This window comes from Borostomias antarcticus (assembly GCF_949987555.1).
Source record: "Borostomias antarcticus genome assembly, chromosome: 10".
Lineage (NCBI taxonomy): Eukaryota > Metazoa > Chordata > Actinopteri > Stomiiformes > Stomiidae > Borostomias > Borostomias antarcticus.
Genome location: NC_140243.1, coordinates 24,774,512 through 24,843,837, shown reverse-complemented (window position 1 = coordinate 24,843,837; position 69,326 = coordinate 24,774,512). Strand labels below are relative to the sequence as shown.

The window sequence follows — 69,326 nt, the reverse complement described above, 5'->3', positions numbered from 1 at the left end:
GCAGACGTCCACCCCTCTGGTGACCTCAGGGTCAAATGTGACAGCCTCTTGTGTCATCAGAGATGACTGTCTCCTCACTGAGGGACAAGATGTTCACATACAGTGGCACCTTGACCAACGCCTTCTCCACAGCAGCCTTGCACAGAACGAGAGCGTCAGGATCTCCAAAGTCTTCATCCCCAGCTTCACAGAGCCCATAGCCCACCTCACCTGCTGTGTCCAGGGAGACCGGGCTTGCCAGATTGTAGGAGGAGTGGAGATACGAGCTGGATGTGAGAGTGGTTTCGTTTGTTTGTTGATCTGTTTGTTTGTTTACCCAAGTGGTGCAGCATGGGTAACCTTTAATTTACCAGATTTCCTTTGTCATTCATAGTAAGGGACTAAGACAGTTAACAGATGGATGGGCCAGTAAAAATGAATAACAATTCATGAAATTAATCCACTTTCCTTGCTTCTAGTTGCTACTATTTTTCTACTTTTGGAATAGAACAAATTAATAACTTTATAAGCCAATAACCTGGTTTCCCCAGGTCCAATCTCTAGTATTACACTTTCATCTCTTTCATCACGTTTCTATCGTTCATCATTTCAGCAGATCTGAGAGATCTAAGCGTACAGGGCATGAGAAATGAATACAATGAATATAATATGGTTTACAGAATCCCAAGCCCAAAACATTAGAATCCAAGAGTATTCTGATTTTATCATAGATTGATAGCAGAGTAAGTACAGCTTCTCCGGTTGAACTGTTCTTTTTCTTTATCTTCCTCTGGTTTTCCTCTGTTTTACATATTGTCTTTCCCTGAAAACCTCTATATCCACAGTTCCACCCCCGGTGCCTCAGAATCTCAGCTGTGTGACTAACCTCACCACACCAAGCACGCTGCTGTGCATCTGGGACCCAGGGCCGGACACCCACCTGCCCACACAGTACACTCTCCACACAGAGACTAGGTAGGATACGTTTACGGTGTCACTGCATCTTATTTATACCTATCTGTGATGTATCGATGTACTGTTTAACTTCTGCCGTGCATTTCTTTACCTGTATATCAGATGCTAGTTTTAAGATGTGCTGTGGATTTGCCAGTGATAACTGAATATGCGTGAATGTGATTTCACCAAATATTGATTTGTTATTTCCTCGTTTCTTCAGTGACGTACCGGACAGCAAGACTTACAAGGTGCCAGAAGGGGTCCATCTCTACACGATTCCACGTTCCGACTTTTTCCTGTTATCAGAGATGGAGATCTTTGTAAAAGCAGTGAATGCTTTAGGCCAAGCCTCTTCAGACTCTCTTTCTCTGGAGCCCTTAAGGGCAGGTAAGGACGTCCAACACAAACCTGCCAGAATCTTAATACACCGTTACAGTTTTGCGCTATGCTCAATTAGAAATCATTCTGATTATGACACTTATATTGCAGCAAAATTTGACCCACCAAAGATCGTGAGGGTCCAAGCAGAGCCCAACGGCTGCCTGGAGGTCAGCTGGAGTATGTCTGACCAGCTGGCGTGGGTGTCCAGCTTAGGCCTGGAGGTGCTACTGAAACCTGCAGACAGCAAGCAGGGGAACGAACAGAAAGTGAGGGATGCATTCAGATGTTCATGATGCAAATCCTCTGAACACATAGATTTTTAATACTGTGTGTGTGTGTGTGTGTGTGTGTGTGTGTGTGTGTGTGTGTGTGTGTGTGTGTGTGTGTGTACTCGTACTGTATGTGTATGTGCATGCGTGTGTGTATGTGTACGTGTGCGCGTTTGTGTGTATGTGTACTGTATTTGTGTGTATGTGTGTGTGTGTATGTGTGTACTGTATGTGTGTTTGTGTGTATGTGTACTGTATGTATGTGTGTGTGTGCGCGTGTGTGCGCGCGCGTGTGCGGGGCTGTGTTAGATCCCATTCACCACTGTGAGGCGTAACAGACCGGTGGAGGTGTGTCGCCTGCTCCATGGGGCAGAATACCACATCCAGATCAGAGTCAGGTACCAGCAGCAGAGCCCCTGGTCTGAGTGGAGCAGCAGCTGCCCTGGGGTCACCCAGGAACGGGGTACATTTAACACTCCTCTGCTTACACAATCTATTACCTTTTCCTTTCATTAACTAGGCTTGCTTTTCTCTTTACGTTAATGCTATGTCCTACATTTCCCACCCTTTGCAGCTCCGATGATTGATGTATTGACTTGAACTGGGCTCTCTGACAACTCACTGAATGTACACACCTGCCTAGCTTTAGAGGTGTTTCTACTTCGTGCCACTGAGAGGTGGAGACTTTTGATGAGTCATGAAGTTGTTGACCGTCCTCTCTGCCTGTTCTCAGCTCCCACTGGACGACTAGACTCCTGGATGAAGGTACCTAGGGAGCTGAGGCAGAATCCTCTCCGTGTGCATTTGTTTTGGAAGGTAAGAACGATACACAGACAGAGACACGCGCGCGCGCGCACGCACACACACATACATGCGTTGCATAGCCTACACATACACACGTAGCCAACACACAGACGACACCATATTTCACACATCGTGTTTTCTGCCACAGTTGTGCAGAAAATCTGTCCGTCAAAGGTCTTCCCACTCTCTTCCTCTCGTAGCCATCCGAACAATTCCACGCCAACGGCAAGAACGTGTCCTACATGGTCTCGCTGCACAGACCCCCGGGTGATCGAAGGCAGCTGTGCGCCACGGCCGCCCGTCACTGCCACTTCCGGCTTCCCAGAGGAGCCAGGAGAGTGTTCCTCTGCGCTGCTAACGCTGCCGGAAGATCCAGTCCTACTGAAGTACTTGTGTTTCAGCCCAGAGGTAACCTGTGGCTTGTTTATATTCAGGTGTTTATGCCCGTTTGGATATTAGTGCCATATGTTTCTGTATGGTTGGACGTCTGAGCATTATTAGCGACATGTTTTGTGGGTGTTGTAAGTAGGCCTACGCCTGTGATATCTTGCAAACTTTTGTTGTGTCTCCAGCTCCAACTGCAGTGTCAGATGTCAGGGTCAGTCCTCATGGTGACACATCGCTACACGTAGAGTGGACGGCTGAAGCTTCCTCTGACATCACTGGCTACGTGGTCGAGTGGAGACCGTTATGCGACATGGACAAATCCCTCATTTTCTTTGACCAAGTAGACAGAAATCAATCCCACGTGGAAATATCAGGTATGATGTACAGCACGCCTTGTGAGTTTGGCTTACCTTTTAGATGTACTTGCCTGTGGGTACTATATTATCCATTGGTCTGTTGTGAAGTTTGTATTCATTGTGGGCAGGGTCTAGTCTACTTCTCTCTTTGTGTTCCCATACAGGCCTCTAGTCTACACTGACTTTCTCTAATCTCTTCATTCTTGTCTGCAGAGGGTATTGAGCCATACAAACCTTACGGGATCACCGTGTATCCTAGGTATAAGCATGGGATTGGCCTTCCTCGAACTGTGGAGGAATACTCTAGACAAAAGGGTAAGTCTGTGAAGATTAGACCCTGCACCCTGGTCTTTGCAAGATCAAGTGGAGAGTGGTGGTAGGTGTGTTGGGAACATGCTGTATCAGTTTTTGATACAATGCTTCCCCCTGGTGGACACATGATAAATCACACCCCTGTAGCATTTTGAAAGAAAAAAAAAAATAGTTAAATTATAGGAACCGAGCTATGTGCTGCTAGGATCATAGTACTGTAGGTCTCAAGTCAAGACAGTATAATAATCGAACATCCTGACCCCATAGCCTCATAATAAAATCAACAGTTTCATGTCTACATTTTTTATAATAACCAGTGTACTTGTGTTATAGTTCACTACATACAGTCCTGATTGCCTTATTCATTACGGCAGCCCCATCTACGGCACCGAATCTGCAGGTTCTGAAGAACTGGCATTCACATATTGAGCTGATCTGGGATGAAATCCCCACATGCAAACGGAATGGCATCGTACGGAGCTACAGGGTCTTCTACTGGGACGAGCAGGGGAATGTAAAAGGTTGGAGAACAGTTATTTTAGCTCCATTCACAGCTCAGATTATTACAGACTGCTGGGTTATATCGTATGAAGCTGATACGTCACGTTCTTGTTCAGATGTGAACGCAAATCTGGCCCAGAGAAGAGTGATCCTGAAAGACCTCAACTCCATGTGGTCCTATAAAGCCTTCATCATGGTCAGCACCGATGGTGGGAGCTTGAACGGATCAGAGATTCTCCTCACAACTATGTCCATGGGTTGGTATTTTTTGTCCATAGACCATTATAGACAGCGTGCGAATTGCTGGGGGGGGGGGGGGGGGGGATTTCCCGTTGCAAAAGGAAGAGAGGGAGGGGAGGGGAGGGGCACGGGTGTGTGCGGGGGGCGGGCAAAATTACAACGCATTTTGGGGCATTATTATTACACGCTTTTAATCGAGAATTGATCAATGTCAGTATATTTACACTGTAAAAAAAAAAAAAAGAAGTAACTTTCAAAAGGGCACTTGCCTTGTCCAAGAAGTAGTCAATGATTGGCCGATGCGTTGCTACAAGCTGCTATGGTTGTTACCGTCAAAGCTCTATCTGATTGGCCGGTTTTAATAAATGTATTTTATCTGTGATCTGTCCTACTAGATTATTTTGATGAGTTAGGGCAAATTAATTGATTAAAGTCGCACTGAAACGGACGTTTGAGATCATCTAAACTTCCGTAGTTTGACAAACAAGCTATGAGGGTGGGACATATGTTTAGAGGAATTTGATTGGAACATTGACAAGTGGACGGTTTTAAGAACTTTAGACAGATTTGATAGAAGGATAGCGTTGATTGACGGGTGGATGTCGTGAGATTATTGGCCTAAAATCTAAGGTACCTGTTGTCGTCATTGCACGTGATTTACCGTTTTCCAGGAAGTAAGAAATTATATACTGTACTTTGATATAAGATTACAACAAAAGTAGAATTTTGTAAATTTTTTGGCATACATCGTTGAATAGGTGAACACTATGACCAATTATATGTCATATATATATTTTTTTTTCATTTCAGTGCGACTTTACAGCATGTTTACTTTAACAAACGGAGTAGGAAATTCACAATATTAAGTAGTTTAAACTTGAAGCATGTGATCTTGGAACGTTTTAATAAACATGGCGGTGATAATGAAATCGCTTAACATTGCAATCTAGCAACATACTCTATAGCGTACACCAGGAACTATTAGAAATCACTACCATTACAGATGTGATGGCCATTAAGTCCATAACAGTCTATAGTGTTGATGTCCAGACTATTTCCATCACATCACCATTAGGGACCACTAGACTCCTGTAGGGACCATTAAGACTCCTGTAGAAGACATTTGAATCCTATTAGAAAACCTTTAAAGGTGTCTAGAATCAGTCATAGATCAGCTGTTGAACCATTAGGAACTTTTATTTTATGATACCAAACCATCAGGAAAACACTACATACCATTAGTAGCCATTAGAAACCATCACAAAACCATCAGGAACCAATAGAATATGTGTAATGGTTTCTATAGTTTTTTTCAGCAGGGGTAGGCTACGACCATACTGCGACTTGTGACGACGTCGTGTGTGCAACCTCCTGGCGACATGCACGTCACGACGTCGTCACAAAGTCGCATGGAGTCACAAAGTCGCACCCTTCTGGCGACGTCTTCAAGACGTTGTGTGTTAGCTGGGTATACTGTAGTGCCTACCTTTAACTAGCCTGCGCATATCACTTTTTTATGAGGTCTAAAGGTCTATGATGAGGACGGGATAGCTCTACATTCATAGCAGTGTGATCAATAACCTAACATCGTATGGTTTGTCCTTTCTTTTAGCACTTTGTTGGGTGTATAATATAAGAATACAATAAGAACATACAGTCGTTTCCTTTGTTGTGATGTTTACATTTGTTCAATTTCTGGACATTACATTTTATTTGAAAATGTCCCCCCCTCTGTTTTTTTTACAAATCGCACCCTGTTTATAGGTGTCCTGGTGCCTTCAGGATGCCCTAGTATCAGAAGCGTATATACATGGATAGTTCTTTGAAATTGCCAAATATAATTTTTTTCAGATGCCCTGGATATTGTGTTTAGTGTGATTGCAGCTGGTGTAGCATTGGCATTGCTTGTCATCATTACAGTGATGGCCTGTTTCACAAAGCAAGAACGGTGAGCCTTCAGCCAGTAACAGCAATGCACCGCAACTACTGCAATGCAATGTAGTTTTAATTGTTGTAATTGTAATTTTTGTAAAGCCACACTCAATAATTGTGTCTCTTAAGGTTGAAGATGTGCTTCTGGCCCATGGTCCCTGACCCAGCTAACAGCAGCATCAAGAGTTGGACGACAACAGACACAATCCAGGTGTTTTATCGGGATTCCCATTACTGTTACTCTCTGCATGGTAAAACCAAGATGAAAATCAAGATTGTAACTGTCTTATCCCCCCCCCATGTAGGACATCACCCCAACCCAGGACATTCAGGAGTCCAGCCCAGTCTATCTCTCCCATCTCAGCCTCCTGGGCCTTCCCAAGATGGCGCTGGAGAAAGGGGGTGTTCAGTTCACCGATGGCCCCTGGCTGCATAGTGGAAGCGACGAAGACACCAGTGACCTGGGCGAGTCCATTTGTGGCTCACCCCTCAGCCCCAGCTACTCAGGGTCCCAGCAGGACTCTGTTCCGTATGCCTCTGTGATCTTCGCCGGTCCATACGCCAGCCAGCCAGCGGCCCAGTCCCGGGTCTACCTGCGCTCCGAGTCCACCCAGCCTCTCCTGGAGGAGGAGCCTCCCAGTCCAAAGCAGTATCAAAACATGTCCGTTCACAACCACACGCTGGCTGGGGAACATGGTGCCTTCAGAGAGTTTCAGGACGTTCCTCCTGGACAAGGAGGGTCTGGGTCTCTTTGGGACGACTTTCCTTTGCTTCGAGCATTAGCAATGAATGATATTGAAAGTGAAATTTAGATTCCATAGCTTATGAATGTATGTCATTGGATAGTTAATGTATCCCAATGTGATATACCGCGCACAAGCTATTACGTGGGTGGCGAAAAACAAATCTCCATGTTCATTATGACATCTATAAAGAGAGACTTCGCATTCATAATATGGAGCTGAGAAATGCACGGCAGACCTTCTTTTCTGACATCATCACCAAAAACCATAACAATGCGCGTGCCTTGTTTGCCACTGTCGATAGGCTGACAAACCCCCCTGTGTCAGTAGCCTCTGAACTTCTATCCACCAGGGCCTGCAATGAATTTTCCTCATTCTTCACTGACAAAATTCAGAAAATTAGACAAGCAGTTAGTGCCTCCATTCCAGGTACAGGACATGTGTCGTCACAGTGTCCACTTAAAATCAATACCATGACACAATTTCATCTGATCAACCATAAAACCCTGGGGGACACTATACAATATCTGAAACCTGTTGCCTTGATGTTCTACCTACAGACTTCTTCAAAACTGTATCCAACTGCATGGCCACTGATTTATTGCAAATTGTAAACACATCTCTTCTTTCAGGTGTGTTCCCGCAAACCCTGAAAACTGCAGTCATCAAGCCACTCTTAAAAAAGAATAATCTAGACACCTCACAAATGAACAATTATAGGCCCATACCAAACCTCCCATTTCTAAGCAAAATAATTGAAAAGGTTGTTTTCCAACAACTGAATAACTTCCTGGCACTAAGTAATGGCTTTGACGTCTTCCAGTCAGGATTTCGACCACACCACAGCACTGAGACTGCTCCAATTAAGGTATTTAATGACATCCATTTAAACACAGATAATGGCAAAGTCTCAGTCTTAGTACTACTGGATCTCAGCGCTGCGTTCGACACGGTAGACCACAACATACTACTAGGCCGACTGGAAAATTGGCTGGGAATTTCTGGTACAGTGTTAGATTGGTTTGAATCCTACTTAAAGGACAGGGACTATTTTGTGTCTATAGGCAATTACAAATCTGATCTGACAAAAATGACCTGTGGAGTTCCCCAAGGCGCCATCCTGGGGCCAATTCTGTTCAACATTTACATGCTCCCACTAACTCAAATTATGGAAAACAACAAAATATGTTACCATAGCTATGCAGATTTAAATTTATATCACCATATCACCAGGAGACTATAATCCCATACAAGCGCTGAGTAAGTGCATTCAACAAATCAATGATTGGATGTGCCAGAACTTTCTCCAACTAAACAAAAATAAAACTGAAGTAATTGTCTTTGAAGCAAAAGAAGAACGATTAAAAGTCAGTGCTCAACTTCAATCAGTAATGCTAAAAACCACAAACGAAGCCAGAAATCTTGGTGTAGTCATGAATTTCAACAGCCACATTAAGTCAATTACAAAGTCAGCCTACTATCACCTGAAGAATATATCAAGGATCAAAGGATTTATGTCCCAGAAGGATTTGGAAAAACTTGTCCATGCATTTATCTTCAGTAGACTCAACTACTGTAACGGCATGTATACAGGTCTCTCTAAAAAATCGATCAGACAGCTGCAGCTGATTCAGAACACTGCTGCTCGAGTCCTCACTAAGACTAAGAAAGTGGAGCATATCACACCAGTTCTAAGGTCTTTACACTGGCTTCCTGTCTGTCAAATAATTGACTTTAAAATAAAGCACTGAATGGTCTAGGGCCAAAATATATTTCTTATCTGCTCATATGCTATGAACCATCCAGACCCCTCAGGTCGTCTGGCACAGGCCTGCTTTCTGTCCCCAGATTTAAAACAAAACATGGAGAAGCCGCATTCAGTTTTTATACCCCACATATCTGGAACAAACTTCCAGAAAACTGCAGGTCTGCTGCAACTCTTGGTTCTTTTAAAACAAGCATGAAGACTTTTCTTTTTGCCACTGCTTTCTAAGAGGAGTTATGTTTATCTGTATACTGCACTGTAACTTTTATTCCTGTATTCTATTTGTCCTGCTTTTTGTTTTAAATGTCTATAATGTCTTGCTTTTTGTTTTAATGCTTTTAATTTGTCCTGCTTTTTGTTTTAAATGTCTATAATGTCTTGCTTTTAGTTTTAATGCTTTTAATGTCTCACGTAAAGCACCTTGAATTGCCCTGTGGCTGAAATGTGCTATATAAATAAACTTGCCTTGCCTTGCCTACGTAATAAGTTTGAGGCCAGGTTACAAAACGCTGCTGTCAGGTCAAAATTTGATATCTCCATTTTTGTTGATTTTTTTCCCACAACTGAAAACATGGACTACCCTTTACCTCTGAATGCCTCATAGCCCTGGGACCAATTAAATGTATTCTAACCAGCTCATCATATGTAATTTTATGTTCAAAAACAGAAATTGTAATGTTCTTTTCAACATTCAGAAAACTTTCCATTTTGGAGATACAAGGTTTTGACCCAAAAGCAGCGAAAGGCTTAATGAATTGTTTTGATTATTCGGTTGTTGTAGAATACAGACCTGTATCAATGATTTGTTTATGATTGTCTCTTGTATGCACGCTTTACAAACATAGCAATAAATAAATACAAATACATTCAGTGGGCAAAAAATTGCACATACTGCAGGCATTAATTCCATCCACAAATTATCTGAGCTTGGTGGCTTTGCACATTTGGAAAAACAGCAAAATACAAGCAGATTTCTATGATGCAAGACAATAATCGCATCGATTAAGTCTGGCATCGATTTCATAACGTAGATCGTGCGGTTTTCTACTGGTTCGGTCTAGCTAAAATGGCGTATCTTCAATAGGGGACGAATGCGGATTGCATGTCACACTCACTTACTTATAATTAAAAGAGGTGACATAAGTATTTCGTGAATCAACCATGTTTACAAACATGGCTTTAAGAAGTACTCTCAAATCTGCATCTATCGTTTTGCGAGAAGGCGGTGTTTTATCAAGACTGAAAGGGACTTGCTCGGCTCTCCCATTGAAATACGGGGCATGTCTCTCCTCTTTGAATACAAGGGCAGAGAACAGAGCGGAGCTTCGTAGAGGGAACGTTATTGGTGAGTAAATACGAGCATAGGCCTACACGTATGAATATGTCCTGTGCGTTGTGGTAAACCTGTATAGTTTAGCAAGATATTAGCTACCCATTAGATACTTCTCTCCGATCCTGCTCGATGACGTTTGTCATTCAATGTGTTCAATATCAGCTCTGTCGTCCAACTCAATTCCCCACACATGAAGTTGGCAGCTGTATTGGTATCAGTGTGATACCAAACAAAACAAACAATGTCAATGCTTTTCTGCATTCCTCATTTACTTCTTGTCGGATGCCAGGAGATTACGAACTAACGCACGCTGGCCAGGAGAGGGCGCTGCTAGTCCAATCCCCATCCATCCCTGTTGACATTATACAGTAGCTGGGAGTTGTTGGCTGGAGAGACAGTGTTATGGTGCGTTCGTTTGTGGTCGGAGGTGGCAAGTGGCAAAATACCTACCTCCGACCTGTGTGCATTCGAGCTATATACCATTATATCACAGTTACCTGGTTGTATCTAGTGCATTCGAGCAACTGGGGGCTGAAAAACAGATCCGAAAGAGAGGCAGCATTGAATCAGCTAAAAATGTTCTCCATCAATCAACGACATTATGGGTAAGTCGTAAATGAGGCTCTGTGTCCAAAATTCAGAACTACACCTTTAATAAATGTAGCTGCGGCTATTATCACCACACTGGTTGTCATTATCGCGCTCTCTAATCTGTAATAAAGAGGATACAGTGCAAAACACTGTCATATCTTTTTGTAAGAGCTGATTTCTCTGCTTATCTGCTCTATGCACACTAGAAATTAGCCCTGATCCAGAGCTAGGCTAATGTAACTGAACACAGTGACCTATAGCTTCAAAGCCACAAGAAGTGAATGTAGTGAAGGGACTGATTTGGTACATGGGCGACTCAGTCTGGAGCAACATCAAGCCTGACAGCTGGGTCTTTGGGAAAGAGAGGAGGCGACCAGTACGAATATACCCTTTTCATACTACAGCCTTACTCAAGGACACACAATGAAGGACATGATCGATGGGACATTCTTGCTCACTGGTCAGATGCGCTAACCAGTGGGCTGCCTAGTGTCTACATACCGCCCCCCAGACTGTCTGGACCAAGACTCGGCACAACAGTGTGAAAAGGATAGCCTACAGTCAGGCACTTTGTCCATAGGGAGAGGCAGTGGCCAATAGGGAGAGACTTTGTCCATAGGGAGAGGCAGTGGCCAATAGGGATAGACTTTGTCCATAGGGAGAGGCAGTGGCCAATAGTGAGGGAGGTCATGTGATCTGACAGTATGGATAGTCACTGAGCTTAACAGGTGCTATAGTCTGGTCTCCCAATGTTACAATGTTTCTCAATATTACATTGTGATGTCATGCCATTGTTTCATTGTGATGTCATGCCCTTGTATGAAGAAGACCTAACCTGGGTCCAGACATTTGAATCCACCCACTGCACCGAAGTTGACTGATTTTTGAAGATCTCAACGGAGTGTAACGAGTTGACATTCTGACTGATGCAGGCTAAAGAAGAGCATGATTCCATTAAGCCAAACAGTGTATAATCACCTTAGCTACTGTAGTACTTTAAGGTCTTGGGTGCTAGGACAAGCTGTGTCTGGAGTATGGAGAGATATTGCTCTCCTTCAACCTTCATCTCTCCTCTTCTCCTCCCACCCACAAGGCTGGCAACCAGCTGGATCTCATGTTCACTAGGCACTGCTCCATCCCGACCTCTTTGTCACTCCTCCTCCATCTCTCTGACCACTATTTCATGCCCTTCTCCCTCTCTCTCCCTTCTTCCCCTGTAATTCCTCCCCCTACCCGCATGGTTACTACCTGTAGCCACCCCCCTACTGACCTTTGCTCTTCTGTTACCTCTGCCCTCAATGCCCCTCCCTCTCTCTCCTGCCCCCTGATACTGCTACAGATCTTCTCCTCTCTACTCTCTCCTCTTCTCTGGACAATCTCTGTCCCCTCACCTCCAGGCCAGCACGCCCAACTCCACCTGCCCCATGGCTGTCGGACTCAGTGCGTACTGATAGACGGAGCCTGAGAATAGCTGAGCGTAAATGGAGAAAAGGCAGACTCCCAGAGGACCTTATTAACTTCCTATCTCTTCTTTCCACTTTCTCCTCCTCCCTATCCTCTGCTAAAGTTGCTTTCTTCTGCTCTTTGAAACTCTTCAAAACGTTCTCTTCACTACTCCAACCCCTACCACTCCTTTCTCCCTTCTCCCTGATGATTTTGCCAACTTCTTTGACAAGAAAATTAACGATATCAGATCTTCTTTCTCGACTTTTGCGATCAGGTGCTCCCACCTACAGATATGCCCCGCCCATCTAACCTGAGCTAGCATCTCTCATTTGCTGCTACGACCTGTCACTCTTTCAATTTTGACCCATCGATGCGCCCTCAGGACACCAGCTTGGGCGGCGAAGTGGCACAGACTCTATTATGAAGTGGCACAGACTCTATTATGTAGTATGCAGAGTGCAGCGATTAGCATAATATTTGAGTCAGGAGGGAGACTATTAGGGATGCACCGACTGCACTTTTTTTTGGCCAATTCCAATTTCCGATGACCTGCCGATTCCGATTTTCTTTGTTCTTTCTAAGAAGTATATTTGACAGCATATAAAACATGTAACCTTTCTTTAATAGAAAAATGAAATTCATTTTTTATGTTTTTAATAAAACATTGATTATTAAATACTTCCAAAACTGCAACGCAAGTGAGCTGAGCTGCCTCTGCTGACCCCCTCACTGTGGACTGATGATTGCAGTAGGCAGGGGATTCGTCCCGCTCAATATTACAACATGTGCATTTGTTCCCCCCCATGAAAACATGAAAAAAAACAGATGACTTTAATTTTGAAAAACCACTAAACGCAAGAATGAAAGTGAACGTTTTTCATCAATGGATAATTCGCTGCATGCATTTAATTAAATTGTTCCCTCCAGACATATAACTACTAAAGCTATTCCATTGTTTTTCAACCACCTAATTTTTCCAGTTCAATCTCCCCATCTTTTCACATGCAGCAGTTTATATCATTCATTCATTCCTTCCACATTTTCAGTGTAGGAGTTTGAGTATCTTTCCAATATCTAAGAATCAGCTGGGCACAGGCTATTAAGCCAGTTGTTAAAACTCTAAATGCAGATTTATTCAACAGTGGTACTCTGGTGATCTGGGCAGGTCATATTCTAACCAAGCGCCCATATATCCCAGCATTCCTCCATAAAGGAGCGACCATGGTACACTCCCATAATGCATGCACATATGTACCTTGTTCCGTTTTACATTTCCAACATAAACTATCTCTAATTAAGCCCATTTTGTTGAGTCTTGTTGGGGTGTAATAATACCTATGAAGAATTTTATAGTGAATACATTTGGTTCTGGCCTCCCTAATATATTTCCCATTGTTGGAAAGAATCTTATCCCATGTTCTTTCATCAAATGTACAATACAAGTCCTTTTCCCATATCGTCCTAAGATTTTTACAGCCATCGTTATTTACCCAAGGACATAACTCGTATCACTGTGATGCTTTACGAAACATGGTCGGCATCGGCAGTTGCACTCTTTTAGGTTTTCTTCTTGATTAGGGTGAACTGTCCCTTTAACACAGTGTCTGATCTGTAAATATTTCCAAAAAGGGCCATGTCCTTACAGATTGTATTTGTCCCTCATTCTGTTATAGGAAAGGAAATTGCCCTCGTCGAATAAATCATTCAGTATTCTAATACCCTTCCTTAACCAGTCTCGTTTTTGTATGGAACTGTGTGTTGGGACCCCCTACATTTCCTCCAGGGCCCTAGGGCGTGAAGTACAGCTTCACACTCCATGACACCCTCATCTCTCATTTATCTGTCTCACAAACGTGCATACCACAATTTAGCTACAGTTTCTTCATTGCAAGGCAGGACAAGATATTTCATTTGTGCACAGATGATTTGATATCGATAGACTGTACCTCGTTCATTATGACCCCTCCAAAGAGATCTACACGTCTGACTCTACTCTGTATAATCACAGATTACACAACACAGATTACACAACCGCTAAGGTCTCATACGAAACATATTTGGAATTATTCTGTTTTTCTTCTGTTCAATTCTCTTGAGGCCCTGGAAGCATTACCATTCAGCCTGTGAGAAACTATGCACAGGCAGCAAGGAAAAAGAAGCCAGGTATGCTCTCTGTAAGTTCAACTTTTCTCAAGGAAAAGTTGAATAAAGATTTAGGGGTTTTATCTTTTTTTGACACATTCATGATTCTATATTTACTTGATTTTCTTCAGTATTCCAAAGCCAGCTCATTGATCTTCCTCCAACCATGCTGAAGATGGAGTATGCAGATGTTCCCCTTGCTCAAACGTATGTTCATGTCAACATCGATGAACTAAATGTACAATCTTACTTACTAATCTAGACCTGTATGATTCCTATAGTAATGTTATCTATCTTCATGCTATTCTGTTGTTTGTTTACAGAACTGATGACCTAGTCAAGAGGCTCCTGACATTGGAACTAGCAAGCCACGTATGTCCTTAAGTCTTAATAGTCTCCTCTCCTCAATACATGGTAGTTACTAGTTACCACTATAGGCCGTCTGTTGATATCAGTTACTGTCAGTTACTATAGGCTTGGTCATGAAAAGAATGTAAATGCTGCTTGTACTGCAGATTGTACAATAACCATGTGAAATCCTCTGTCTCCAGAGAGAGAAGCTGTGCCTGAAACAGCAGCAGCTGATTGCAAAAGTCCAAAGGGATGAAACTGACGACAGCTCCCCTGAAGTCAAGAGTAGGTTCCCGTTTTCACAGAGCGCAGGACAGTGCTGTTAATGTGGGAAATCACTCTGCCACCAAGCAAAATCTAACATTGTCCTCCTTGTTTTCTCTTTATCTTATTGTTATTGTTTTGTTCACTGAGCATTTCCTAAACATAGCCCATTTTAACATGGTCTGTTGTTTCAATGTATATATTGGGACATGGTTTTTATGTCATGGGTTTGGGTGGGGTATTTATGAGTATTTAAAAAAATGTCTTATTAATAATAAGGGATTTCACAGTGTGTATGCTTGAACCCAGGTAATGGTGGGGGACACGCCCCTTTGGACAGAGCTGAGATATGTTTGTCCAATTGAGTACCTGCACCAAGCCTACTTATTCCGGTTCAGTCACAATGGTTATTTAATGTCTTGAGAAAGGTCATGTAGACCGAAACGTCGACAATAAAAACTGCAAAGGTGACCAGCGTGTGCAAGAAGCTTTTTATTTTTATGGGAATCACTCTGCCACCACAACTCATCAGATATTTCTTCATCCAACTCAAATGTGTTTTGTTTTTTTTCTTCCAGTCGCCATTTTGACGGCAAGGATCCGGAACTATCAAGAGCACTTGCACAAACACCCAAAGGTGTGTAATGTATGTGATCAGGTTTAATGAGAGAAGTGGCTTGTGAAAGCACCAGAGTCGCGGTGACGTGAACACATTTTTCCACACTTCATTGCTTCGCCACCCCTCCCCCTCTCTTTGGTGTTAGGTTTGTCAACAGGATATCCTGGGTACATCCCAGCATGAAATTAGACAGCGACGTGGTTACAGCTGCATGCTGAACCTTTATAACTTAACATACCTATTCCACACACAATTTTGATGAATTATTTAGTGTGCATAATATATGTCTTATTTTAAGTAGTAGGAGGCTAGTAGTAGGTACATAATTGCTCCCCAGAGGGATATTGTACTGTTAGATTATCAAAGGACAACAAAGTAACACAATCCATACTAGACAACAGGCCGAATTTAAGGTCATTTCTTGGCCAAAAGCATATTACTGTAACTCACTTCCAATCAGAGTTAATTAGGGTATCTTCAAATGATCCACACTACTACTAGTGCTATTCCAGTGATAGAAGCAGCCCCTCTTAACGTTCCTTTACAGATTTTGTTTGACTGGCAGTTTGATAAAAACTTTAAGCCTTTTTGTTCTCTGACACCTTTAGTTCTTCCATGCGTCTCCTATTATCAGGACAAAGCCAACAAGAGACGGATGTTGATGGCCATTGACCGCAGGAAGAAGATGTTGAAGAACCTGAGGATGACTCGCTACGACGCCTTCGAACATGTCTGCAAGGAGTTGGGCATCACCTACACCTTCCCCCTGCAGTACTACCGCCGCATCACACGACGCTGGCTGACCAAGAAGGCGCTCTGCATTAAGGTAGCCAGCCAAACTACCGCTTGTTTTACATGCCAGCTGTTTCTTTTGGAATAGAGTAAATACCCTTTGTGTGGTGTAGCTATTACACTTTAATATACTTTTTTTATTTTATTTTAATTGTTTTATTAGACTTTGCCACTGTTGGTAGCTACACTGTATGTGTTGTATGTGTATAGTATAGCAATATTTCGCCAAGACTAATGCAGAATGTCATTGCAGGTGTGGCTGTTGATGATGTTGACCTCTGAGGTTGATGGTCTGTGGGGAATAGGCTCACCCATATGTTTTCCTTCTCTCAGGTCTTTAAAGAGGTGCAGAAACTCAAAGCAGAGCAAAGGAAGAAAGTGATGCAAGCCTCCAACCCGCAGGCAGACCCGACCCAGACAGCAGCTACTGGCTCCTAGTAGAGAGGACAGTATTGGGGCATATTGCTGTATGTAGCATATATCCTGTTTATACCATGGTATGAAGTGTGGATGATTGTATATGTAAATTGTTGTTCTCGTCAAGAGTCATCAAACTGTAGTTGGTCTAACAAAATATATCTGATACAGTAATGCAGGAAACTGTTTAGAGGAGAAGGGCTGTTAATTTCTACTCATAATAAATCTATCATAAGACTTCAGTTACTGAATTCTTTTTATGCATTGCTCTTTACTTAATTTTCACAATTTCATTAGAAGACAGGTGAAGTGAAATTCTCATGACCCCATTTTGTCTAGTAGTTGTGATATGATAGTAAAAGAACATGAAGTCCTGTGGTTGTGGTCAAACCGTAGCACGTGATTGGTTCCCTGAATCGACTACGTGGGTTAATGATTCTCACAAGAATTAAAAGAACAAGATTTTGGATGATAGTTTATCCCATATGGTATGATCTCTGCTGTCTCAGTTGAGCCTTGTAATTCTGAAGAATGATGTTGGATTAGTTGACAGTACTGTCTACATAGAGCCGTGTGACTGTCCCCACTATGGGAACTTGGTCTCTGCATCCGTGTTCTTCTGCAGAGAAGATGATCGTCAAAGGAAGTAGAGCAGTGAGTAAGTAAGCAGCGCTTTGTACAGCAAGTGTGTCACAACTTCCTGTTCAGATCGAAACAGATCTGGAGTGGGTCAGAGCAAACGACGGTGTTGGTGAGTGACATGCTTTATCCTCTACACTCACATTAAAAATACACATTTATTAGACAGACACAGTACATTATATGGAACTCATTTGTTCAGGTTCACTTCAGAACCGAAAATTAAAATTAATCTATGGCTAAAATATGATTTCATTTATTTGTGTGTCAGTGTCTTCATTTTGCATTGATTTTATTTTCCTAACTGTCAGCTGTGGTCGGTTTTTAGGAGTTTGAAACGATTTTACATGGCAAACCCAGCGGTAACCCACCAGCCAGGGGCTGGGTCATATGGAACCAATGTTCAGACAGGGGACTGGAGTACTGGTCTGTGTTCCTGCTGCAGTGACCTCCTAGTGTGTGAGTACTGAGACAAACTCCTACCAGACCACCCAGCACCCCATACAGTACTCTAACTCTGAGGGGGAGACAGATTTTGGGATGCAGATGGGCCAATATGAAATCGTAATTACCTTACCACTCTTCGTTTAATTATTCTTTTTTTTATGTATTTTACAATGGGGTTCATATTTGTCACACAGGTGGCCTTGGCTGCATCTGTCCAATAGCATTAAGTTGCTATGCAGCTAACAAGTATGGGGAACATCCATGTCTGGGATTATTACCAGGAGGTATGACGGCTATGAGGACTCACATGAGACTGACCTATGGTATTCAGGTGCGTACATCACAGACAGGAAAATGTATTAGAAATGTTCTATGGCTTTAGTGTGTGTTTGTTATCTCTGTTTATCTTTTATCTTTGTTTTATAGAGCAGAAAGATCCTATCTATCCTTAAATTGAATGTGGTGTTTACTATAGCATACTAGAGTGGATATGAAGACACACCAGCAATATGGTTACACGATTCCCATTTCAGATAACTATCTGTGCTGTCAAAAAAGACAGGAAGGACATTGTAGAGTACTGTTGAAATGGCTTGGGTGGATAGTAACTTTGCTCATCAGTAACATTTAATCATATTTCTTACAGGGGACAGTATGCAATGATGCCTTGATGACCACCTGCTGCGGATTTTGTGAGATGTGTAGGATGGCACGAGAAATTCGCATTAGAAATGGGGATGTTTGAATTGACCATCTAAATTGTACAAATAGTACATTACAACAATACATAACCACACACTATTTCTATGCATGTTTTTTTTATTTGCTGGAAGTACTGCTGACTTTTTTGTGCCTTATTAATAATTAATAAAATGTTATTATGTATGAAAATGTTGCACAGAACATTATACAATTACTAAATTCAACAAAATAAAGCTTTTCCAGAATTGTGCTCTCATTAAGTATATTTTATCTGAAATAAGTTTATGCTGTGATTAGTTATTAGCAAAACATGTATTATTATTATTATTATTAACAGATTCACAGATTAAAACAATATCGGTTTTCAGATATACTTTCTCTCTTTTTTTGTATTTTTTGTTGTTTTTTACAAATCAGTTCACCAAGTAATAAACATACAACATCCATGTTTCCAAGCAAAGGATTTATTTTTTTAGTTATTAAATTTCTGTATCAGCATACAAAAAGTAGGTATATAGTATATCATACAGTACAACAACAGAAAAAAATGTAAACACACAAATAAAAAAAATATATATTAATAACATGTCAAAGGCTTAGAGAGTATATTACAAGACATCAAATGAATACATTAAATGTGTTTCCAAGCAAAGGATAGGAATCAATTAAATTCAATATCCTTTATTGGCATGAATGTCAGGTGAACAATATTGCCAAAGTGTCAAGGATAATACAATTCAATATTGACACAAACAATTTAACAGACCTATAGGTCATACAATAGGTCAATAAAGACACAATTAACAAAAATAATATAAAATCTGCAGTAAGGCCTATAAGGGCAGGGAAATTAAAACAATAAAAAGGTAGGGGGAAAGGGAAAATGATAGGTCAGTTCTCCTGTCCTGTTTTCACAGATCCTTATGTAAACAGCAGCTAGTATGGCACACTCACTTATTTCCCCAAGAATATAGTGAGTTTATAGCGAGTTTTTTGTCAGGACAAAGCTTTTCAAAGTTACATTGATTTGTGTTTTCAAATTTGGGGAAGTATTTTTCCCTCACATTTTTATATTTGGTGCAATTCAAAAGGAAGTATGTCTCTGTCTCTCTGCCTCTGCCTGTGAGCAAAGTGAACACAGCCGCTCCTCTCTGGGTCCCCAGGTCTGTGTGTCGGCCATGTTTCTACAGCCAGGTCTTTGTCCACTGAGCCTGTATCTGGTCAAGGTTTTCCTCAGTTGAGGATCAGTCACACTGGTCAGGTAGTCTGCCATTGTGTCTGTTCAGGGCCGAATATGTTTCTAGTTTACTTTGACATCTTGTTACTTCTTTCCAAGTCACGGCCTTGATCACAGTGACGTCACACACCAGGCATGATTGTGATTGGTCCCTTTCCTCCGTGACCTGGCAACCACTGGACGCTGATGACGCTGCCCTCCATCAACGAATAGCATATTACCCAGCTAGCTAGCATGCTAACTAAACAGTCAGAAGAAGGGACATCGTTATCTTTCTATTTTTCTTAGAATCCCAGCTAGTTAAACCTCAAATAAAGATGTCGTCGAGGACGCTTCCCCTGCTTTTCATCAACCTGGGCGGAGAGATGCTCTACATCCTGGATCAACGCCTGCGAGCACAGAACATCCCTGCTGACAAAGCCAAGAAAGGTAGAGCTAGATGCTAATGTCGTGTTAGCCTGTCAGCTACCATGCTAGCAGCCTGTAGCACCACACAACAGAGAGCTAGTAGCAAGCTAACGTTACCCAGCATGGGGGAAGCTACGAACCCATGCATGGGTGATGGATTGCTATTGATGTATGCATTAATTATAGCTAACATTAGCTGTGAATGAGTTGATTCAGATGCTAGCAAAAAAGTGTAATGTAATCAGAGAAGATGGTATAATAATGTCAGTAGTTAAGTTAAGTCGTCATAAAACTGTTCAGGTTATTCATGTCTGTGATCACTTTAGCTACCTAGCTAACTGGTTATGATGGACTGTTCTCACGTTAACCAGTCACTAGAAAGTGTGACCACAGGTGATTCTAAGTAAAGTGCCAACACTGTGACCTGGCACGCAGAATACCTACATGTATTTGCCTCTCCTTTTAACTTGTAAATTCTCCATCACTAGCTGATTGGATTGAGGATGACAGAAGGAGAGGTATTTTTTTATGTTTCTCACGCAATGCATCTCTAGTTACCTGCTCTGCTTCTTCACAGCCTTTAGAGGAAACAAACCAACACGCTTATTCAGAAGCTAATGCAATTATAGATCACAATAGCATTTAGATGACATCTCTGCAAGCTCTGCTCAGACAATTCATTTCTCTGACCAAGCCTCAAGGCCATGATACATAGACAAGATTGCCCCAAAAGGTTGCCCGTGTATCGTGGCCTTTACACACACTGGCACGAGAAGTGAGTATCCTCTTAGCACAGCAAGTAGCACAAGGAAGTATCTGAATCCCAAATCTTAACTGCAAGTGTATTGCAAGCATACCTCCTGATGGTTTTCAAGGCTGTTGCTTTGTTTACAAGGGTATTTGGGGATAGGAGCCAATATATTGCACTGCTTGCTACAGGACCAATATTCTGCCAAGCTCTAGTCTGTGACCTCACACTCCTTTACCCTCTCTCTACCTTGCTCTTGGACAGTTATGAATGACATCATCACCACCATGTTCAATAAGAAGTTTCTGGAAGAGCTGTTCAAGCCTCAGGAGCTCTATTCCAAGAAGGCTCTGCGGACGGTGTTTGACCGGCTGGCTCATGCTTCGATAATGAGACTCAACCAGGCTAGCATGGACAAGGTATTTCCAGAAGGATGTTGCCCTGAAACAGCGTGTTCCTCCTGGGTAAAGGCTAGTTCCCATCAATGCAGATGCCGGTTAGGGTTAGGTTTAGGGTTGGGTTAGGTTTAGTGTTGGTTAGGGTTTGACTGGTCTCTGCATTGATGAAACTAGCTTCTACTGTTCTTCCTGGTCTGAGGTTGGTATAGGCTAGATCTTGAGGAAATGTATACTTTCTTATCATCATGATGTCACTGCCATTATTGTACATTTCTCAGAACTGCATCCTGTGTAGCTTAGTGATAAAGATGGGGTGGGATGATTATCTTCCAATTAGCCAATTGGAAAGCTACATACTGTAGACATGTTAAAAAGCTACATAGACATATTTCTTTTGGAGTTCAACGTATTCCTGGCTTTTCTTTGGTGTTCTAAAGCTTGTTTTCAACATTTAGTATGGGGTGGTAGTATAAACACATTTGAAGATATTATGTTTCAGTATATAGACGTTGTGCTTATTCAAATGTATCCAGCAATGTCACTTAACTCATTGTTTTAAAGGGTAATGTAGAAGAACAAATCTGGCCATGACATAATTTGTCTGGCTCCCTCTAGTGTTCATTATAAATTGCGCACATTCATATTTGACCATGACGTTGACTCATTATTAGCTGTGCATCTGTTTTGTTCATGCTTATTGCCATAGAGATATAGCCAACATAATTTTGAATCTCTTTGTCCACAGCTGTATGACTTGATGACCATGGCCTTCAAGTACCAGGTGCTCCTCTGCCCACGGCCTAAAGACATTTTACTAGTGTCGTTCAACCACATGGATGCCATCAAAGACTTTGTGAAGGACACAGCGAGTATCCTCAGCCAGGTTGATGAGACATACCGACAGCTCATAGAGGTACAGGAGCCTTGCCTTCCGTTAACTATATTATTCTGTTGAATATAGGTGATTGCTACAGGCAGCAATCGCTTTGGTATGCATGTATATTTGTAAAGGGGTTCCTTTTCCTATTATTTTTATTAAAATCTTATTTTCCCCTTTACCAAATATGACAGATATATTCACCATTTTCTAGTGGTGAATTCCAGTTGATCAGACAGACTCTTCTCATCTTTTTTCAAGACATGCACATAAGGGTGAGTCCAGCCAGGATCTGACCATAAATTGAGAACGTTTTGTTTTACAGAAAAAGAATAGGATTGTTTTAAAGGGGGTCTTGCATGGCCTTTTGGTTTTATGTGAAATTATCTGAATTCTTGGCTGATTTGTATGTCCAGGTGTCCATCTTCCTCAAAGACAAAGTGCAGAATTCCAACGGACGTTTTGTCCTCCCTACTACCGGCCCTGTGCCTCATGGAACACAAATCCCTGGACTTATCAGGTATCACAGCAGTAATGCTAGAATTGTCCACGATCACACTATTCTGTTCTCTGTTCCATTATTTTAATGGACTTGGCTGTGGTTTCTCTGTTTGATGGCATCTATTTGACGGCACCTATCTCTCCCAAACACTGCCGACTTGGACAGTCGAAGTTGCAGCTATTTTCATCCCTGAGGTTATTGAACAAGAGATCATTTTCTAAATTTAGATTTGTCTACGTTTACCTTGCTAGTAATAATTGCCAGATGACAGTGTGCAGCCATTAATTAAAACACTAAACAAGCTGGACAACAAGAGTTCCCATGGAAAACTTTTAACATAAACATTCATGGTGTATATATCCACTGTACCAAAGTGACAAAGACTTAAAAAAGACATAAAACCTGAACCATCCAATAACAGTAAAAGTCCCAAATGCTCTAGTTAGGCGAAACAATCTCCTTTCGATGTCATGTTGAACAAATCTAAATTGTTTGTTCTATCTAGAATGTTCAGCTGCAGCGGTGAAGAGGTTAAGAGACTGCAGTTCCGTAACGGTGGGAACTACGCCGGCACTCTCCGGGAGGGTTCCTTTGAGATGTTCGGAGACAGAGTCATCAAGCTGGGCACTAACATGTAAGAGCTGCTACTAACCCTTCAATACACAGGAGAATGTTCCATACAGGACCCTCTGTTAACCTTATTCTAGACCCCACAGAGGAATTCTGCACTCTGGTGTACTCCTGAGAAAGTCATGGACCACTTTATTGTACCTCCTTGATTGTTTGAATGCTTGTCTGGTTTTCACTCAAGGTATAGTGTAAGCCGCCCAGTGGAGACTCACATGTCAGGAACATCCAAAAATTCTGCACAACACACCAAGGTGAGCCAGCAAATACTGCCTGGAACAGGCCTGTATCTTACAACACCAAGCGCGTTTCCTTATAAATAAAACTTTTTGATCTTGTTGTGGAGTTTAAATGGCTGGCCAAAGGATAAGTATGCTATTTTGGACATTTAGCCCTATTTCCGGTCTGTCTGACATGAACCTGACTCATAGAGACCTAATTTCACTGTGCGCTCAAGTATTGCGCTAAATGAACATTTTCACCCGGCTCAAATGTATTTACAGTGGAAGTGGCCGGGGCCACGGTCAACATGAAAATTGTGTAACTTTTTCCAAGACAGGAACTTTGTGGTTTGATCTTACCTGGTCTCAGTAGCAGGGCTAACTTTTCAAGTAGTACTACCAACTTTTTCAGTAGGTTGCACCAGCATATTTTGTTGTCGCACCAGACAGGCAAAGCTAACCAATAGTCCGACTATTGGTTTGGGCTTTACTTACAGTACAGCATAGCATTCCCCTTACTAGCCAGTTGAAAGTAGTACTTTTTCTTCTTCTTCTCAGTGGGTCTCTCCCTGCTTTCTCATGTTTGAGTCAGGATACCTCCTTGACCCTCTACAGTATCTCCTCATTTTTTTGATGGTCCTCTCTCTCATTTTTTTTTTTTTTGAAGTAATCCGCTATAGACCGCTTCATCTTTGTAGCACGTAGCTAAATAGTTAACCGAAAGTCTGGGGGGGTGGGGGGCGTGGCATTGTAGCCTGACTGTATTCGCGGGGGTGCTTGATTCACGCTCTACCTGCCTGCACTTTCACCGTTTCATGAGTCTAGCACTTTCATGGTCAGTAGGCTACACACGCTGCTGGTGGGGGGTGCAGGCAGGAGTGTGCATTATGTACTCGCACGAATGCGGCCACGTGAGATTTAAACTCACGTTGCCAATGCAACCATTTTGGTCGCAGTCTAGAGCCCTGTGTAGGCTATTTGCAAACCGAATGTTGAACCAACAGTTACATTTGAAATAGGACTATCTGGCCGACCGCACTACCACTGACCTGACATTTGACTTAACATTTTCGTGTTGACCGCGACCCCGTCCACTTCCACTGTAAAGAAATTTCTCTTACTCAATATTTGAGCGATCAATGAAATGATGGTCTCTATGTGTCAGGTTCATGTTAAACAGACCGCAAATAGGACTAAATGTCCAAAATAGCACACTATGCATTTAATTTTAGCTGCATCCCTTAAATAGTAAATGTTGTGGGCGATTACTCTGAAGCAATACTTCATGAAGCAAATTCTTAAGTTATATGATGTTTTCCTTTGTTCTACTAGGTCAATACAGCTCCAAATCCCCTGGCCAAAGAGGAGCTGAACCTTCTCGCTAGGTTGATGGGAGGCTTGCAGGTAGAGAAACCAGGCAGCACAGACACTGGCTTCAGAGTCAACCTTTTTGCCACAGATGAGGAAGAAGAGTAAGTTCTCCTCTTTCCTAAATGTCGCTTTATGCTACCTCCTGTCATTTTAGAGGTAAAAGTTTGAGTCTCAACAGGATGAAAAAGGCCATATTGATTTCTTTACCAGTGGTTCATTTTGTTCTCAGGGAGGCTTTGATATCGAGGCCAGATGATCTATCATACGAAGTCATAAACATCCAAGCAACAAAGGTAAAGTACCTTCATTATATATATTGTTTTCTGTGACACTAACTAGCCTAAACATTGCACCTCAACTGCAAGGTAGATACTGCATTTATGCCCCAGGATAATGGGGCCGCGTCTGTCATGCCACAGCTGTATGGAACAGAGTAATATCTCACCCCCGATGGACCACCCATGTTCAGACACACTGTCACAAAGGAACAGCTAGTCTAGTTGACAAGGCTAGCAGAGATGTTGTCAGAGATACAAGGATGAGTCTGACAGGACGAAGGGGAATAAAATACACAGTATACTTGCTGTTTAACGCATGGACAAGCGCATATTTTGCGACGGACCAGCTGCAAGTAAAGCGACCCATCGGTTTGTCTTTCAGAACCAGCAGGCGAATGCAGAGCTGGCCAGGATCATGGGGGAGTTCACAGAGGCAGCTGAACCGTGTCCGAGTGCCAGCAGCAAAGGTGATGACCTTTTGGCCATGATGGACGGACTGTGACATGGTCTCTGTGGCGACAGGGCCCAGGGGAAGCGCTCAAAGAGGAGTGTGTTGGGAGCAGTGAGTTCTGCTGGAAGACAAGCTGCAAAAACATGGCTGCTGGTCCATGTACAAACACACAGCATCTTTTTTTTGACCATTGATATTTGAAATGCTGATGTTAGCAGGTAATTTCTTTGGACCACTGGCTCTGGTTTGGACCAGCTGTAAACTGCAAATGCGATTGGAAAATGTTTATTGCTGTGCTTGAAACCGTATGTACCCCCTGTACTGTAGCTATACTAGGATGTCATGTTACTGAAACTACTTTTTGTGTCTTTGAGACTCCTTTTGTTCCAGTTCAGCTGATGATTCTGCTGATCCTGGAATATATGCTTGTAATATACTTATTGCAACATGTTGAAATTGACATGTATAAAATCCCTCTGGGGTCATGAATAAGAACCTAACGTGACTGTGTGGGAACTGAAGGAAACCCAAGTGTACTTTCCATGTCGATTGTGAGCATGTGTAACCGAGTGGAATGGTTAAACTCACTCTTCCTCAGTATAAATATCGCCCACTCAGACCCGGGTTCGATCCCAGTGTGGGCAAGTTGCAGGAGGAAGCGATACTGACAAGTGATGAATGATAGAAAGAAAATAGCACCAAAACCGGCATCAACATATTCACATTAACTGCATGACACATACCAACAATGGTAAGGCCCATTATTTACATTAAAACAAATAAAATAATCAGAGCACAGGAATACATACCCTAAAACGAGAGGAAAAGGTACAGAGGTGACGACATATTCACTGGGACATGGACTCTACCAATATTAGTGATTTTTTGTACACAATCTAGAAGCCACAGGGAACAAAACAACTCTTACATATTTCAATACAACTATACAGCAACATATTGAAAGGAAAACATCACATAGGCCTAATGGCATACAGTAGCATACCAGTATATATAATTGAATTAAAAGAAACATTGAAGTCCCCACACACTGTTACCCAGTCCTACTGTATCTCCAAATAAGGTGTATCATGTCTGTATGAGTGTGTAAAGAGAAGACAGAGGGACACTACTGCAATATGTCACCATCCATGTTCAATTGTTCGGTGGTTTGTGTGAGAAAACACTAAAGAAACAAATACATTACATTAAAGAGGTGAATGCAATGTGACTTATTGCAGCAGGTTAAATTGCAACATGTTAATATATTTATGAAAGAGTATATTTATTTGAATGTATTTCTATATGTGGTGCTTTCTGTGCACTTTGTTTGACAGATGGGGACATGACAGATGATGGAGAATGTTGACTAGAGAATGTCCATTTTGTAATAAATAGATTGAATAGAATGAGTATGGACATTGATTTTTATTTTCACTTATTTATTAGTTCAATGCAGAATAAGGCGTTATCTACAGTACATTGTAGATGCAATCAATGTGTGCTAATCATGAATCATGCCTTCATGACTTTTCGTGGAGGAACACTAGAGGGAGCCAAGCACAACCCACAGTATCCAAGTAGATCTGCTTCGGCTTGGATATTTATGATGAAGTTATCTTCTTTCTAAATGTTTTATAAAGACTCCCACAATGCCCATCTGAAGTCAATAGAACATATCTGGATAGTGTTCAATAGGTCCACCACAACATACAAAGTCAACTAAGCACACATTGAACATTGTCTAAATTTCATTTATACGACATTAGGCAACGATTCCTTGTTGGACACCGCTGACAACAGCATGTGCTGACAATAAGGATTGCTATGGCAACACCACTGTCTGTGCTAGAGTTATTTGTGTGCAGTCGGCAGCAGTCAAAGAGAAACAGTGATGGTCTGGGCACGTCTGAGAACCCCCCTCCCTTCTCCACACAACCATGCTCCCCCCCCACACACACACACACACACACACACACACACAACAATGAAAGTTCAGCATACCACACAGTGAAAACATGCTGAGACATCTCTGAATGAACTCGGGGGGGAGGCCTCAGATGATGGCTTCCCAACGGCCTGGGCAGAGACTTCAGAGAAGCAGCATGTTCCCTGAAGGCGCGTTCTCTTTGAAAAACAAACAGAAGAGAATATGCTCATACAGTTCAGAGTATTATAGTTGTGTCAAAATGACAGAAATGTAGCATTTCACCTGGAGAAGGGGTTTTGGTTTGTTTAAAATGTACAAAAATCACAAATAGAGTGCCGTTTCTGAAGTAATAGTGCCTTTAAATAAGCTTCTATATCTTCTCATAGTAGAGGCTTTCTCCCTACTGCTGAGTAGAGAGGTATGATTCACTGTTTCCTCACAAAAACTGTGGGTTGGACACTGTTAAACCCACAGCCTGACAAGTGTTTCATGTGGCCAAGAGCATATGCTCTGCTGAGTCAAGGCAGGAAACCTGTGCCTCCCATATCAGTCACTGCCCTTTAGGTCGCCCTCTTTGTTTGAACAGCCAACCCCGCATTTGCCCACTGGTTTGAAACTGGTATCTGTGGGTGAGAATGACTGCTCAATAAGAGGGATTCTAAATGTGGATCATGGTCTTCTTCTAGACCAGGGACTGATTCTTATAATGGCATGGTAATTGGGAATATATTATACTATAATATAAGTATAAGTATAATGTAGAGGTCTTCTTCAACACCCCCATAATTGTCACAGAATAAATGTTTTAGCAACAGAACTATTACATTTTCAGATAGAATCGGCAAATTCCTCTCATCTTGACTAGCTTGTAAAATAATACATTATTAATGTATCTCAAACGAGGAGTAGCTTACACTCTACATAGACATTCTTATGAATGGAGAATCAGCAGTGGATGTAGGCTACTATTTCACTGAGTCACAGTGGAGGGTGTAATGTGAGACTTGCTATTACTGATGGGTTATCAGGACCACAATTTACTGCCTTTATGCCACACAACACTGTATTGCAAAGGCCATTCTGTTAACTCATCATAGATGCATTCAACTGCACTACAAAAACATGATGCATATCCCCAAAACCTTTACTATCAAACACATTTTATCATGAAACACTGTGCTGGGACTGGGCATCAAAGAAATAAGGCAGTTTATTGGCTAAAGCGTGTCCGTCGTGCTGTTTGCGTCACGTCCGTTGTCAGGTGGCGCTGTAGCTGTGGAAAGATGCGATCAGAGGAGGACGCTTCCCTGACTGTTCACTTTGGTAATAGTGGCTCTTCAAACACAACGAGTGAGCTCAATACCAACTGTATGCAGTCTGCTGGCGAAAAAACAATTGCATATGCATAGAACGGAGAATCCCATAGTGATGTCCTTGTTGTAAGGAGACCAGCAGGCTTTCCTCTGCGTTTCTAGGTAAGTTGTTGTTAAAGACCCACAGTGAGCGAGGTGGCGGACGAGCTAATACACTTTGTTTCGCTAGCTAGCGAGTGGGACTTGGTTTAATTGAACACATTGAATTGTTCAAGCGACAGTCGACTGTATAAACTGCTCTAGGTGACCCGGTTTATTTCTGAATGAGGAAATCCCAGTGTATAACGCTAGCTAGCTAGCTCACTGTGATTGTATTGTTGTAGCTAGCTAGCTAGATCGGTCGCGCTACGCTAGCTTTGCTGACGCCGACTCGACAGATGTGTTGAGCTAGCACCAGCTAGCACTAGCACTAGCTAGCACTAACACTAACACTAGCACCAGCTAGCACTAGCACTAGCACCAGCTAGCTAACGTGCCCATTGTGGCCACACATCACATTCCCCGTGCTTGGGCTTTACTCGTGGGTTTGCAGCAGCAAGCTTGTGCGTTATGTCGCTTTTGAGATCGCGACGATGCACGTTTTCTAAGGCCCTTGTGTTGTTGGTCTTGGTCAACCCGTGCTATATTGGCAGAGAGATAGACAGCCTATGTGCATGACCGAGAACCAGCATGACCGAGAACCAGCATGACCGAGAACCAACATGACCGAGAACCAGCATGACCGAGAACCAACCAGACCACGGTGGCTCAGTCGAGATGGGACGAGAGTAGCTCTCTTTCTGTGCACTCTGCTGTGGGAGACGAGCACTTCTGTTTGGATTGATTGCACTGCACGGTCCCTTTGTAATGGCTCTACATTGAAGCTATATGTTTGCTGATTTGACAGTGGCAGTGCTTCCACTTACACCTTCTTAGGTACATTGTCACAGAAAACATATCTTAGCGTGTTTTGTGATGACCTTGTTTGGCCAAGGGCATTCAGGTGTGTTAATGTCTGGGTTCACCGCCTGCAATATTGGTAAAGACAATGTGCAGACAAATGGTGAATGTAGAATAATCATTAAAGCCATCACGGTATGTTTCCAGGCGTTAAAGTGGTATGGTATTTGCTTTCAGCGCCTAGGTTGTTTTGTTTCATGTGTTTTTATTGTACCCACAACTTGGCGATGTGCAGGAAATGTCGATGTGCAGGAAATGTATGATTCCTGCTGTAAAGGGGATTGGTTGTCCCGTGAGTGGATCACCTGTGGTGGCGTCGGTAGATAGGCTATACGGACCCCATGTTCTGTGGACAAGACAGTGACTCTTTCTTTCTTTGTCTGATGTGATTCACTTAACACTGCTCTCCCCCCTCCGATGCATTGAGTCAGATTAAAGCCTTGGTTGTCATTAAGCTGATTGGTCATTAAGGTCAGTGTGCTTCACTTCGCCGGTTGACCTTTTTAGTTTTCAATATGTCTATAGAAGGCTTGGCAGCATTTCATTAAATGTTAAATGAATTGGACAAATAGCCTATTTTGCATCCTGACATGATCTCATGGCTAATGTTTTTAGTACATGGATAACCCGTGGTCTGATTGAGCACGTGGTCCTGAGGGCAGTGAATGAAGGAACTCTAGTTAATTGAGCACATGTTAAACAGCCTAAAGCATTGCCTCATGGAATGGATTGTAATTATAATGCTTCTGTTATTATGCAATAGACAACATCAACACAATCTTTGCAAGGTTAATCAGCTACCCATGTAGCCCAAGTGGCACAGTGGCGAATTTATAGTAGCCTGGATCTGTCTGAATGTCATTGATGGAATATAGCTCAAGGTTACTTTGATAATTGGAAGTGTGAGCGGGTGTCTTTGCTAGCACCATAATGCCCTGAGAGCAGTCAAGCGGTGATTTCAGTTCAGTTCTCCACGCTGCTGACTGGTGGAGATGCCCACAGACGGACGGCCATGACTGTGACAGTGTCTGCTTTCTGGGCTGACAAAAATCCTCATGGAAGTGAGAATTTTATGTCTGCCTCATCGACTGCCAACGGTCCTGCCTCCGTTTTCCACATAGGCCAGCTACACAACTGTGTGGTGCCATGGTGGAAACTGTTTCAAGTTTTAAAAAAAAGACCTCTCTCTTCGCCTGTTTTGATTTCAAATGTTCAACCAAGAGCAAAATATTTTAAGGCTTAGGTAGTGTCACTTGTAGCACCAATTCCAAAGTCAATTTGTGTGTGTGTCGCTTTCCAATGCCTACATTTAGGCAGTGCCGGTGTCTGCAGTGTTAACAGTTCTCCAGGCTCCTAGTGTTTATCTGTCTGAATCACCTCACTCTGGAATGTGAGCTGGTCTTGGTATCGGCCCACTGATCTGCTATCAACCCTGGGTCGTTTTTAGAAATATTCATGATATTCAGCCTATGTTTCTTGATAGAAATGCTTGTGTTGTTTTTCCTATTATATTATGCACATCCTTCCTGTCTCATACTGGGGGATTCATTCACATTACATCTACCCCCCCCACCCCCCCTGGAGGAATGTTGACCCATGAGAAACTCATGGCTGCTGGGTGATTCACGCATGTCATTTCTAGGCACAACTTCCCTGTTACGGGAACCAGTGCTGGTTTCATCACATAGGAACTCATTATCTGCAACACGAAGCACGCACCTCTTGCCATGCAGAAGTCCATAGGTCTGTTATTCAGGTATTTACTGGAGCTGGTGTCACAGTGTGTCAAAGGTTCAGCGTCCTCTGCTAGTTCCTCATCGTAGTACAAAGGCTTGGTTTTCATTTTCAGCCTGGAAAGGAGAATGAGAGAAAGAGAGAGAGTGTGCATGTGCCGGTCCTCTAAGAGGAAGTCATACTTCATCACGGGCAGCGCACACAGGGGCAGCGCACACAGGGGCAGCAGCGCACACAGGGGCAGCGCACACAGGGGCAGCAGCGCACACAGGGGCAGCAGCGCACACAGGGGCAGCAGCGCACACAGGGACAGCGCACACAGGGGCAGTGCACACAGGGGCAGCGCACAGGGGCTTAGATGAAGCTGCACAGATTTCGAGATAAACCGGTGCGGATTGAAAGCGGAAGGATTTTCGGTATCAGAGGATAAAACTAAGCTAGCCTCACATTATTGTGGACAGAAGCGCACAAAATGTCATCATCACATCTAATTTTATATCACCAGAATCCCACTTTAGGATGAGCTGTTGTTGCATGGAGGCATTTGTCACCCAGTGCTAGCTAGCAGAGGAGGTATTCACCCAGTGCTAGCTAGCAGAGGAGGTATTGTAATGCCGTGCTGTAGAGATGGAATCTGAGGTGTTCTTCTTCACACCAGGGAACATCACCTGAATGGTTCCTAATGGCCTTCCATTCACACAGAGGTGTTGGTAAACTGGTGGGAGGGCTTTTGGAGGTGCACCCCGCCTGTAGTTTGGGGATCCCCCACTCTTCTCCCATAATAACATAGTGTGCTGAGACCAAGCAAGCCAAGAGGATCTCAGCCTTTCTGAGGCTGAGGTTAGTCTGAGTCATGCGCTTTCAGGAAAGACTGGAGACTGACGATGTGTGATGATGATGGTGAGCATGGATACTATTTTTAATCAGACACCAGTCGGTCTGGATCATATCAGTCCCTCAGAGAGAGCTAGTGTCGCATCCTTGCCGCAGCCGGTCACATGTCTGTCCTTCTCACCGCTCTGACTTGCTTACTGTCATCTGATGTTATTCTCATTTGCGCCGCTGTGTTTCCCTGCAGAGCTCCAGTATGTCTAAGCGGCGCTGCTCGGAGAGAGGGGCGGGAGAGACCTCAGGCAGGGGCAGCAAGATCCTGTGTTCTGGGATCTCCGGCAGCAACGCCAAGAGAGCCGGGCCCTTCGTCCTGGGTAAGAGAAGAGCGTTTTCAGGGGCTCACGCGGGGTTTAGGGGGCAACCTTTCTGGCTTTTCTGTGTGTGCGCGCGCGCGTGTGCATGGACAGTGGATGTAGTCCGTATGTGTATGTACAGGAAACCAGGAAAGAAGTGGGAGGGGGACTCGGTGTCTGAGACAAGAATGTTAAGAATTTTTCTGACCCCCCTGAAATGGGGTAGGAAGCTTGAGAATCCAGTCTGCAGCCTCGCCGTTCTCCCCTCTTTCTCAAGAAGGGACTCTACCAGCACTGAAAACACACCAGCACACCAAAACACACCAACGCTACTGCAAACGTTATGTTAAAGGTGTTAATGTTATGCATGCACACGTCCTCTGGAAGGGCTTGCTGTGGGAGCACACTCCACGGCCTGTTACCTTTTGGTCACGCAGCTGTTCTGCCCTCCCGTCGCAGGGCCTCGTCTGGGGAACTCACCCGTGCCCAGCATAGTGCAGTGTCTGGCCAGGAAGGACGGCACGGACGACTTCTACCAGCTCAAGGTGCGGACAGGACACTTTAGATCTACCACTGCACTGCGCTTAACTAGCACACATTGAACCGGTAGTGATTTTCTACTCCCTCTGCTCAAACAATAGCCCCAATGCCACGGCAGATGTCTGAACCTATGACCTTCCCAAACCGACAGGCTTGTTGGTGTTGGGTTTATGACCCTGTTGGAGGAGAATGACCAGTGGTAAACTATTGGGGCTAGTAGTTTATTGGGGCAATCCAATAATCTGTTTGACACAAAGGTTTAGGATGGAGAAGAGGGAATTGTAACGTAAACTGCGGCGCCTCTGTGTCCAACGGGCTACTAAGTGTCTGAACATGTGGCAAAGGCTGCAATACTGTTCTGCCCCCTCGGGTTTACACTAGGCTTAAGACTTCCTCTCTTGCCGTTCTGTCCCATCTTGAGTCATGACCTTTGACCTCTGAATGTCTGACCCCCTCTCTCTCCTGCTGTAGATCCTGACGCTGGAGGAGAGGGCCGGGGAGGCGGTGGGGGAGACCCAGGAGGAGAGGCAGGGGAAGATGCTGCTGCACACCGAGTACTCCCTCCTCTCCCTGCTCCACAGCCAGGACGGCGTGGTGCACCATCACGGCCTCTTCCAGGTAAACGCACGCGCAAACCGCAGCGGCACGCGCTCAGGAGCTCACGCGAGTCGGAATTTATTTTGGTGCCGTTGTAGTTTTTCAACATACTATGAATTTGCTTTAAGACCGTTAATTGCATTTATATGCGCGACTGAAATCCTTCATGTCTCTCTGCGGCTGTCTGTGTTTGGGCAGAGGCAGGACCGGCGCTACTCCTTTCACAGGCGCCCGTTCACCTCCCCTCTCCACCCCCACTTCTCTTCCCATTTTCTTCTAACTTTGTTATTGTTCCATCTGCCTCCCTCGTTCACGCAGCCTCCCCCGTATTCCTCGGGAGCCGCGCTCCTAGAATGGCGGCGTCGAGCCCCCCACGCGCGTCGTGATTCATTCAAGGCCTCGGTATTGATCAGGTTATTATAGTGCAGCTCCGCTCGGAGAGGAGAGCCGGTTGATAATGAATCCCCCCCCCCTTCCTCCCTCCAGAAAGGCCTTTCGGAGGCGCATCCGTCCCTGAACGCCCTGGGCGATCCAGAAATCAATGGGCGGCATTAGAGACCGGAGCTGGGGGGAGGAGGGGGGGGGGGTGACTGGAGGAGAATGACCTTTGTTATCTTTATTTATCCCCTCGTCCCCAGAGACTCAGTCGAGGGGCGAATGAAGGCTGTCTACTTTATAGGGAGGCTGATAGTCTCTTTTGCGGAATCCATGGTTGGAAAGTGCATATTTTAAAAGTGCATATTGCATAAAAGTGCATATTCGTACCCGTATATTTCCATCCGCTGGTTTCTACCGGTCCTTTACGCACGCGCTCGGGATCGCCATCGTCCCGATCCTCACCCCTCCGCCCCGCCCTCTGTCTCGCGCCCCCGTCAGGACCGGGCGTACGAGATGGTGGAGGACGCCGACGCCAACCGGGTGAAGAAGATGAAGAAGCGGATCTGCCTGGTGCTGGACTGCCTGTGCGCCCACGACTTCAGCGACAAGACGGCCGACCTCATCAACCTGCAGCACTACGTCATCAAGGAGAAGAGGCTGAGCGAACGCGAGGCCATAGTCATCTTCTACGACGTGGTCCGCGTGGTCGAGGCCCTCCATAAGGTGAGAACGCTACACCGCAGGTGGCACGCCGGGCGCAAGGTTAGCGTTTGCGTTTCAGATCCTCTCTCAGAAAGTGCAGTCTCCGCATGGCTGCGTGTACTTTGAAATTCAACGGAATCCATAGGCTGCTTAGCTCTTGTTTGATATGATGGTCTTGCCGTAATGAGGATACGTCGGTGGCCAGACTGTCCAGTTGTGCTGAAGTGGAGTGGATTCCTAGACCAGATGATGCCGTGTTGTAGCGCTTCCACTAGCGCATTGTCACCTAGCTGAACACTGCTATAAGGATGTGTGGAAAGATGAATGCCTAGTATTTTACTCAAGGTCTCTCTCTATAGGGATGAATATGGAAGTCGTACACCCTTAAAACGGCCACAATATGCGTCTGTCAACGAACCAACATTTCAGTTCCTAGTGCCGTGGCTTCATCAGCACTATGTTGAGTTGCATAGCTCTGCAGATGAGTCATTTGTCCTACTGGGGCTGCCACTCCCAGAGAAGTTGAGAGTATTGTGTTTATTACAGTGCTTCATGCAACAGAAACCAACAGTCAGTGACCAATCTTTTCTACCTCCCTCTCTCTCTCCCTCTTTCTCTCTCTCCCTCTCTCTCTCTCTCTCTCTCCCTCTGCAGAAAAACATAGTACACAGAGACCTGAAGCTGGGCAACATGGTGCTAAATAAACGGTAAGGATCTGCAGCCACGTTCGCCGTCCTCAGCCATGCGAGAGGAACAGAGAGCGAAAGGCAGCGTTCGGTATCCGGTGTGCAGTTGGCCTTCAACCCAGGCCGGGGTCAAGTTCTCATAGACGAGCTATCTCCACACACCGCCCGGCCCGCCCCTACCCCCACCTCCACCTCGCGTCTGTTTCTGAGTAAGAGTTAGTGAGTCATCCCTCGCGGTCAGATTTGGGAGGAAGAGAGAAGGGAACCTAGGGCAAAGAGAGAGAGGGAGAGAGAGAGAGAGAGAGGAACGTGCGCCTGCTTTGTTCTCGGTGGGAGAGAGGGGGGAGGAGGGGAGAGGCACATGCAGTCCTGACGTGGGTGCACCTTAGGTCACCAGAGCTGTGAATCACACGGGCCCTGGCGGAATGCTAGGCTTCTCATCCGTAAAGCCCCCCCCCCCTCCCCAAACACCATATGTGTGTGTGTGTGTTTGTCATGGGTGGGTCAGTGAGTTCAAAGCCAATCAAAACCCTGAAGGGATTAGTGGCAGTGTTGGCCAGACATTTACCGGACAAGACTGTCCGCTGTTTAAACTGCATCAAACCGACGTTGGAGTACGCAGAGTCAATCTGCTCTGGATCAGTGCTTCATATTTCTCTCTTTAGCTCCGAGTGTACGTCTGCACGTGCGCGCTAGTAAACAGTGGAAAAAACATCCCACCGGACCCCCACGCAAACAAGCTGGTTCATATACGCTGCATGAAAGCCACCGAATGAGTAACGCACACAATCTGGCCTCCCCTCCTAGGCAGGCGAGCACGCAGACATCTGACGCGCACGCACAACAGACAAGCGATGCGTAATTGCCAATTTATCCTCTAATCCCACTCAATTCACTCGTGGCATATCACCTGTGTGTGAGAGCGTCCACTCAGACGGCAACTCTCTCTCCTCCCTGCTGCTGCACCGTCTCACACACACACACACACACACACAGGGACCCGCCGAGCGGCGGCGGTGATGAAATGGGAGTGTGTTTTGGCCGGCGGAGGACGGAGAAGACGGAGCGGAACACTCCGTCCCAGCTGGAGACAAAGGAGCGGGCTGCCAAAGGCCCCATAGCTCAGGGCTGACTCACACGGCCGCGCGCGTCACTCCTAACCCTCTGTTTACTCTCTCTCTCTCCCTCCATCCATCCCTCTCTCCCTCCAGCCCTCCCTCTAGCCTGATTATTTTTTTGGGACTTTTTCTTTCTTCATGGTTCCTTGTCTTCCTTCCACTCCTTTTCTCCCCTTCCTCTCTTCCTCTTCATCTGTCCATCTTCCTCACACCGTGCAAGTGCGCGCATGTACAGTGTGTGAGGAAAATGGAAAATGGATAGATGCAGAGGAAGAGACAATGGCCACGCCCTAATGTCTCCATCCATAGGACCTTTCCCATCTCCTATCATCCGAAGTCAGTGCTTTGAAGTCGGCAGATTGACGATCAGCTCTCTTGTATATAGGTTGTTTTGGTTGTTTTGAATAGGTGTTGTAGAGAAACTGCAGGGCTGTAGGCTATGTTGGGGTTGCATAATAACTGTAAGGTAGACCTAACGTGTGCACACACACACACACACACACACGTACGTGCTAATAGGCTTCTTAGTTACAGAGCTTGCGACAGTTTAGAGGCTCTGCTTGCAGGCGTGATGAGGGATCTGTCTCCCCACTGTGAATGTTGGCTCACACCTTCACTCTTTACACTCTCACCTTCAGAGTGCGTGTCCACCGGCAAGCTGTATTTCAGAGCTGGCGCTGTTTTCTCGTTGTTTACAGTGGGTAATGACCTCTAGGGCGCTATAGAGATGAGAGCTGGTTTCCAAGTCTTTTTTCGCGCCATGAGCTCTAAGCTTTTTTTGTAGTTGAAAAAAGTTTGAACTTTTTGGGTTAGAGCGCAGGCTGTAAAAGACTGTTCTGTCGACGATAACGGTTGGTTTTTGGCAAAACTGCAGAGACGGCGAACGTTAGCACTAGCTAATATTAGCTAGCTATCTTAACTTGGCTAGTTAATCTGAAGTCTGCAAAAACACGACACTCATTGCTAACGTAGGTGTAAAACATCGGTAGCCTATCCAGCTCTACATCCCAGCACACAGCCTTACACTTAACACTCATCTTCCTCAAGTCCTCTCTCCCTCCTCGGCACTCGGCCTTCCCTATCATCATCATCATCATCATCAGGGTTTTCTCTCTGCTTTCCCAGTTTTGTAACCCGGATCTAGATTCCAATCCTTTTTATATCTTCATGTGATCATCTGCACTGCAGATCCCCTTGATTGAGCCCGACCTTTGACCTTTGTGAATAATACAAGTGGCACCCTTGAAAGCTGATAAAATATTGAAATGTTTAAGGGGTTGTATTTAGTACAGTTCCTCAGGTGTCAACACGAAGCCCTGTCTTCTCTTTCTCATCTGTGGGGTTATTTTGAGCAGGAAGTGGTAAGGGGGGGGGGGGGGGGGGTTATTGAGGTTTCTGGTTTCCTGTTTCCCAGGGGTCATATGACCGGAGATGGTGCGGTCTCCTCGCTCCTCCGGAGAGTCGTCCCTCACAAGGGCGAATACGTAATCTCGCTCGTCACCGCAGCCGCCGCGGCTCCAGAGTGGGAACGGCATTCTGGGACGTGATGCTGGCAGACAAAAGAAAGAGCTCTTCATAGAGGAGCTTTCATCTAGAGAGCCCTTGAAGCGCCGTCTGTTTCCCTGTCCTGACGGCCCTCTGATCTGCTCCACGACGGGACTGTCAGTCACCAATCACAGCCCGAGGACGTCGTCACATGCTAGAAACCAATATTTAGTCAGAACTGATGTTGATATTGCAAGGAAGGGGATGTTTCGGCAAGCATGTGTTTTGCACAGGAATTGCCTAAGAAGCCGAGCCAAGCCTGGTGATTTGAGTGGGTTGGAGGTCTGCAGGGCGTGAAAGTGAGACTCTCTCTGGAGGAAGCCTTTGACCCCAGGCCTTTCAGAAAGGGGATGTGGGGGAGAATGTGATCCTGAGTGGACTGAGAGGCTAGACTACAGATTGTGTGTGTGTGTGTGTGTATTTTTGTGTGTTTGTGCGCGTGTGTGTGTGTGAACGTGTGGGTGCACTTTTCAGTTGTGCATGTGTGCACATTTGTTTCCTTATGTTCTTTTGCATACAAATTAGCGAAGCCATTGCCAAGCAGGATTAGTCATCGAGAACAATTATCCCAAGCCACGGGTTGACTCATATGTTTGTCAGTGTCTCTTTTCTTTTTCTTTTTTTTCTTTCCCTCCCTCTCTTTCCCTCCCTCTCTTTCTCTCTCTGTATATACAATATACAGTGTATGTACTTTTCTCTAAAGCAGAATATGTTCCCTGAAATCCCATATGCCGTCTGTACCACACAAACAAAACTGTTTCCCTTTGATGACTCAGGCAAACATCTGATAGGTCTAGCTAATGTGTTTCCACAGAAACCAATGTGTGATGTCCCTAGCAACCACGATTTAAGACGTTAGACCTCGAGTGCCACCGTGTCTGGTCTGCAGCTCCCCGTCTGAAACACGGCTACCGGATGTGGAGCTACTGTAGCATTTTGAATTAGGATTTTGTCGAGCTACAGTTTCGATGGTCCCCCACTATTTTGCTACAGTGCAATTAGTTTGCTACTCATCTGGTTTCTGGCTACTCCTCTTGAGTCTCAGTGTCCAGTGTGATGGGCAGTCAAAGGGCGTACTTCACCAGTGAATCACACCACCTGACTTATAGCCTATTGGGGGTTACATACTTAAAGATATTTATAGTATGTGCTCAACATGAACTGTAAAAATGTCTGCCAAATCATGGCATTCAATTAGAACATCATTGTAAAGCAGTGTGACTTAAGTTCTCTGATGTGAAGGTTTGTGTGTGTGTGCGTGTGTGTGCGCGTGCGTGTGTGTGTGTGTGTGTGTGCGCGTGTGTGTGCGTGCGTGCGTGCGTGCGTGCGTGTGTGTGTGTGTGTGTGTGTGTGTGTGTGTGTGTGTGCATCATAGGACTCACCGGATCACCATCACCAACTTCTGCCTGGGAAAGCACCTGGTGAGCGAGGAAGACCTGCTGAAGGACCAGAGAGGAAGTCCTGCCTACATCAGCCCCGATGTACTCAGTGGTAAGAGGACACACACACACACACACACACACATTGAACCATCGCCATTTTGCTGCGGCCTTAAAGGCACAGAAGTCTATCAATTGATAACTTGTCATGTCTCAGCGGCGTGCATTCAATAACAGCCAGCCGGGTCTTTATCTGTATCTGATGTCGCTCTTGCAAAATATAACAAACTGCATAAAAGCTATTTATAGAACTCGCACACCGATGTCTGTGGGTGATATATGCCCAGCTGATTAGTGTTGGCTGTCGTCTGTGTGTTTACAATAAGAGCGTAATCTCTGGTTGGGTAACCGTGAGAGAGGCGGCTCCTGTCAGAGGGATGACCGTGGTTCATGTGCAGCCAGCTGGGCCTCGTTCAGGAAGCTTGCGTAATGTTTGGCAGCCGCTCGTGTCCTGACTTCCCGGCTTATGAACAACCAAATATTTCGCAACCCTGGAAGATTGGTTAAAGCTCAAAATAGGCTCTCTAGGCATTATTCCTCATAGATTTGTGTATTGGGTAATCCCAAGATAGGTGACTCATTGGGTATTGCATATTGTTTTAGTTTTTTTTTTAACTTTCTTTTATGACCAAACGTGTCGGCGCCACATTTCCCATCATCTAGATTGGATACGGCTGGTGACTTGTCCGCCGCACGCTATTGCCCACTAAGACGCTTGAGCGTGCGCTTGGTGCATAGTCTCCATGCTACAGATATGAACAGTAGAGGTCAGAGTTCGAACCTCACTGTGAGCACGGGTCACCACGGGGCGATCACCTCGGAGGTACGCAAAGTGAGATAACCGTCTGGGGGGCGTTTCTTCACCTCTCCCCCTCATAAAGGCCCAGATAGGAGTGTGATAGGAGTGTGATAGGAGTGTGATAGGAGTGTGATAGGAGTGTGATAGGAGTGTGATAGGAGTGTGATAGGAGTGTGATAGGAGTGTGATAGGAGTGTGATAGGAGTGTGATAGGAGTGTGATAGGAGTGTGATAGGAGTGTGATAGGAGTGTGCTAGGAGTGTGCTAGGAGTGTGCTAGGAGTGTGCTAGGAGTGTGATAGGAGTGTGATAGGAGTGTGATAGGAGTGTGATAGGAGTGTGATAGGAGTGTGATAGGAGTGTGATAGGAGTGTGATAGGAGTGTGATAGGAGTGTGATAGGAGTGTGATAGGAGTGTGATAGGAGTGTGATAGGAGTGTGATAGGAGTGTGATAGGAGTGTGATAGGAGTGTGATAGGAGTGTGATAGGACTGTGATAGGACTGTGATAGGACTGTGATAGGACTGTGATAGGACTGTGATAGGACTGTGATAGGAGTGTGATAGGAGTGTGATAGGAGTGTGATAGGAGTGTGATAGGAGTGTGATAGGAGTGTGATAGGAGTGTGATAGGAGTGTGATAGGAGTGTGATAGGAGTGTGATAGGAGTGTGATAGGAGTGTGATAGGAGTGTGATAGGAGTGTGATGGGAGTGTGATGGGAGTGTGATGGGAGTGTGATGGGAGTGTGATGGGAGTGTGATGGGAGTGTGATGGGAGTGTGATGGGAGTGTGATGGGAGTGTGATGGGAGTGTGATGGGAGTGTGATGGGAGTGTGATGGGAGTGTGATGGGAGTGTGATGGGAGTGTGATGGGAGTGTGATGGGAGTGTGATGGGAGTGTGATGGGAGTGTGATGGGAGTGTGATAGGAGTGTGATAGGAGTGTGATAGGAGTGAGCTGTGGGGTGTTACTAAGGGTGAGGGTGAAAATAGCAGCCAGGAGAATGAGGCCAGCGACACCAGGAGCTCCCAGCCAGCAAACTGGTGCTGCGGGAGCCAAAACACAGGCATGGGTCACAAGGGCGTCCCACACCCACGTACCCAAGAAAAACGCAGGGGCGGAAGGGACAGAGATGACTGGAAACGCCGCCCGAGGACTCGTCCGAGGACAACCCTGCAGGAGCCAGGTGTAAATCAGAGGGCCAACATTGAAACTGAGCATCGGTGACTCACACTGATGACTCACCGAGTAGGAAACTCTCCCTCCCCCTCCCCTGCGCGCGCGTGTGCGTGTGTGTGTGTGTGTGTGTGTAATTGCCTCATGGGTGGAGGAGAAGTGCAGGGGAGCTGCCGTGCTGAAACATCAGTTCCCCTGATCCACAGCGCTGCGTCTCCACCCTCACCAGCTCACCCGGTCCTGATCAAACCATGGCCTCTGATTTTGAGGGGTTTTCCAGGAAAAAGGTGGACGTGTGCAGTCATGAGTTGTGTGTGCGCGCGCGCGTTTGTGTGTGTGTGTGCCCGTGCGTGCGTGCACATTCTGTATGAGGAGCTAAATGTCCACAAACGAAACATGGTGTTCAATTCACTTTTGCATTCAGGGAAAACATAGAGCCTCCATTATGCAAAATCATCTTTTATATACATATATATATATGTGTGTGTATATATATTCCATAATCTTATTTTGGCAGGAGTGAGACTGACGTCAGGAGTGTGTCTCCCTCCCCCGTGTCCGCAGGCCGGCCGTACCGTGGTAAACCCAGTGACATGTGGGCCCTCGGCGTGGTGCTGTTCACCATGCTGTACGGACAGTTCCCCTTCTACGACAGCATACCTCAGGAGCTCTTCCGCAAGATCAAGGCTGCAGAGTACTCCATCCCTGAGTGAGTGGACGATGGACCCCGGTCCCTGCTGGACACGGCATGACCGCCTCTGCTCTGGGGCAGATCTGATACGCAGGGGGGGATGTATAGGCAGGGACTATACAGTACTGTTTTTTGTGTGTGTGTGAAATGTCATCACTATATAGATCCAATTTGTGATTGATTGATTGACTGATTGGTTGGTTGATTGGTTGATTGATTGGTTGATTGGTATGCTCTGAGGACGTTGGACAAGGCTGTGTAACAGTATAATAACACTGTGTCCCCCTGCCGTTCCCAGGGACGGCCGTGTGTCCGAGAGCACGGTGTGTCTGATCCGCAAGCTGCTGGTCCTGGACCCCCAGCAGAGGCTGACGGCCGGGGAGGTGCTGGAGGCCCTCAGCGCCATCATCTCCTCCTGGTCAGTACAGCTGGGGGCAACATATTCTACTGTTTCTCTCTTTATCGGGTTTAACTCTACATTGCTTCGCGTGTGCATAATCTAGGAGCTAACGAGAAAAAAACATTTCACTGCTCTTTGATAGATAGATAGATAGATAGATAGATAGGGACTATATACATCCATGTGTACAGTATAGAATAGAATAAATATGTACACACATTGTCTGTATAAATATATATGTCTAGGAGTACGATGTGACATTTGGCAAATGAACTTGACTTGACTTTGTATTACTGAACCTTTCTTCCCGGGGGTGTCCCATGGTGAGCTCTTCCTGCTGTGTAGTTTGAGAGCATGTGTGGGCCTAGTGCATTCCGTTTCAGGCATGAGGACACAACGCATTTCTTCTTTGTGGAATCAATTTTCAATATGAATCTATTATGTATATATTCAGCTTCATAGGGGATGAGTTTACTTGATTGCGCAATGTAGGCATGCTAAGGACTGTTATACATTTGTTTATTTGTACTCTGAATTTCTGTATATTTTGTATCCTATTGTAAATATGTATTTGGTCTGCATTGTGTTGCTTTGTTGTCATTTGATACTGTAACAGTGTAATATCCCCCCGGGAATCAGTACCTACTACTAGTACTACTACTATTTCTTCAAACAAAGGTGAACTGTCAATCTCTAAATGACCTATCCGCTACACTACCAATAACTTGGTTCCTGTCTGTGTGTGTGTGTGTGTGTGTGTGTGTGTGTGCGTGCGTGTGCAGGCAGTCTGTGTCCTCTTTGAGCGGTCCTCTCCAAGTGGTACCGGATATCGACGACCAGGTCAACCACCCAGAGCATCTCCAGGAGGTGAGGTCCTAAAACCACATAACCCCCTCCCCCCTCCCTCATCCCCCCTCCCTCATCCCATTAACATACAGCTCATCTCAGCCCAGAGCCTAGTGGGAACCCAGCCAAACACTCCTGTCCCTGAAAGACCTTGACTTACATTATCGGGTCTGATGTGCTCATGGCGCCACCATCTGGATAAAACTGTCATTACAGTACACCCGAATCCAACATTTTCATGCACTTGTGTATTTATTAAACCTGAAGGGTCATTTATAAATGTTATTAGTGTTTCCTGTGGAAGTGATCTCTTGGTGTGGTGGTGCCAAGCTCGAGGCCCCCCAAATAGGGAGGATTTCTATATCAAAGCGGGGTTCTGGGGGTTCTCCCGCAGAAAGAAAATAGTTTGAGACTTTGTTTCCTGTATTCTGGTGACTTTTAAAGAATGAAAATAACAATATAGTGAAACGGCACTTATATTTGAGTTATGGGGTGAGAATAATACATTTTATTTAATAAAAATAAAAATAAAACCTAAATAATACATTAGGCAATGCTTAACTGACATTTCATTACATTTGCTGTTGCTCTGACTGGCACTTTTTAGGTGGCTGGAGGAACATTAACGCAAGCTAGCGTGGTTTTAACTTTCTGTTTCGCCAGCCAAAAAGACGGTCACTCAATCAACCGGTCAGTCAGTTGGCCAGTGCCTCTGATTCGCATGTTGTAGCCTACTTGCTCTTGTGGTGTGGGCCGTCTCCTTGACAACGATTGCTGACTGACAGCAGCGCGTAGGCTACGTAGCTCAGATGGAGGCTCCGCTTCGGCCAAACAGGCTACTGGGTGCATGTGTAAATCCACGTCGTGTTTCTTCACTGTATTTTTAGATAACCTTACATATTTATCACATTTAAACTTCTTTTTTTTTACTTGTCTGATCAGACAACTGCATGAGGCACTTGTCCGAACAGAATTACTGGTCCAGCGGAAGCAATAGCCTTCCTGACTACTCTGAACATCATTCTACTTTCTGTTCCTCTTCAAATATTGTCGGATGTCCATCTGGAAAATGTACGCTTTAGGATCCGCCAGTTGTCATCAGCGAATGATTAGACCCAATAGGCCAGAGATGGGCAGGAGCTGTCTGCACTTCTTACTGGAACATTAGCTCTATGCTGTAGGCTATCCACTTATTGATTACCAACATTCATTTCATTAAACTGCTATGTAGCCTATTGCTAAGTAGGTACCGGCACATTTTAGTGCAATTCATACACTGGTTAAACACTAGCCTTTTGTAATAGGCTCGCTGAAGAAAACATCCCTTCACGTGCTGCATGTCTTGAGTTGACCACAGAAAGCAGCATTCATGGAGCGCGTGGCCCAGGTTCTTGTTGAAAATAAAAATGTGGGCATGACATTATCATGGGTTTGAAAGCGCATGTAGGCAGAAATATTTAGAAAGTTTAAAGTTGCACTGAAACGGACGTTTGAGATCATCTAACTTCCTTAGTTTGACGTATTTCCGACGCAAACAAGCTATGGACATATGTTTAGAGGAATTTGATTGGAACATTGACAAGTGGACGGGTTTTAAGAACTTTAGACAGATTCGATAGAAGGATAGCGTTGATTGACGGGTGGATGTTGTGAGATTATTGGCCTAAAATCTAAGGTACCTGTTGTCGTCTTTGCACGTGACCTACCGTTTTCCAGGAAGTGTGGTTCTTAAAACGCAGTGCCGATTTTTATCACGACCAGCGTGGCCGCCATAGTGCCGAGATATCTCATGTAGATTTAATATAGTCTAATTTCTATTATTATTTTTTCTATCTGTATGGTGCGGCGGCAAGGATTTTGCCGTGGTGCCACGCCACGGCAAAACCTTAACAGCAGAAACACTATTATGCAGATTCATGGCAAGTGAAAATGTGTATGCCCTTCCATTAAATGATGGACTGATGTCATTGACGGATCTCTCTGTTCTAGTTCTTTGAACAGGGTCACCGACAGCTGCTCGTCCCATAATGCTCGGCGTGTAACGCTGTCTCTGCGTCTCCCCCCAGCTGTTCGTCCCATAATGCTCGGCGTGTAACGCTGTCTCTGCGTCTCCCCCCAGCTGTTCGTCCCATAATGCTCGGCGTGTAACGCTGTCTCTGCGTCTCCCCCCAGCTGTTCGTCCCATAATGCTCGGCGTGTAACGCTGTCCCTGCGTCTCCCCCCAGCTGTTCGTCCCATAATGCTCGGCGTGTAACGCTGTCTCTGCGTCTCCCCCCAGGTGAAGGTGACCGAGGAGTCCTCCCAGTACGAGTTTGAGAACTACATGCGGCAGCAGCTGCTGCTGGCGGAGGAGAAGAACACTATCCACGAGGCCAAGAGCTTCCTGAGCAAGCGCCAGTTTGGGGGCGGCATCCCCCCTGTGAGGCGCCTGGGTCACGACGCCCAGCCCGTCAGCCCCCTGGACGCCGCCCTCCTGGCCCAGCGCTTCCTCCGGAAGTAGGGCCCCCCGTCCTGCCGTCTAGTCCCCTGTAGCGGTGAGGGACTTGTGGGGAGCAGACTGGGGGACAGCGTCCCTGAAGTTGAACCCCTGTGGGGGTGTAGCCCTGTAGCCCAGCCTGTGTAGAGGGAACCTAGGTTGAGCTTACTGGAGGTCGGGGGGGGAGGGGAACACCAGAACCGGACTTGCTGTTCTCATAGCGCACGTCTAGGGCTCTGGGCAGAGCATGAGACCCGTGGATGATCTGAACCAACCCCTCCCCCTCCCCCCCTGACCTCACTGCTCCGCCAGCGCCTGAGGCACAGGCACACGTGGGCCCAAACAGATCCCCCTTCAAGGAGCATGGATGAACTATTAACCTCCATCCTGTTCTGCCGTGACCTCAGTATATCCCCCACCGCCACCTGACTTAACCCCAACCCCTAGCCCCCCCCCCGCCAACTCTTTTGGTCCTTCTAAGCAATACAGGGCCAGAACTCATGTAGCAATCCTCCTCCTCGACTGTCCACCTGGTAACATGTTGACTCTTACTTGGAGATCACCTGATCATGGACACTCCTCCTCCACAAACCCGCCCCCATTCACTCTCTCTTCAGTCTCCTTTTAACCAAAACGATCTTGACCGATCTTGTGTGTAATTACGTCTTCAAATCTACCTCTCTCCATATCTCTCCTTTCTTTTTTTTTCTTCAAGTTCCTTGTTCTTAGGGGAGAAAACAAGAAATGACAAAGGGGTAATGAGTGATGCCACCATAGATAGAAAGCATTAGTATGTATTGGTGTGTAAAGGTTTGGAATGTGGACACCGTTTAGTGGGTGGCCTCATAATATGAATAAGCTTTTTTTTTCTCCTATTAATGAATAATAAGTAGCAATCTAGCCTTTTATCTACTTTTAAGATGCTATCTATCAATCTAAGTTTGTCTACCAGCATCCTTTGATATTTGTAGAATGCATTGTTCTTTTACTCTCTCCCTGTAGAAATATTCTCTAGCCTTTAGGCAGCTAGTGTGAAATACCTGGAAGTTGTGTTGTCAGGACTGGGTTAGGATACAGACATTTAGAAGATTGTTGTTCATGATGATTCTTTTTGTGTGGCATGTTTCTATTTATATCATACACCATCACAATAATTCTGACATTTTTATAGCCAAAAATCTGAGTGTCTTCAAGTGATTGTTAGCCAAGGAAATTATACCTCCCCCTTATTCAGAATCAAATGACTTCCAGGTATTACTCTGCCCCATTACTTCCCTATGACAGATCAATGTGGGACAAGTGTATGTCCTGATTGTGAATGATTCCCAATGCATTTACTTGTCTGACAGCATCAGTGAATAGACACGTCTGTAGTTCGGGACAGAGATGTGTGTATTTGACAGAGATGGGAGGGTCTCCCATTCTGCAGAGGCATGCCAAGCTTTGCCATGTGAGACTTGTAAGCTAGCCTCCGGTCTCTATCCGGCCTGCCTCACTGGTAGACACTGTGAAACAAGGGCAGGCTTCTCTAAGAGAGGGGGATGGACTGAACCAAATGCCATCTTTGTGGAAGATGGCCATCCCACATGTTTGCTGTCATCGTCATTGAATGCTTTAGTGTGGAATTATTGTCCAAATTCAAATATTTACGAAGATCATTGTGAACGTCATTCTCAGTTCCCTTTAGCTTTACTTGTAAATTATATCACCTGTATTATTTCATCATATATCTGAGAGAGGTATGATGCTGATGGTTGTGAGTGAAAATACTGTATACTGTAATTTCATAGAGAAATCAATAGTCTCAATGGTTAGTTGGTAGGACCTTTGTTATTGGTGCATTCACATCTTTACCAAAGGGATTCTCCAGAAATGTTGCAAAGCTCCTAACATGCGACAGTTAACCATCTGCACACTCAAGACCATCTATAAATATCCAGTTTGATTGCATGAGGATGAAGACAGTTTCCTTCTGTTGTATTCTCTTTTCCCTCTTGATATTTCATGTGTTAATTTGTTATTTATTCACTTGTTTATGAATTTGTTTCTAGACATCAGTATCCTTGCTATCATAGCTTTAAGCAAGAAGTGTTTGAGTTTCAATAGTTTCTAAAATCTTTGCAACATTAGCCATCGCCGTTTGTTCCCTTTCAGCTATCGCGACTGATGTCTGTTTTGTTCCGTGTTTTTGCCATTTCCACAAACTTGTGGTTGATTAAGCTACACTAATAATGAGACTGACTCTGCATAGTTCTATTTTTTACAGAAAATAAGAATAGCATATTATAATGATTTATTGGAGCGATTTAAAGTTTGCATTATCACACAAGACCCATAAAAGCCTCATCTCTGGTCAGTATGTAAATAAGTACCATGATGACACCTCTAGGTATACTAGTGCACAAACCAGTGAGTTGCAACCTAGATGTCTGAACCATCCCTGCTCTGTGTCAACACCATGCAAAATATAGGCAGACATGCAAAATAGAGATGCTGTTAGCCACCACGCTCAGATGAAAATGTTTGAGAAATTGTTCGCTTTTTCCCACCTCAATGTGAATTTTTGGGTATAAAGCAGTATTGTAGTTGGTTATGTACGCTGTTGATCAGAAAGGTTTTAGTGAACACCACAGTCCTTACCAACGTAGCAGTAAGTTGTCACTCTTGGCAAATGTCTGATGCTTTGAGGCTGGGTATAATGACACCATTGGATACAAGTTTGTAGGTTTATATTAGATATACCTTGATGTTATGTATTATCCCCCCATCGGAAAAAGTGTGCACATTTTAGCTGTTGCATTTGTCCTAATTGATGTTTAAGACGAGTTGTACCCTGCATAGGTGGACTGCCGTGTTCTGTGGTCTGAAAGCATGAAAACTATGATGTTGAGCTCCTTGTAAAATGTGATTTTGCATGATTCTTAACAAGGTTAAGCAAGGTGTCACAATTTCCATGAAGGCTAACAAGATTAGTTCAGAATAGTTTCTCAGTCCAAAAGGAGAACCTACATTTAAAAAGTTTTTTTTTCCTCCCATAATTATGTTTGATTCAAAATTTAGTGATCAGTGTACTATCATTTTTCACCATGATTCTAAAATGGGCAAGTAGTGTCTTCACTGTTATGTATTGGATTTACTGAATATTTCAACTGGAAAATAGCTAATGGTATATGATGTGGTGTTGATAATGTGTTGCTGCTTGGTTGGATATGGGCATCTAAATACAAAACTGGGTAATTGTACAGAAATTAAAACACGTTTGTATAAAAGACATATTTTTGTACTTCATCAGATCTCTACATGCATGTCAGCAATAAACTTTGATATGGAAACATTTATTCTTGTGTTACCTCATTAAGTGTGATGCCTAATCACTGTGGTAAGGACAGTAATCAGTGTAACACCGTGTCCTAATGGTGCGTTCGTTTATAACTGGGAGGTGGCAAATTGCGACTTGCTACTAGGAATGATTAAATAAAACACCGCATGAACTCGCACTTCCTCGTCGCAAATTCGGATATGTTTCTCAGCCCCCAGTTGCTCGAATGCACTAGATATAACTAGGTAACTGTGATATAATGGTATATAGCTCGAATGCACACAGGTCGGAGGTAGGTATTTTGCCACTTGCGACTTGCCACCTCCGACCACAAACGAACGCACCCTAATGGTACGAACTCAGCGGGTTATCCGAGATGCGGTAGCAGCGGCCAAAGCTCCTGCTGGCGGGGAGTGAACCTCTTCAACTCGCCGGTCACTGGCTCCCTGGAGGAATTTAGCCTGGCTGCAATAACGTTATCGCGAACGGAATGAATACCATCTACTAGCAAACAAAACATGTTCAATTATATTTAACCTGTTAAAACTAAGATGCCTGGATGAAAAAATAATGTCTCCAATGGATATATTTGACAAAAACAGGTTAATATGCAAGCCGGTTTTCATTGCTAAATCAAAGCGGGGAGAGCCGAGAGAGCCGGGAACGTGCGTCTACATTTCAGATAAATGTGAACTTTTTCGTGGACGCGCGTCGGACAGAAAAGCTCAACTGCGCAAGTACAAAAGTCACCGGAAATAGTCAAATGACTACAAATCTAGCCAAGATGGCGCGGTTCAATAGGCCTTCACTTTAGATTTCGTGGGGCATGGGGAATATAGACAAATGACGTAACAGAACAAGAAATTGAACGGTTTCAGGACAGCAAGCTGCGATGTCGCGTTCTGTTGCTCGCGTCGCAAACAGGACACGGTGCTTTAATGGTGGAACCTTACCTGACCAGCAGATGGAGTACTTCCTCAAAGAAAGAATAGGCTCTGTGCACCAGCTTCACTACTTCCTGAAAGCCACTTGGCTTCTTTATTTCCTGTCCAATATGATTGGATTAAGTGATTAATCAGGTGAGCGCTGGGTCTGCCGCACACCTGATTAATCACTTAATCCAATCATATAGGACAGGAAATAAAGTTGCCAAGTAACTTTCAGGAAGTAGTGGAGCTGGTGCATAGAGCCTATAGCTAGCACTTTCTGAACTTTCATTTCACCTTGTGTGATTAGCATTACTCACTTTTTATTTCCAATCATTTTAATTTTGTTTTATTTCCATCAAGTAGTACAAAGTGACATTTTATGTCTCTGTTAAGGTTGAGTATTACAAGATCAAGACAACAGCAATTACAAGGTTAAGAACGTACAATTCGGAAAGAGTGGAATACTCGAATGCATAGAACTCCACCCTCAGAACTCCACCCTCAGAACTCCACCTCAGAACTCCACCCTCAGAACTCCACCCTCAGAACTCCACCTCAGAACTCCACCCTCAGAACTCCACCCTCAGAACTCCACCCTCAGAACTCCACCCATAGAACTCCACCCTCAGAACTCCACCCTCAGAACTCCACCCTCAGAACTCACAGTAAAAGAAGCAAAACACAAACGAGAGATCTCATCAAAAAACAAGCTATCACATGATTCAATAGGCAATACAAATATTCCTTTAGATAAAATGTACGTCAGACATTGCAAATCCGTAGTCTTCTCTTTATTTTTAATAAGCTAAATTTGTATATCAAAGCATGTACATGTCATGTCATATAATCATTAATAATTTCTTAGATATATGTACACAAGAAGGACATAACAATAGGAGAAAAAAGAAAATAACATGTATCTGTTACTTCAACGCTAGGCGGATAAAGGTCTATATAAAAATATTAAGTACAGTACAAGCAGTTATACTTATAGTTTTAACAGCTTTTCGTTTTATAGTGTCGAACTGAATCAACGTGTCTGAATTATCTGCGAAAGCCATGGCCTTTCACTGCGTGACGTCAGGTCTCCATGGAGATGTGGAAGAAACGTCATTGTTGTCGTCCTCGCGGCACATGGACCGAGTCTGACTCAGTGATGAGATGATGATGATGAGATGATGTAAACAAGATTTAATACGAAAACTACTTTAAAAAATACACTGGACCTGATGGTGACCTAGCAGAGTAGTCTGAATCCTGATCTGGAGAGGGTAAGTCCTCCGAGTGAGAGCTTTGCGGCAGCTCCTTTGTGCGTGTGGATGGATGGGGTGAGCTAGCACGTTATTCACGTTTCTAAACCATTTGGGCATCATTCTGATCTGAGGTCCGTTATTATGAGACGCGCATGTAAGCTAGCCAACCAGATCGGGCTAGCTAGCTGTATATTCAGCTAACTATAGCTAGCAGGCTTTGGACTCAGGTAGGTAACAAGCTAAATTAACCACAACTCTAGTGAGATGCTATGCTAGATGCTATGCTGTTAGCTAGCTAAGTGGAAACAGATGTTTTAACCCTTAGCCAATCGTAGTTAGGTCAGCTCTCAACACAGAGCCAGGGACGGTGGATAGATGCTCTTTGCTCATGTGTCTGTCCCAAATCACACTCATTCTTTGTTGCATAACGTTACATAACCAATGTGGCCGATAACACTAACGTTAGCTAGCTACCTATAAAGAGGGTGAGGTTAGCTTGCTCTATAACTGGTTATCCGCTCTATCTTGTCTAGCTAGCTGATATCTAACGTAACGTTAGGTCGCAGACAACTCTCTCTTTGTCACAATGAAACGTTGCAGTTAAGTTTGTGTTTAATTGGCTGAATAATTAGCTACGACTGCTGGTGAGAGACGGGTTCAAATAGTTGGGCCGAGAGTGTGAAAGTGTTAGTGGTCTAGGTTAGAGAGTGTCACTTAAGTACCATAATTGCTTATTATTACTATGATGATCGTTTGGGTGGGTGGGGTTTGTGTTATGGGGTCGACTCGTACGGCAAGACAGAACCAGGTTGAATAAAGGTTGAACTGTTGTATAACTATGTGATCTTGGTACTATGTGTCCCATGCCCTTTTTCCTGTTTATGGATGTGTGGTCTGACCTTTGAAGTTGTGCAATCGTGCACCCCCTTGGCCATCACCAGTCACTCTCACAGAGGCCAAGAACCAAACTCTGGTTGGTGTTCGCGGCTCTCAAGGGGGCTAGGTTACCATTAAGTGTTTTTTTTGTGGTCCAAAGCCTGAAGGTGACACCTGCTGGGCGTACAGCCTCTCGTCAGGCAAGCATGGTTTCCAACCACCTCAAAATGCCTCTGCCAGATGCCCATCACCAGTCGTACACATGCAAATAACTATAAAATTTGATAGGCTTACATCCCATGCATTTGACAGCAGGTGAGAGTTCCGGATGTATCTTAAAATGCAACATAATTTGTCAGGGTCTAACCCTAAATGACTGACTACCCATTTAACCACGTAGGAATGTGCCACAGGCTACCCATTAACGGGCGCCATGGAAACTCATGATGCTGCTTGTGTCTGTTTCATCTTCAGTGTGTCCTCCTGTCCCGTGTGCTGCCTGTGTGACTTTAACTTTGAGGACTGGCGGGATCTCAGGTTTCAAAACAAGCGCCTCGCTCTCTGTGGAATGTGGAGACCCTGGCTCTCCAGGTCTGGGGCCAGGCTATATTTATGGGCCAGCAGCTGCTGTCGGTCTATTTAGAGAGCAGGTGGCAGCGAGCAGGAGAGCTCTGGACTGGAGAGTCTGACAATGCTGCGTGTCCAACACACCTCTTCTCTCCTCTCATCCGCCTGTCAGCAGCAGACTGGAGCTATCCACCTGGTAGAGCACCTGCAACACACACATACACACACACACACACACACATACACATACAAACACTCAAACACACACACTGGCCCTCAAGGCTGTATGCTCTAGGGACAGAGTGGAGATCACTACTCCACTAGTGGGCACCTGCAGAGGGGAGGGAGGGCCTCATTAAGTTCTACCTAATCATGACAACAACAACCGTGACCTGCATGTGATGAGAGGTACACGGGCCCTGTGGAGCTTTCACTGCTGCCTAGTGGATTAAACTGAGACACGTTAAGCCGTGGCCAGGAGAGTGGAGTGGATAGGGATGAGGACTTGTTTATCTGTCGACTGACGTGGGCTTAGCGTAGCCAGCACAGGCTAGCACACTTCAGCCAGCGCTGAATCAATGTTAATGTGAGAGCTGTAGCTAAGCTAGCCCCCCATACCAATTACCCAGCAGGCTCTGCAAGGGAGAGAATGGAGGGGTCTCTTAAGTGACCTTACACTTTAAGGTTGTTTATTCACTCAGATTTGATCCTGTTTATAGACTTATCAGAGTACAATCCCATTACATAAAGTATATTCCAGTATGACCATAGCTAGTCATAATCTGTCTGAATATCTTCTCAGTCTGGTGACCTTACCTACCACACAGTTGGCTGGTGTGGCAGCTCGGTATGCGGGCTATCTTGCTGAACATTCCCCCCTCGTGACCAGGGTTATCGGCTGGGCGGACTCATAAAGCGTATTAATCTCTACGGTCTGACAGATCTATTGACATATATACGCTACCATAACCGGCATAGGCTGCTTGGCTGGAGCAGCTGTGATTACATCTAATATGTAGGCCTGCTACAGTATATGAGAGGGTTACAGGCATGTTGGTTAGCTATGTGAATGTGCAACAGTATGCTATGTGAATGTGTTACCTTTCAGGTATGCCCTCTGTGTATGAGGGCTAGCTTAGCTAAGCTAACATGTAGCCCATGTACAGTTTGAGGGGATTTATGTATGAAGCAGCTTAGTGAACCTTCTGGGTTGACTGGCTGGACGTTCTATTTTTATGGTGGGCCCGGTAGGGGGGGGGGGGCTGGAGGGCGGGGCCTCTCTACGCCTCCTAAGAGCATTAAGTGTGCATTTGTTTGTGACATTAGCAGTTGAGTGCTGTCAGTGTCATATGGCAAGCCAGGGCAGACTCAACTGGCTCAGAGCAGATTCGGTCGCTGTGGTTGGCGGTAGGAGCTGCCCACTGGACACACGTATCACTGCAGACACGCGCTTTATCTCAAGAGGAAAACAGAGTGAGACCAAGGTAAGGGAATAGGGGGTAGCATTAGGGTTGGAGAGAGGGGGGTTTAGTGGGACTGGGATCAGTAAAAGCCAGAGAACGGGTAGTGAATCGGGCTAATAGTAAGGGAAGAGGGAGGGCAGCCTGATATAGAAGCAGAGACGCGTAGTAAATCTTCAGATTACTAGGGGCTTTCTCGTGGTTCTATAGTGCGTCTCTGAGAGGGAAGAGCGTTGACGTTGCCACAACAATTTTCTGTGGTGTTCCAGAACCCTGTCTCCTCCTGTGGTGTGTCCCTCCCAGCCATTTTATTAAAAGAAGGGACACATGGGCTTTTAGTAGGAAGTCTGAAGATGTCTGGCTGCTTTTCGCCAGAGACGGTTGAAGTAAGCCTTTGAAGGTTATGAGTTTTGGGTTAACAGACAGTGTTACTATATTTAGGCTAAATGTGCTGAAACACCAACCGTCTGAAGTGAATGGGGCAGGGCTCTATGTAGAAATGTACAAAGAGGGAATGTCTCTTCAAAAGAGTACAGAATTTACCAGCTGCTGGTCTGACAACCAAAACACCCAGATGTGAGTGTATACCTCTAACATAGAAAAGGTCTGATGGCTATCTAGGATTAGGTCTCTTGAGTAATTTGAACAAGAACCAGTCGACGTTACTAATGAAGTATTTGTGTGTTTGTGGCCCACAGTGTGAGTGCGTGAGTGTGCGTGTGTGAGTGTGCATGCGTGCGTGTGTGAGAGAGAGAGAGAGGGAGGGAGCGACCCTGGCAGTAAGCCATCCTCCTCTTGTCTTCCTGTCTGCAGAGCAGCACTGTGGTGGGCTGGTGGTTGATGGAGTTCTTGCAGGGGAGCGGAGACTACTGCCACGCCCAACATCCCAGCGCCTGAGCCTCCAACCACGGGGAGGATGCCCCGCACCTCCCACCCCTGAATGCCCACAGGACCCCCACCCTGGTGTCAGGACCCCCAGCCTGCTCCCAGGACACCGGCTCCCGCCCCTGCCGCTGCTCTTCCCAACCGCCTGCCCAGCAGCTCACCAGATGGGGTAGTGAGTGAGTTTGCCAAGGGCACAGTCAGCTAGCTACCACCCGAAAGCCAACAGCGCCCTCTCCTGCACCCCTTGCCCTGGAGGGCCAGAACCAGAGGATCCTACTGGACCCCACAGTGCCTCTGAGGGACCAGGGGGACAGTAGCAGGCCTGACGCCTGGCTAGCACCCGGGGCTAGGACTGGCTAGAGCCCCCGGCTAGCAGCGAGCGGAGAGTGAACTGGTGGACTGTGGCCTCTGCTGCCTGTGGGCGGGAGCAGGGGTCAGGGGTCGGGGGGCTTTTCTCTCCTCAGAGTGGTCCCCGCAGCATGGCCAAGATGAACCGGCCCGCGCCGGTGGAGCTCAGCTACAAGAACATGCGCTTTCTCATCACACACAACCCCACCAACGCCACCCTCAACACCTTTATTGAGGTGAGAAGACACACACACACACACACACAGGCCCAATCATAACACCGTCATCGAGATGAGAACACACAACCCCACCCTCAATACACTCATCAGAATGAACGCACTATTACGTTTCTGTCCTGTGTTCATATTGCGGAGGATTTGAGTTTTTGTCATAAATCGTCTGTCCAGGACCTGAAGAAGTATGGTGCGACCACGGTTGTCCGAGTGTGTGAGGTCACTTATGACAAAACCGCCCTAGAGAAGGATGGCATCACAGTCATGGTGAGTCATCAAAACCCTCTTCTAGTCATCTCCTGGTGTAGTGTCTTGAGCTACTCCCTCACTGGACATGCACACACACACACACACCTACGCACCCCCATAGACAGGCTTGCATACAGACCGACCTACATACATACACACTTTTATTTGCTTTTTGGATTTCTCTACATTTTGTATCTATTATAAATTTGTATCTGATATTTTGTATCTACTATCTAATTTTGTTATCTTTGATGCTGCAACAGTGCACTACTACTACTACTACTACTACTACTACTTGTTAAAGGACAATGCTCGTTTTTGACAACCTGGACCTTATTTACGACATATTATAAGACGTTTGACTCACCGAGATCACTTTGGTGTAGTTCGGAGGCATGTAGAAGAAATTTTAAATCCAGCGCGAGCCAGTATATCCATGTAATGGCGGTGGTGGGGGCACCGAGAATGCAGTTTCTAAAAATCTATTTTTCACATGCCTCTGTAATATGATCTTTAGAAACGTCTTTCGAAACGAAATAGCTTCCCCACTTGCTCCAGAACGCATGCGCACAGCGCGCAATCGTTGCTCCAGCACGCTGTGCGCATGCGTGCTGGAGCAAGTGAGGAAGCTATTTCGTGTCTAAAGATGTTTCTAAAGATCATATTACAGAGGCATGTGAAATACCACAACAGGCCTATGCTCTATGTAAGCACAACTAGCGATTCATCAAGACAGATAGATGAAAACAACCGTTTCGCGGCAGAAAATAGATTTTTAGAAACTGCATTCTCGGTGCCCCGACCACCGCCATTACATGGATATACTGGCTCGCGCTGGATTTTAAATTTCTTCTACATGCCTCCGAACTACACCAAAGTGATCTCGGTGAGTCAAACGTCTTATAATATGTCGTAAATAAGGTCCAGGTTGTCAAAACGAGCATTGTCCTTTAAGCAGTGTGTCCTGGTAGCCAAAGGTTATCTGACTGCCGGTGTCTCTCAAACATGACGGCATGCTGTAATACTATATGTGTTTCATACATGTGTGTTTCATGCACGTTCCATCTATGTTTCAGGACTGGCCCTTTGACGACGGTGCTCCGCCCCCCGTTAAGATTGTGGATGATTGGTTGAGCCTGCTGAAGAACAAGTTCTTTGAAGACCCAGGCTGCTGTGTGGCTGTCCACTGTGTTGCCGGGCTGGGACGGTGAGACGGCCCCCAACACACACACACGCCAACACACACACGGCAAACAGGCCAGGTCAACACCACATAAGCCTCGTCCCAACCCATCAACAGTAATGCAGACCGACCCAGGCCAACACATCAATCAAGCCTAACACATCCTGTCATGGCTAGTGAAAGCAGGCAGTGACATTCCCAGTATGTGAAGTCTCTCTCTCTCTCTCTCTCTCTCTCTCTCTCTCTCTCTGTCTGTCTGTCTGTCTGTCTGTCTGTCTGTCTGTCTGTCTGTCTGTCTGTCTGTCTGTCTGTCTGTCTCTGTCTGCCCTCTCTCAATCTGTCTCTCTCTCTCTCTCTCCCTCCCTCCCTCCCTCTGTGTCTCCAGTGCTCCTGTACTGGTGGCCCTGGCGCTGATTGAGAGTGGCATGAAGTACGAGGATGCCATCCAGTTCATTAGACAGTAAGTCTTGATCAATCAATCAAAAACACAAAAAGAATATGGGTTATTTATCAAGTACATTTTCACAATTGAGAAATTTGACTGGGTGGAGGATAAAAACAAATCCTTGCACTAACAGCAGCAGCTATCCACAATCTCAATCATATCAGACTGTACTCTCCTAAGAGAGGTCTGGTCTCCCACTGTCTCAAGAGGAGCGTATCCCCCCTGAACTACTCGCCGTGTTTACACCAAAGGGGCCGGGGTCTATGGGTGGGTTCGCCGGGGACTTTCGACCCCCCCCCAAAAAAACACCACTCGCGAGGTAGTACTCTAGATGGGAGAAAAGTACTTTGTGGGTGGGGTGGCGACGCCGAACATTTCTGATTGTGTTAGTAGGGAAGTTTTATTTCAACGGCGCCATGTTTAAATTCACTGCGCAAAAAAGTTTCCGTGCTTAGCGATCACGTTGATTTTCCAAATTGATTTTCTACAACGGAATAACTCCCACACACACAACTGCTTACTTTGTTCAATATTGTTGTTACTAAGACATCTGATGGGGGAAAAAAATCCACTAGACAGATGAGGTTCATAAGTCAATTGATAACAACCAAAACACTTCTGTGTTTACTGCAGAGCATCGCGGGGATTTCTCAAACTTAACTACATAAACACAAAACTGATTTCCTAGTTCAATGTTGTTACTAAGACATCTGCTGGGAAAAATATTTTTTCCCCATTGACAGAAATCCAAGAATGAGTCTATGGGCGACTCTCTTGCAACTGCCTTTATATAGCAGCTATAAAGCAGGCGAGTCCCTTGTCTCCTCTGCGCAGGGAGAGAGCTTCTCCCCCGCTGTCTGAATGGGATCTACATGGGGAGTTCTAGGGAACAGAGAGTTCTAGGGGACTTTCCCCTGGGGGAAAAGTACAGGGGGCTTTCTTGTGGGAAAGCGCCTTACGTAGGAGACTGTATGACACCCTGTTAGACCTGTTGTAAAGAGACATGTCAGTAGGATACAGATATTTTCCCGGACATAGTCTGAAGGCCAGGACAAACACAGCAGGGGATTAACTGGTTGGTTGCCGTTTCTTTGGTGTGTCATGGTCATCTGGAACACTGGCCCATGCGTAAGTGAACCGTTTCTAGCTCAGTTAACTTGTTATTGTTGTATTTACTAAGCTAACAAAGAAGCCTAAAACTGTATTTTTTGCCAATAGACATGTCAGCTGGCTGTCTCATCACCTCACAGAATTGAGCTATGTGTAGATATAGGCAACATGGCAACTAGACAAATAAGGATATTGCCAATTTTCTTTTGAAAAAGTGAAATAGTTTATTAGTCAATGGAATGTAGCCTTAGTACTAGGGTTTTGATAAACATGGCAAAATTTCTTAGTAATGCAAAAATTTATATCAGGCTCCAATTGCCTTGCAGGCGCAGAATGTGTTGAGCTGATGAATTGTCGTAACTGTCAGTGAGCTCTGGTGTGTGTCTACTCCTTTCTTTGGGCCATGGGAAAAAACATTTCCAGCAGGCAGCCGTGATAGGTAGAAAACGCATTGGTTGCAGTCCTTTGGGTGTGTCCCGGCCTTAAGCCTAGTCCTAGTCTAAAACCATGTGAGTTGAGATTCTCTATGGAAAGGGTGTCTTAGAGATGCGGGAGTGAGAGTCCTAACTATCGCCGTCTACTTTTCAGGAAGCGCAGAGGAGCGATCAACAGCAAGCAACTGACCTACCTGGAGAAATACCGATCCAAACAGAGGCTGCGTGTCAAGGACCCTCACAACCACAAGAATAAGTGCTGCACCATGTGACTCACCGCCAGAACGGCTCTAGGACCCACGTGATCGATTTGGGTCTGGATCCCATCCGCCATCCCACCCTGCCCCCCCTCCACCTTCACCGCATCCAGGATTGTGTCAACTTCTTTCTTAGGCTCGGTCCCCTCTGTTCCCTCACACACACACACACACACACACACACACTCTCTCTCTTGGGGCTGCCAGAGACTCACTCATCTACAGCCTGGCTAATTTCCTAGAGGAAAATCACAACCTGGACTGAGCTCATATATACAGTACACACACACACACACACACACACACACACACACACACACAATACACCACCAGCGACATTGTGGTTTGTGTCCCAGACCTGCTCCTCTCCCCCTCAAAGGACACTCAGGACAACACGGCCCTGACAGCCACCAATATGAATGAAATCATGAAACACACATCTTCATGTTGCTGTTAATGTTTTTATCTCTCGTCTCAGAAATTGTGTACAGTTTAATGTCTGTTAACTCGCCATTACAGAGAATAGCCACCTTGCACTTTTATAAAAGTGTTTTTGTATGTTTCATAATTCATCATGTCAAATCTCCCTCTCCCTGTCTGGAGTTTGGGGGAGGGTTAATGTAGGGCAAGGTTTTGTGCTGGGTTTTTATAGTAATTATTTTGTATGAAATACTCGGGGATTAGTACTGCACCACTAGCTGCTTATCGTGTGTGTGTGTTTGTGTGTGTGCTTGTGTGCGTGCGTGCGTGTTTGTGCGTGCGTGCGTGCATCTGTGCATGTGTGTTAGACAGCACCCATATTTGGCAAGGGAATATGGCCCACATTAGTTGGGGTCTGAGGGGGGATGTGTTGGGCTGTTCAGAAGCAGGTCTGAGCTCCTGCCCCCGGGTGGAGGACCAGCACGGCTCAGGAGGAACCTGGAAGAGAGCGTGTTCCCTTCCTCTGCCTCGGAAATACCCACTTCTGATCGTTCACGGTTAATGAAGTACATGTAATAAAGATGATGATGACTAAGAAATATGGACTTGGGTTGTTTTGTGAAAGTCAAAATTGGTATGAATGGCCTTAGGCCCTGTGAACACATTGGTTAATATACTGTAATGTAGGATGTTAATATACTGTAATGTAGGATGTTATCACCAGGAGAGATGGGAGTTGTTGTTTTTTGCCACACTTTCAATTTATTGGAGCTTTTACAAGTGTACCTGAGATCTTTTAATTAAACTGTTCAGCAACACTATATCCTCAACGCTATCTAACAATTGTCCTCCCTAAACCAACTACAAACAACCTGTAGATAGCTGATTAACTATTCACAATTTTTTTGTAAAAAGGTTATAAATAATCAGCAAAGGATTCGTAGACACAATTGAGTACAGTAGAATCAAGCTCAAATGTCCCTATAGTATAAAGTGATATAAGGAATATGCCTCTAGTGGGCTATGTCCTGTTGTCAGGCTCCACCTGAGTTGTGAGTTTGTTTCCATTGGCTCATAATTTGTCAACATTCAGATAAACATTTATTTTCAAGGGCAGAACCGAAGTTGTGTCCTCATTCTGTAACTGAGACAAGCCTATATGCAAACCTGAAAGATTGTCCAACTAAATTGTATAAGTTTCATCAATGCTGTTTACCTGGAAAATATGTTTCCTGTACATCTTTTCCCCACACAAGGCTCTTTTATGGAATAACTCCCAACGGTCCAAATGCACTTAAGTTATATTCTTGTTACTTGTGCTTTTTTATTTTGCTATATGATATGTATCTTGTCATGTGTTTGAATGTACTCTTTTAACTTTGTCTTTTTGTTTATTTTTAATATTGAATAAATAAATAATAAATAAATAAAACATACCTACGTCTCTTCCGGTCTTCAGAAACGGGTCGATAGAAGCAATTTCCGGATGTCATTGTAATAGAGAAACGCGAACCTCTTTTGTTTATGTTGTCATTATTGTTCGTGTTCGTTTATAGTAACACATAGATTGGTGTTAATTTGTCTACGGTAACGAGATTTATTGTCCTAGATATTCTCGGAAGGATCAGCACAGACGCAAGCACGACACGGTAATTTATGGCACAACGTTATCTTTTTGCCATGCTTGTAGCTAGTCAGCTATTCACTAGACGGCGTCATTCACTCATTTTTCATAACGTTTAGCTAACTTAGACATGAATAATATTTGGGTTGTCATCAGTAATTGTTAACTGTGTGCCTGCCATGCATCCGTGCTGCCTGTTGTCTGCATGTTTGTCTGGATTAGTTATTCCTGGATTACGCCATGTCTCCATTTTGCATTCAATAAAGCATTTCGCCTAGATATTATTTTGTCTTTTATTTCATTTAGACAGTGTTTGACTGTGCCCTCTTGCCCTCTTCAGCACGTAAATAAATGACCTCTGCCTCGCCCAATAATTGAATCAAATCAAATTAAGTTAGAGCTCCTGTATTTCCCTTTATTATTTTGTCATTTGCTTGGTGCCCATTGTGGTTTGCTAATCACATGATTCTAGCCATAGATGTCTCACCATATATAGATGGGGTAAAAGGTTTTTACACTTCACTGATTCTTCCTCAGTAGATTCAGCTAATGTTCAGAGGAGAAAAGCCCCAGGGCTTGATGCCACTCACATGTCAGCTCCATGCATGGCTAACAACAATACATGAAACCTCAATGCTCTTGAGTCTACTCTCTCTATAGTCCAGGTTCTTGGCCCACTACTGTGGCTGCCTTCCAACAACAGAGGTGCTGGCAAAGAACAGCCCACATGACATGTGATTAGCCAGAATATGGATAGTAGAGATGTCTGACCCCCCATCGATTATGCCAGGGTCAAAGGTTGGTTCATAGAACTAAAGCAGTTACCAGAGATAAAGGTACAATTGTATTCTACGGTAAAGTACAGAAAGCTGCTTTCTTATACACCAAGTAGGCCTAAGCGAAGATGTCAGAGAAAAGTGACCTGAAAGCAGAGCTGGAGCGCAAGAAACAGCGTTTGGCTCAGATCCGAGAAGAAAAGAAGAGAAAGGAGGAGGAGAGGAAGAAGAAAGAGGTGAGACCCACTCACTCCATTGTTACTTTAGATTCACATTGGCTACAGTTTGATTCCCCACACATTCACTTACCAACCCCTAAGACTTACCTACCCTTCTCACTTCCCTGATATATATATACACCCCTTTCTCACTTCCTCAGTCGGATTCACAGCAGAAGCCAGAGAGTATCCCTGAGGATTCAGACTTGGACCGCAAACGAAGAGAGACGGAAGCGCTGCTGCAGAGTATTGGCATTTCTCCTGAACCCCCCCTAGGTACAGAACCATGTACATGTACCGCTGAGTGTACAGAACCTTATTTAACTGGAGTCCATGGTTGTTGGTGTTTTTTTGTGTTATTTGGTGGTTGTGAAGCCATGGGGGTTGATGGCCTATATCACAGCTATGCATCTAGACCTATCCAAGCCTGGTCTGGTTTGCTGTGGCTACATGTTTGAACATTACATATCAGACAAGATGTGGATGTGAATATTGGAAATTAACGGAAGGGGTTACATGTCACATTCTAATCCAATATATCTTGAATAATAGATTTGAGAAACCGTCTAGGTAAGACATGACAAAATCTCTTCCTTTTTTCTTGTGAATTTCTTTTCCTTTGCTTTTAACCATCTCTCACCATCCTGTTGATTTGACCCCTGTGGGATTGGCTGTGGGCTGTGGGGTTGGACTATGCTGGCCTCCAGTGCAGCCCCTGCAGCCACTCACCTGGGATACCTGTTATTTTCATTATTTAGTCCCAACCCCTCTGTCTCCCTCTTCGCTATCAGTCAGCACCTGCAGCGAGGCGGGCAGCCTGGAGTCCGTGGATGGAGGCGCGGGGGGTCGGTAAGGAGCTGCTTCTCCTTACTCCTCGCCTCTCCTCCTCCCTCGCCCTCTTCTCTCTCACCCTCCTTGTCTTCCCGTTGTCCTCGTCTTTCTTCTCATGCTCTCCCTGCTGATGCCCCCTTACCCTCTGCACTTCCCTCCCCATCCTCCCGTAGCTATATCATAGAAACCTCTTCATCGTCTCGTCTTACCTCACCCGTTCCTTCTCCTTCACAACCTCATCCTCTTCGCTCATCCTCCCATTTTCATCCTCCCGTACTGATAGCAAGAAGTGTCTCATGGCTTGTCCTCTTTCTTTACATCTGTAAATGGGACGTCAGATATCGGTAAGAACCAGAGTCTGTGTAGTTCTGCTATGGGGAATGTATGATGTCATTAAAAACGCCAGTGTCTGTCTCAATTTTGTGATGATTGTAGTAGTCAGCTGGAGTCACGCCAGTGGGTTCCATGTTGGGCTTGTTATGTGACATCTGTAGTTGGGTCCGACTGCTGCCAGTGACGTGTAGTGTGTTTTTGGGAGTGTGTTTCTGGGAGTTCATGTCTTGTGTACCCACTGCCCAGCATGAGATCATCCAGTAGGAGTTGTGACTGTGTATTAATGAGGTGTGTTTTTGGCGCCCCCTGCTGCCGGTCCTAGGGCTCTGCAGTGGGACTCTGATCCCTCCACCCTGCAGCTACTAGCAGACTCAGACCTGGGGTGAGTCTCTCTCCTCTTGTCTCCTCTCCTTGTCTCTCCACAAGAACAGGGATTTACCAAGCAGCTTATTTTGGATTGCAGAGAGAAAAGCAGCTGTCTCAGTTCTAAAGTCTTCTGTTCTTCACTTAAGGCGCAGGATTTGCAGACTGGGGCCATCGAAGATCATCCAGGTTGACTTCCTCCCGAAAGAGTTGGTGAGCTACACTAAGGAGACCCAGACGCCCTCAGCCCCGGACCACACAGACGGTAAACAGAGATCCTCCCCATAGATACAGAGCACAAGAGGGGAGACATTTTAGAATATGATGATGATGATGATGATGTTGTTAAGGATTTGTCTGTTCCCATCCTCAGAGGAGGAAGAAGAGGAGGAAGAGGTCACAGAATCTCAGAAGAACCAACCAGAGGCGGAGTTAGATGAGAAGGAGGAAGGTGAGGATGAGACACACCCCCTGCCCTGCTGCTGCAGTTCAGCCCTTCAGCCAACTTCCCTAATACTAATATTTAAAAACCTTGTGTAGTCTTGTCTCCATTTCAGAGTCAAGTATGTTTCATACAAAATGTGTGTGTGCATGTGTTTCAGACGTGCCCAGGGAGTTGACAGAGGAAGAGCGCCAGCAGCTTCTGCACTCAGAGGACTTCCTGCACTTCTTTGATTGGTCGGTACGCGTGGTGGAGCGCGCATTGGCAGAGAAGGCCGATATCCTGTTTGATTATAGTGGCAGAGACCTCCAAGACAAGGATGGGTGAGAGTAGCCTCCTTCTGAAGAACATGACCGTTGAGAACATGGTTGGAGAATATGGCTGAAGAACATCTTTCTCATTTCAGAGACATGCAGGGTGGATCCAATCTGTCTTTCAACAGACAGTTCTACGATGAACACTGGTCAAAACACAGAGTTGTCACTTGCCTCGACTGGTCTCCACAGGTACCATATTTCCTAGCAACATTTAAAGCTCCAAGCATCATACGACTATCTCCTGTCAACTGTCTAGCTGACTAACTGTGTGTGTGTGTGTGTGTGTGTGTGTGTGTGTGTGTGTGTGTGTGTGTGTGTGTGTGTGTGTGTGTGTGTGTGTGTGTGCGTGTGTGCGCAGCACCCTGAACTGTTGGTGGCTTCCTACAACAGCAACGAAGACGCGCCCCAGGAGCCTGATGGCGTGGCGCTGGTCTGGAACCTCAAATTCAAGAAGACGACTCCAGAGTACATATTCCACTGTCAGGTCTGACAACTTCACCTCTCTCTCTCTCTCTCTCTCTCTCTCTCTCTCTCTCTCTCTCTCTGCTGTTGTGATATTGCGATCACATCTTATCTTGAACTTAAATATATATCATATAGATATGATTTTTATGTAGACAAATAAAATTTAAAAAAACATCCACAGAGTTTTTAAAAAGTTGCAGAATAAAAATATTGCTTTTCCCCAAAAAATATTTTTGAGTCTAAATGTATTAATTTAAGAAAGAACGTCCTCCTTTACCTCTGTTTACCCACGTCTAACAAGGCTGGGCCAATAGTATTGCGACGTTGCTACCACACGGTACGTCGGGAGGCGGGAGCGATCAGGAGTCCTAATGCTATTGGCTCACAAGCCTTCTTTTTTTGTTACAGTTTTAAGAGGGTTTTTTATCTTTTTATTTTTATGATTAGTCTCCATTGAAATCTGGACTTTTTTCGCCTTTAATTCATCTATGATCCCGCATGTCCTCCTCTCGCCCAGTCATCGGTGATGTCGGTGGGTTTCGCCCAGTTTCATCCCAACCTGGTGCTGGGGGGGACGTACTCGGGACAGGTGGTCCTGTGGGACAACCGCAGCCACAGACGCACCCCCGTACAGAGGAGCCCGCTGTCGTCCGCAGCTCACACGGTACGTCCTCCGCGTCCTCGCGCCCGAGGGGCTTCCCCCCGGCCACCTACGATCATAAAAAAACACGAGAAGAAACGGGAATAGTTCCTCTTTCCGTGTGCTTTCTCCAGCACCCTGTATACTGTGTCAACGTGGTGGGGACCCAGAACGCCAACAACCTGATCACCGTATCGACAGACGGGAAGATGTGTTCCTGGAGTTTGGACATGCTCTCTTCACCCCAGGTCTGTGTCCAGTCGCTCTCTGGTGTATTATAGTGTAGCAGGAGGATATATAGTGATTCTCATTGTGTGTGTGTGTGTGTGTGTGTCTATCAATCTATCTATCTATCTAACAGGAGAGTATGGAACTGATGTACAACAAGTCCAGGTCTGTGGCCGTCACAGGAATGGCCTTCCCTACCGGAGATGTCAACAACTTTGTGGTGGGCAGTGAGGAGGGGCTGGTGTACTCAGCCTCTCGCCACGGCAGGTCAGTCACATCGGGGACACAGTCTAGGCCGGTCATCTGCTACTACAGTCAGCCTATATGGGAGGTATAACTGCAAGTGCATCTAGCATACCTGAGATTGTGTGTGTGTGTGTGTGTGTGTGTGTGTGTGTGTGTGTGTGTGTGTGTGTGTGTGTGTGTGTGTGTGTGTGTGTGCGCGCGCGCCTACAGTAAAGCAGGTATAGCTGAGATGTTCGAGGGGCATCAGGGTCCGGTGACGGGCATCAGCTGCCACAATGCCGTGGGAGGAGGAGCCGACTTCTCTCACCTTTTCCTCACCTCTTCATTTGATTGGACAGTTAAACTGTGGAGCACGAAGGTAGGCCCCCCAACACGCTTCACGTGTCACTTTCTTCCTTGTGTACTGTACCTCTAACTAATGCCAGTCATGTTTCTCTGTCTGTCTATCTGTCTCTCTCTGTCTAGCATAACAAGCCACTCTACTCTTTTGAGGATAATGCAGACTACGTGTATGATGTCATGTGGTCTCCGGTCCATCCGGCAGTGTTTGCATCGGTAGACGGGAGGGGCCGTCTGGACCTGTGGAACCTCAACAACGACACTGAGGTGAGACTCTGGTTACACTCACCCCTAACCGTAAGCCTGACAACGACACTGAGGTGAGACTCTGGTTACACTCACCCCTTACCGTAAGCCTGACAACGACACTGAGGTGAGACTCTGGTTACACTCACCCCTAACCGTAAGCCTGACCTGCTTGGTGGTGCAGTAGACAGTCACAGGCAGCAGCAGTTTTGGTCCTGAGGAATATAGTGATTTAGGATGATGATGATGATGAAGATTGCATGTGTCTCAGGTTCCGTGCGCCAGCGTGACGATGGAGGGGCCGTGCGCCCTGAACCGGGTCAGGTGGTCGTCGGGCGGCAGAGAAGTTGCCGTGGGCGACTCCGAGGGCGGTGTTGGGATCTATGATGTTGGGGAGGTGAGTTGATGAACATAAGGAGTTGACCTGTGGCGGACCAGCGCTGCCTGAGGAAGAAAATAAAAACAGTGACCGTATGGATGTCCCTCTGACGTGTTCTCTGTGTGTCCTGCAGCTGTCCCTCTGACGTGTTCTCTGTGTGTCCTGCAGCTGTCCCTCTGACGTGTTCTCTGTGTGTCCTTCAGCTGTCCCTCTGACGTGTTCTCTGTGTGTCCTGCAGATGTCCCTCTGACGTGTTCTCTGTGTGTCCTGCAGCTGGCCCTCTGACGTGTTCTCTGTGTGTCCTGTAGCTGGCCCACTGACGTGTTCTCTGTGTGTCCTGCAGCTGTCCCTCTGACGTGTTCTCTGTGTGTCCTTCAGCTGTCCCTCTGACGTGTTCTCTGTGTGTCCTTCAGCTGGCCCTCTGACGTGTTCTCTGTGTGTCCTTCAGCTGTCCCTCTGACGTGTTCTCTGTGTGTCCTGCAGCTGTCCCTCTGACGTGTTCTCTGTGTGTCCTGCAGCTGTCCCTCTGACGTGTTCTCTGTGTGTCCTGCAGCTGTCCCTCTGACGTGTTCTCTGTGTGTCCTGCAGCTGTCCCTCTGACGTGTTCTCTGTGTGTCCTGCAGCTGGCCCTCTGACGTGTTCTCTGTGTGTCCTGTAGCTGTCCCTCTGACGTGTTCTCTGTGTGTCCTGCAGCTGTCCCTCTGACGTGTTCTCTGTGTGTCCTGCAGCTGGCCCACTGACGTGTTCTCTGTGTGTCCTGCAGCTGTCCCTCTGACGTGTTCTCTGTGTGTCCTTCAGCTGTCCCTCTGACGTGTTCTCTGTGTGTCCTGTAGCTGGCCCACTGACGTGTTCTCTGTGTGTCCTGCAGCTGTCCCTCTGACGTGTTCTCTGTGTGTCCTTCAGCTGTCCCTCTGACGTGTTCTCTGTGTGTCCTTCAGCTGGCCCTCTGACGTGTTCTCTGTGTGTCCTTCAGCTGTCCCTCTGACGTGTTCTCTGTGTGTCCTGTCCCTCTGACGTGTTCTCTGTGTGTCCTTCAGCTGGCCCTGCCCCACCCAGAAGACTGGAGCCGCTTCGCCCACACACTGGACGAACTCCGTTCCCACGGAGATGGGGAGGGGGACGGGGGCGTGGAGCTGGCGGGTTGAAACTCCTCACCAGTGGTATCTTCCAAACAGACATCCATGCGGACTAATCATTTCATGAATTCTCACTTTGGCAAGTTGCTGCATCACTGTGATCCAACTTAGATCCATCAAGAGACAAAACACCACTGCCTAGTGCAATAACTCTTCTCAAATCATTTGTTAAAAAGATTAGGATTTTTATTTACTGCTTGAGATCAACATCATAGCTTACAATAATGATCTGTGGGTGATATGTTGGAGTGAGCAAAATCTAATCTGCATGTGCCCATCGAGTTTTGTCCAAGTGTGCTTTCATTTGGGGCGTTAAAAATAAACAATTTGTATTTATATATTTATTGCTCTCTCTGCATGAGGATGGAATGTATGGTATGTTTTGCAGGTGTGTCAGGCTACATGTTTTTTTCTGTGATTAATTAAATAAAAAAGCCTTGATGGGAACCCTGAAACACACATTTCCCCCATCTTTGTAACCTCATCTGGGGTCCAATGATCCAAGCCAATTCGTGTATAGAGTACATGCTCATTAATTGGTTATTAATTGGATATCCACCCTTCCTTGCTTATAACCTTGATAGCCAGCAATTCAAACAGCCACGTACCAGGCGGAGTTACCATGACAATTACGTCGATAATAGTGTCGGGTAACTAAAGGTCATCCTAAAGACGAGCGGAAGGAAACACACAGAATGGCGGAGAGGAGGAAAACTTCTGTACAAGCCGGATGATCGT

General features: G+C 45.3%; 7 protein-coding genes across 7 annotated transcripts in view; all 7 read left to right on the top strand.

Annotated features, from left to right (window-relative positions):
* Positions 1-6,930, top strand: part of LOC311314332 (granulocyte colony-stimulating factor receptor-like) — a gene marked incomplete at both ends in the record, with an annotated part of 21,552 nt that extends 14,622 nt beyond the window's left edge. The window contains 12 exons of the mRNA XM_084444670.1: positions 1-272; positions 825-954; positions 1,157-1,323; positions 1,426-1,583; positions 1,896-2,049; positions 2,320-2,402; positions 2,591-2,798; positions 2,963-3,151; positions 3,347-3,448; positions 3,820-3,966; positions 4,063-4,142; positions 6,424-6,930. The exon at positions 1-272 is cut by the window's left edge and continues 25 nt beyond it. Coding sequence (XP_084300796.1) covers positions 1-272; positions 825-954; positions 1,157-1,323; positions 1,426-1,583; positions 1,896-2,049; positions 2,320-2,402; positions 2,591-2,798; positions 2,963-3,151; positions 3,347-3,448; positions 3,820-3,966; positions 4,063-4,142; positions 6,424-6,930 — 2,197 coding nt within the window. The remainder of the gene's footprint in view (positions 273-824; positions 955-1,156; positions 1,324-1,425; positions 1,584-1,895; positions 2,050-2,319; positions 2,403-2,590; positions 2,799-2,962; positions 3,152-3,346; positions 3,449-3,819; positions 3,967-4,062; positions 4,143-6,423) is intronic.
* Positions 6,931-9,700: 2,770 nt separating this feature from the next.
* Positions 9,701-16,801, top strand: mrps15 (mitochondrial ribosomal protein S15). Its single transcript, XM_084444939.1, has 8 exons — positions 9,701-9,971; positions 14,094-14,159; positions 14,270-14,345; positions 14,462-14,510; positions 14,690-14,774; positions 15,332-15,390; positions 16,007-16,198; positions 16,498-16,801. Exons 1-8 carry the CDS (start codon positions 9,788-9,790, stop codon positions 16,600-16,602), a joined length of 816 nt encoding a protein of 271 aa, XP_084301065.1. The 5' UTR covers positions 9,701-9,787; the 3' UTR covers positions 16,603-16,801.
* A 519-nt stretch (positions 16,802-17,320) lies between these two features.
* On the top strand, positions 17,321-18,423 carry LOC311313915 (cornifelin-like). Its single transcript, XM_084444164.1, has 4 exons — positions 17,321-17,332; positions 17,549-17,679; positions 17,862-17,998; positions 18,314-18,423. Exons 2-4 carry the CDS (start codon positions 17,568-17,570, stop codon positions 18,410-18,412), a joined length of 348 nt encoding a protein of 115 aa, XP_084300290.1. The 5' UTR covers positions 17,321-17,332; positions 17,549-17,567; the 3' UTR covers positions 18,413-18,423.
* A 1,500-nt stretch (positions 18,424-19,923) lies between these two features.
* oscp1b (organic solute carrier partner 1b) lies at positions 19,924-25,538 on the top strand (the record flags this gene model as incomplete). The annotated part of the gene is made up of 10 exons (XM_084445036.1): positions 19,924-20,035; positions 21,027-21,181; positions 21,906-22,073; positions 22,232-22,312; positions 22,454-22,557; positions 23,045-23,173; positions 23,351-23,420; positions 24,720-24,859; positions 24,988-25,051; positions 25,419-25,538. 10 exons carry the CDS (start codon positions 19,924-19,926, stop codon positions 25,536-25,538), a joined length of 1,143 nt encoding a protein of 380 aa, XP_084301162.1.
* Positions 25,539-28,756: 3,218 nt separating this feature from the next.
* stk40 (serine/threonine kinase 40) lies at positions 28,757-46,802 on the top strand. The gene is made up of 11 exons (XM_084445161.1): positions 28,757-28,889; positions 32,539-32,665; positions 33,104-33,189; positions 33,656-33,802; positions 34,658-34,882; positions 35,516-35,568; positions 39,586-39,701; positions 42,189-42,333; positions 42,614-42,733; positions 43,498-43,582; positions 45,840-46,802. The coding sequence occupies exons 2-11, from the start codon at positions 32,548-32,550 to the stop codon at positions 46,059-46,061; spliced, it is 1,317 nt and encodes a 438-aa protein (XP_084301287.1). The 5' UTR covers positions 28,757-28,889; positions 32,539-32,547; the 3' UTR covers positions 46,062-46,802.
* Positions 46,803-55,792: 8,990 nt separating this feature from the next.
* On the top strand, positions 55,793-60,388 carry LOC311313766 (protein tyrosine phosphatase type IVA 3). The gene is made up of 5 exons (XM_084443951.1): positions 55,793-55,910; positions 56,082-56,174; positions 57,233-57,363; positions 57,725-57,799; positions 59,483-60,388. Exons 1-5 carry the CDS (start codon positions 55,806-55,808, stop codon positions 59,598-59,600), a joined length of 522 nt encoding a protein of 173 aa, XP_084300077.1. The 5' UTR covers positions 55,793-55,805; the 3' UTR covers positions 59,601-60,388.
* Positions 60,389-62,533: 2,145 nt separating this feature from the next.
* On the top strand, positions 62,534-68,858 carry dync1i1b (dynein cytoplasmic 1 intermediate chain 1b; the record flags this gene model as incomplete). Its single annotated transcript, XM_084443769.1, has 16 exons — positions 62,534-62,641; positions 62,785-62,899; positions 63,382-63,472; positions 64,110-64,169; positions 64,300-64,415; positions 64,524-64,601; positions 64,753-64,915; positions 64,999-65,098; positions 65,268-65,393; positions 65,892-66,038; positions 66,149-66,262; positions 66,376-66,509; positions 66,699-66,846; positions 66,954-67,094; positions 67,345-67,470; positions 68,490-68,858. 16 exons carry the CDS (start codon positions 62,534-62,536, stop codon positions 68,595-68,597), a joined length of 1,875 nt encoding a protein of 624 aa, XP_084299895.1. The 3' UTR covers positions 68,598-68,858.
* Between the last annotated feature and the right edge of the window lie 468 nt (positions 68,859-69,326).

Bases quoted from the DNA above. Each gene is read 5' to 3' on its own strand.
- stk40 (XM_084445161.1), top strand. From the start codon at position 32,548: ATGTCTAAGCGGCGCTGCTCGGAGAGAGGGGCGGGAGAGACCTCAGGC. The intron at 33,190-33,655 runs GTGCGGACAGGA...CTCCTGCTGTAG, and splicing joins ACGACTTCTACCAGCTCAAG to ATCCTGACGCTGGAGGAGAG. The intron at 43,583-45,839 runs GTGAGGTCCTAA...GTCTCCCCCCAG, and splicing joins ACCCAGAGCATCTCCAGGAG to GTGAAGGTGACCGAGGAGTC.
- LOC311313915 (XM_084444164.1), top strand. From the start codon at position 17,568: ATGGCAAACCCAGCGGTAACCCACCAGCCAGGGGCTGGGTCATATGGA. The intron at 17,680-17,861 runs GTGAGTACTGAG...TTTGTCACACAG, and splicing joins CTGCAGTGACCTCCTAGTGT to GTGGCCTTGGCTGCATCTGT. The intron at 17,999-18,313 runs GTGCGTACATCA...TATTTCTTACAG, and splicing joins GACTGACCTATGGTATTCAG to GGGACAGTATGCAATGATGC.
- LOC311313766 (XM_084443951.1), top strand. From the start codon at position 55,806: ATGGCCAAGATGAACCGGCCCGCGCCGGTGGAGCTCAGCTACAAGAAC. The intron at 55,911-56,081 runs GTGAGAAGACAC...TCGTCTGTCCAG, and splicing joins CCCTCAACACCTTTATTGAG to GACCTGAAGAAGTATGGTGC. The intron at 57,800-59,482 runs GTAAGTCTTGAT...TCTACTTTTCAG, and splicing joins GCCATCCAGTTCATTAGACA to GAAGCGCAGAGGAGCGATCA.
- mrps15 (XM_084444939.1), top strand. From the start codon at position 9,788: ATGTTTACAAACATGGCTTTAAGAAGTACTCTCAAATCTGCATCTATC. The intron at 9,972-14,093 runs GTGAGTAAATAC...AATTCTCTTGAG, and splicing joins TCGTAGAGGGAACGTTATTG to GCCCTGGAAGCATTACCATT. The intron at 15,391-16,006 runs GTGTGTAATGTA...TCCTATTATCAG, and splicing joins ACTTGCACAAACACCCAAAG to GACAAAGCCAACAAGAGACG.